The sequence below is a fragment of the Anolis sagrei genome, chromosome 1 (assembly GCF_037176765.1).
Source record: "Anolis sagrei isolate rAnoSag1 chromosome 1, rAnoSag1.mat, whole genome shotgun sequence".
Lineage (NCBI taxonomy): Eukaryota > Metazoa > Chordata > Lepidosauria > Squamata > Dactyloidae > Anolis > Anolis sagrei.
In genome coordinates, this window is record NC_090021.1 from 39,945,869 (window position 1) to 40,017,957 (window position 72,089).

Below are 72,089 nucleotides of genomic sequence, written 5' to 3' on the forward strand. Positions count from 1 at the left end.
AAGGCTAAATATATATCAACATTAAACCCTGATCGGGAGAGTTACAAAGGGCACATCTACACTGACCACTTAATGCAGAAAGGATGTGGATCAGCTCTGTGGCAGCCTAATGCCACACAGAACTGATCTGGGGTAACATCAGGCAAGGCCACCTGAAGACCACCTTGACCCATGTTAACCAGAGTCAAGGGATAGTCCAAGTTCTGGCAGAGAATTCAGAGTATTTCCCCAACTTTGGGCTGGTGTAAACACTGACCACAACCCTTTTCACTGCCATCCCGTTTCCCAGGTTTGGCCAGTCCCCAAGGAGTGGATAGGTTTTGTAGATTTATTCTTAAACTGAATTTGTATGTAAGTTGGAACAGGTACATTTAAAATGTAGCTCCAGCCCATCTATCTATCTATCTATCTATCTATCTATCTATCTATCTATCTATCTATCTATCCACATACAGTGTTCCCTCATTCGCGGGTGTTTCAGGAGGACCTGCGAAAAGTGAAAATCCATGAAGTACAGATGCTCTCTCTCTCTCTCTCTCTAGATATATATATACACACACACATATGCATACACACACACACATATTTCACATTCTAAAGGTGAGGCAGAAGTGAGGAGAGATTTAAAGGCACTGCCCACCTTTTTTTCTAGCTTAAGGAAGGGGCTATAAGGCTGTGTTTTACATACTGCTTTGTATCTCCTCTCTCTCTTTTTTATGATTGGCTGCCTCTCTCCCGAGGGGGAGGGTAAAACCCCCTTCCACACTCCATCGTTGCCAGGAGGCAAAAATCCGCAAAACAGTGGGTCCGCAAAAAACAAACTACAAAGTAGCAAGCGAACACTGTATGTATGTGTGTGTGTATATATATAAGCTTTGGATAGTATGTTATTGCTTCTGACTCTTTGTGACCCCATGAAGGAGCCCATGCCAGGCTCCCCATCGGCTGTTGCCACCCCCAGCTCCTTCAAGGTCAAGCCAGTCACTTCAAGGACAGCATCTATCTGTTTTGCCCTTGGTTGGTCCCTCTTCCTTTTCTTTCCTTTCCCCACAGCTTTCCTGTCTTCTCATTATGTGGCCAAAGTACTTCCTCTTTGACTCTAATATACTTTCCTCCAATGAGCAGCCAGGCGTTATTTCCTGAAGTATGGACTGGTTGGATCTCTTGGTGGTCCAAGGCATTCTCAGAATTTTCCTCCAGTACCACAGTTTAAAAGTATATATCTTTCTTTGCTCAGCCTTTTTTATGGTTCAGCTCTCGCATCCATAGGTTACTGTGGGGAATACCATTGCTTTAACTATGCGGATCTTCGTTGCCAGTGTGATGTCTCTACTCTTCACTATTTTACTGAGATGGGTCTTTGCTCTCCTCCCAAGAAGTAAACGTCTTCTGATTTCCTGGCTGCAGTCTGCGGATTGGATAGCATAGGGAAGGGTTAACACCCCTGTGGCGTTTGTTTTGCTGTCTCTGAACCTGTTCAGAAGATTTCATCTCCCTTTCTGTCCCTGTGATTATTGGGTTTTGCAAAATGTGGCTTGTTGTGGAAGCAAGAATTGGCGAGAAAGCTTCAGTGGAGATACCTTTCCCTCATGATAACTCTTCCAAGAGAAAATTTCCCTCCCAAGGTCTCTGAGTTTCAAACATCCTACTTACAAACGACTCAACCCTGTTAAGAAGCATGGTGAGACTTTCTATTTTCTCACTCCCCCTTCTTAACAAGGGTGAGTTGTTTGCAAGTAGGATGTTTGAAACTCGGGGACATCCTGTAAGGTGATGGTTCATTTTGTGTAGAGCTGAAGCATCTTCCGCAGTTTCCTGTCAACAGCCCACATTGTTACCAACAGTTTTGTGTAAATGGCTGGCGTTCATGACCCTCTTACTGTCCTTAATATTTATTTGGTGACCCCAACATTGAGCGAAGGGGTCGGAAGTCCCAGCTTAAGATGCAGCGGTGTCAATTTGTAGCGATGGCTGGCATGCAATCCACAGGTCCTCCTCTTTGAAGCCTCTTCCCAGCTTCCATCTACCCCAGGCCTGGACAAACTTGGGCCTTTTGGACTTCAACTCCCATTCCACATGGCCTCAGGCTGCTTCCTTTCCCCCCTCAGCCGTTTAAGGGCCTGAGGCTGTTAGGAATGGTGGGAGCCAAAGTCCAAAAAACCTGAAGGGAAGGCCCAAATTTGCCCAGGCCAGATCTACCCTGTTGCTTCCTTCCTTTCCTTTTTTTGTTTTTCTTCTGACAGATGATGCCAGGGGAGACTTCAGAAGCTGGGAAATCTCAAAAGAAGAGGAAGGAGGAGGCGGAGAGGGTCGGGTCCCTTCCAAGGGAGGCTCTGCTCCCGAGCGGACATTCCTGGGGGAGAAGGAGGGGGCGAGGCGAGTCTGGACCCCCCAAGGCTTCGGGCTGGGAAGGGAGGGAAGGCGCCTGCGCAGTAGAGACCCCCCTCGTCGGGCGCGCGGGAGAGCGAGAGAGAGAGAGAGAAGAGAGCGAACCCGAGGGAAGGAAGGAAGAAACGAAGGAAGGAAGGAGGGAGGGAGAAAGAGAGAGCGCACGAGGAGCTGGGTGCCGCCTCGCCTCAAGGCGGAGGAGGAGGCGCCTCCTTAGACAGAAACGGGGCTCCAACTCCAAAGGATAGAAGGGGAGGGGGGCGAGACAGGGCAGAGAAAGAGAGGGAGAAACGGAGAGAAAGGGGGGGGGGGATAGATAGACAGAAAGAAAGAGGGAGAGGAAGGGAGGGATAGAAAGACAGACTGAGAAAGAGGGAGAGAAGGAAGAGAGGGAAGGAGAGAAAGAAAGAAAAATCGAGAGGGAGGAAAGGAAGCATAGAGAGATAGAAGGAAAGAAAAGATATAGGGAGGGAAAGAAAGGGGGGAGAGAAAAGGGAGGGAGGGAGGGAGAGAAGAAAAAGAAAAAGTGAGAGGGAGGAAAGCATAGAGAGAGAAAGAAAGGTGGATAGAGGGAAGGATAGAAAGAGGGAGAGAGGGTATATGGTGAAAATTCAATAAAGACTTATAATAAAAAAAAAGAAAGAGGGAGAGAGGGAGAGAAGGAAAAGAGAGGGAAGGAGAGGAAGAAAGAAAGCGAGAGGGAGGGAAGGAGAGAGAAAGATAGGAGAGGGAGGGATAGAAAGAGAGACTGAGAAAGGAAGAGGGCGAGAAGGAAAAGAGGAGGAGACGGAAGAGAGCGGGAAGGACAGAAAGAAAGAGGGAGGGAGGGAAGCTTTGAGAGAAGGAGTGTGTGCGTGCGTGAGGAAGGGATAGAAAAAAGGGGAAAGAGAAAGAAAAGAGGGAGGATAGAAAGAGAAAGGGAGGGAGGGAAGCATAGAGGGAGTGAGAGAAAGAGAGGAAAGAGGGAGGGATAGAAAGAGAAGGAGTTAGTGAGTGAGAGAGAGGAAGAGATAGAAAGGGGGACGAAGGAAAAGAGGGAGAAGAAAAGAGAGAATAGAAAGAGGGAGAAGAGGAGATATCAAGGGAGAGCAAGGGAGGGAGATCTCGGGCTAGGGCAGGGGGAGATCGGGGATCCCCTGGCCCTCTCTCTCCGCCGCCATGGAGTCTGCCCCCAAGGAGGGCGAGCGTGGCCCGGGGGCGGCGGGGCCGGGGGGCTCCTCGGGGGCGGGGGCGGGGGCGGGGGCCGGCGTGGTGGTGCAGGTGCGCGAGAAGAAGGGCCCCCTCCGCGCCGCCATCCCCTACATGCCCTTCCCGGTGGCCGTCATCTGCCTCTTCCTCAACACCTTCGTGCCCGGATTAGGTAAGCGGCGCCGGGAGCAGCCAAGCCCTCCGCACCCCATCGCGGTCCCCAGGGCGGCGGGGAGGGAGGGAGAGAGGAAGGGAGAGGGGGGGTCACTACTTCCACGCGCCCCGGGAGCGTGAGGCCAGAATCAGGCGCATCTCCACCGTGGAATGAATGCCGTTTGACCCCATCTGAACTGCCGTGAATTATCCCGGGAATGACAACTTCGCAAGGTCTTGAGCAGGCATGGGCAAACTTCGGCCCTCCGGGTGTTTTGGACTTCATCTTAAGGCGGAGGAGGAGGAGAAAGAAAAAGAGAGGGAAAGGGAGGGAGAGAAGGAAGAGAGAGGGAAGGAGAGGAATTTATTTATCGTGTCATCAGCAACCATTGTATTACAATTCTAACGGAGCAAAACAAACACAGAGATTAAAAAGAAAAAGAAAAAGAAAAAAAAACCACACAGATTTTGTAAATTTGGTATTTGGTTAAATGTCCTTTGACCAGTATCTGGCCACTTGGAGTGCCTCTGGGGTTGCCGCAAGAAGGTCCTCCATTGTGCATGTGGCAGGGCTCAGGGTGCATTGCAGCAGGTGGTCAGTGGTTTGTTCTTCTCCGCACTCGCATGCCGAGGATTCCACCCTGTAGCCCCATTTCTTAAGATTGGCTCTGCATCTCGTGGTGCCAGAGCGCAATCTGTTCAGCGCCTTCCAAGTCGCCCAGTCTTCTGAGTGCCCAGGGGGGAGTCTCTCATCTGGTATCACCCATGAATTGAGGTGCTGGGTTTGGGCCTGCCACTTTTGGACTCTCGCTTGCTGGGGTGTTCCAGCGAGTGTCTCTGTAGTTCTAAGAAAACTATGTCTTGATTTAAGTCGTTGACGTGCTGGCTGATACCCAAACAGGGGATGAGCTGGAGATGTCTCTGCCTTGGTCCTTTCACTATTGGCTGCTACTTCCCGGCGGATGTCAGGTGGTGCAATACCGGCTAAGCAGTGTAATTTCTCCAGTGGTGTGGGTCGCAGACACCCCGTGATAATGCGGCATGTCTCATTAAGAGCCACATCCACTGTTTTAGTGTGATGAGATGTGTTCCACACTGGGCATGCATACTCAGCAGCAGAGTAGCATAGCGCAAGGGCAGATGTCTTCACTGTGTCTGGTTGTGATCCCCAGGTTGTGCCAGTCAGCTTTCGTATGATGTTGTTTCTAGCGCCCACTTTTTGTTTGATGTTCAGGCAGTGCTTCTTGTAGGTCAGAGCACGGTCCAAAGTGACTCCCAGGTATTTGGGTGCGCTGCAATGCTCCAGTGGGATTCCTTCCCAGGTAATCCTCAGAGCTCGGGATGCTTGTCTGTTCTTAAGGTGAAAGGCGCATGTCTGTGTTTTAGATGGATTAGGGATCAGATGGTTTTCCCTGTAATAGGCAGTAAGAGCACCTAGAGCTTCGGAGAGCTTCTGTTCTACCATCTCAAAGCTCCCTGCTTGAGCAGTAATGGCACGATCGTCAGCATAGATGAAACTCTCTGTCCCTTCTGGCAGTGGCTGGTCATTTGTGTAGATGTTGAACATGGATGGAGCAAGCACGCTCCCCTGAGGCAGGCCGTTCTTCTGGAGAGGAAGGAAGAAAGTGAGAGGAAGGGAAGCAGAGAGAGAAAGAAAGGAGGAGAGAGGGAGTGATAGAAAGAGAAACTGAGAAAGAAAGATGGAGAGAAGGACGTGAGGGAAGGAGAGAAAAGAAGAAAACCGGAGAAAGGGAAGTATAGAGAGAGGGAGTGAGAGAGAGAGAGAGAAAGAAAGGAGGAGAGAGGAAAAGATAGAAAGAGAAACTGAGAAAGAAAGAGGGAGAGAAGGAAGAGAGGAAAGGAGAGGAAACGAGAGGAAGAAAGCGAGAGGGAGCAAGGGAAGCATAGAGAGAAGGGGTGAGAAAGAAAGAAAGAAAGAAAGAAAGAAAGGAGGAAGGAGGGAGGGAGGGATAGAAAGAGAGACTGAGAATGAGAGAGAGAAGGAAGAGAGAGGAAATGAGAGAAAGAAAGAAAGCCAGAGGAAGGGAAGCATAGAGAGAGGAAGTGTGAGAGAGAGAGAGAGAGAGAGAGAGAGAGAGAGGAAATGAGAGGGCGGGATAGAAGGAAAAGGAAAGAAGAGAGAAAGAAAGAGGAAGAAATAGCAAGAAAGGGGAAAGAAGGAGGGAGAAATTGTCCAAAAGGGCCAAAGTTTGTCCATTTTTTTGTGTCAGGAGTGACTTGAGAAACTGCAAGTGGCTTGTGGTGTGAGAGAATTGGTTCTCTTGCAAGGACATTGCCCAGGGGATGCCCAGATGTTTGATGTTTCATCATCCTTGTGGGAGGCTTCTCCCATGTCCCCATATGGAGCTGGAGCTGACAGAGGTAGCTCATCTGCACTCTCCCTGGATTCAAAGCAGCAACCTTCGGGTCAAATACCTAACCTTCAAGCCAGCAGTTTAACCCATTGCATACCCGAGGGCTCCTTTGCCCATACCAGGTCTTGAGCCTTCTCTGCCCAAGAGTGGTGGTGTCTCTCCAAACTACACATCCCAGGCTTCCATAGAGCTGACAGTGAAAACAGTGTCGAACTGCATTTATTCCATGTTAGAGATGCACCTGCAAAAAAAAAAAAAAAAAAGGCGAGCAGCCAGGAACTTGAGGTTTGCCTACAAACCAGGAAGGAAGTGGATTTGGTCTGGATGGAACAAGTGGTTCCTGATGCTGATGCTCTACCTGTTGCCTTCGCTGCTTCACCTCCTCCACTGTCACATTCCCCCCTCGTCCTTCTTTCACAGAGTTGAGGAAAGTTTCTTTTCTGGAATGCATCTTCCAATATCCTATAGACCAGCCATGGGAAAACTTCAGCCCTCCAGGTGTTTTGGACTTCCAACTCCCACAATTCCTAATGACTGGTAGGAAAAGGGGAGTTGCCTTCCAAAATAACTTTGAAACTCTTTTGATTCATACACAAGCTTAGGTACCAGGCGATGCCTGGGTTAGGGATTTTGTAATGATCACTATTTCATAGTGTCATTTTTTGGTTTTGGGTGTTATGAACTGTCCAATTAGAAACAGACAGGGCTTTCTGTATGTCAGATACACATGGTCTTTGGATGTGGGTGGACTGCAGCTCACATCATCCTCTTTTACCAGTCTTTAGAATTGATCATGATGAGTTTGTGTGCCATGTTTGCTCTTGATCAGGCCTGGGAAAACTTGGGCCCTCCAGGTGCTTTGAACATCAACTCCTACAATTCCTAACACTATCATGCCAGGTGTTTTGGATGTCAACTCCCACAATTCCTAACAGCCTCAGGCCTGAGACTTCTAGCAATTGTGGGAGTTGATGTCCAAAATACCTGGAGGGCCCAAGTTTATAGATCTATAGATTCTGTGAAATTAATGCAGTTTGACACCACTCTAACAGCCATGGCTCAATGGTATGACATCCCGGGAGTTGTATTTTGGCGAGGCACCATTCCTCTTTGTCAGGCTAAGGACTTTGTAAAATGACAATTCCTAGGATTCCATAACATTGAGCCCTGATAGTGAAAGTGGTGTCAAACTGCATTAATTCACCAGTGCAGGTGCATTCACTGTTGCATTGAACCATCCAGCCAGTCTGATACTCTCGCCTTCCCCAATCATAGCCAATGTTCACAGGATGTCAGTGAATAATGCCTAATATCAATAATGTTTCTTGCTCTTTGCAGTTGGGAGAGGTATTTGTTTACTACTAGCTAGTATATAGTAATATTTATAACCTTTTTTCTCTCACTCCGAAGGGAACTCAAAGGTATACACTGCCTCTGGACATAGGAGGTACAGTTCTCTTTAGATCACATAGCTAATCTACCTTGTTTTTGTGGCATCATTTTCCACCAGTTGACTAATTTGAACAATCATGAAAAAGTGTTTTGTTCCGTATTTCCAAATCTGCTGGCAGCATTTCAGTACAAACCATGCATCTAATCTAATCTAATCCATATTAACAATTTGGGGTATTAAGCTCTGTTTGTTTCAGCTGTCAGAGTTGAGACCAGATTATCCTTTTCGGATCTTCCAACTCAATGATTCTGTCATGGTAAAATATGAATGAATAAATTGTGTACTTTCATTGCATTCTCCGTTGCTCTTGTTGAGGCATTTATATTTCATTGAGAGAGGTGCAAACAACTTTGGTTTCAATTGTGAAATGGTAGTGGTGGCTGACACTTAATCCCCAACATCCTTGCCCTTGAGATATTAACTTGTATGAATCCTTTAGGACAGAGAAGTGCTCTTGCTTTAGGCTGCTTGCTCTCCCTTTCTTCGTTGTTGGATGAAATCTTATGAAGGAAGGTATTGCTATTGCACTGATACCTGCAAATATTTTAGTATGAAGTGAAAGAAAGCGAGGAAGGTATTACTACTTCAAGGGAGAAAGCGGCTTAATCTTTTGTAGGAAGAGAGCACTTCGCTCTGTATAGCTTTTTTGTGTGTGGGTCAGGAGCGATTTGAGAAACTGCAAGTCGCTTCGGGTGTAAGAGAATTGGCCATCTGCAAGGACGTTGCCCAGGGGATGCCCGGATGTTTGATGTTTTACCATCCTTGTGAGAAGCTTCTCTCATGTCTCTGCAGGGGGAGCTGGAGCTGACAGAGGGAGCTCAACCCGCTCTCCCTGGATTCGAACCACTGACCTATTGGTCAGCAGTCCTGCTGGACAAAGTTTAATCCATTGTGCCACTGGGGGCTCCTTCGTATATCTGAAGAGAGGCAAAGGGAAAAAAGAGAGAAATTGTCCCTGAGAATTTTCTTAAGGTTCCCATTGGGAGATCCATGTCCTCCTTTTGCCACAGAAATGGAGTAATTTTTGTTGACATGAAGACGCAAAGAGACTGGATGCTCATTAAGTTTCAGTTCTTGCATTTTCCACCTTTTGTGCAGCTGTTGTTTCTAAAGTGGTAACCCGACAACAGGAATCACTGTTCTTTCATCCTTTAAGCATCTTTTCTTTCCCTAGTTTAATACTGTGTAAAACTCTTTTCTGAGAACAAGGTAACTGGTCATCCAATGAGAGTGCATTCTGTGTGACACTGTCAAAAGCAGAGGCTTTCTTTTTTGTATACCCCCTTTGGTGTTGCACCCATAAAAAGGATTTTTTCCCTGGAGGGGACTACTGTGCAGTAGAGTGATGGTCCCTTGAAATGCTGTTAGAGTTTTCATAGAAGCATAGAGTTGGAAGAGACCTTGTGGGTCATCTAGTCCAACCCCCTGCCAAGAAGCAGGAAAATAGTATTTAAAGCACCCCTGACAGATGGCCATCCAGCTTCTGTTGAAAAGCCTCCAAAGAAGGAGCATCCAGAGTCCGGGGCAGAGAGTTCCACTGCTGAACAGCTCTCACAGTTAGGAAGTTCTTCCTAATGTTCAGGTGCAATCTCCTTTCCTGCAATTTGAAGCCATTTTTCCACGTCCTAGTTTTTAAGGCAGCAAAAAACAAGCCTTTTGTCTCCTCCCTGTGTCTTCCCCTCACATATTTATACATGGCTATTGTGTCTCATAGGGCTTCTTCTCCAGACCCTTCATCATTTTAGTCACCCTTCTCTGGACACATTCCAGAACCATAATAATTAGTTCTTTAATAAGCCTGTCAATAGAAACACCTGAATCTTAGCTTTTCCTCTCTCTTTGCGTCATTGTACTCTAATTGTAGTCCAGATATTTTCACTGTTCACTTTATCCATTCATTGATTTTTTTCTTTGTTATTTTTTCCCTCAAGGAACTGAGGGTGGCTTAGAAGGTGTCCTACGTTCCACTAAAATACTTAAAAACAGCCCAGTGAGATGGGTTAGGCTGAGAGAAATGCACTGGCTCACTGGTTTACTGGCTTGAAAATTGAATTTAAATTTATACATTCTTAACCTGGCACTGTAATCACAGTGCAATATTGTCATAATCAATTGACTCTGGGCCTGAAGTCACCCTATGTGCAAATTTGTTGTTGCACCAACCACTGGAAAACTAATGTCTTACAGACCTATTTCCTTTTATTGGTATTTGGGCAAACTTTGACCCCTCAGGTGTTTTGGACTTCTTAAGAGGCTGAGGGGGAAAAGGAAAGGGCCCAAGACTGTTAGGAATTGTGGGAGTTGAAGTCCAAAATACCCAGAGGGCTGAAGTTTGCCCATGCCTGGCATAGACTCATAGTGCTAGCGAGTCTTGTAAGTTCACACAGACATACAGACTGTTTCATGCTTTCTGAACTAGTCCACTTCACTGTCAAACAGTTGTTGTAATCAGGAAATTCTACATCATGTTTAGTTGGAAACTCCTTTTAATCTACTTGTTGAGTCTCAAAAGTGAAGGCAAAAGAGAAAAACTTGCTTCATTTCATATGAGAGCCAAGTCCTTCAATTGTTCTTCACAGATCTTGGTTTCTAAATCCTTGCTTTGCACAATGTGTGGATCATTTGGACCGGATATGGGTCCCCCTTGCCTGGGGACCAGATGCAGCCCTTTGGGCACTTTTATCAGGCCCTCCTCTCTCTCTCTCTCTCTCGTCTGAGAAAAGTATGAGGACGTGGCGGCCCACCCATGTCCTCATGCTGAGAGGAGGCCAGGGAAGTCAAGGCTGCAGCACCAACCCCAGGCAGAGCCTCTTCTTGGCCTGCACTTTGGCCTCCACCTTCATGGGATTTGGCTGCTCCTCACTGGTGCACATGGAGCCAACACGTTACCCTTCTTCCAGGCCTCCCCCTTGCAATGAGGACGGTACCTTCTCTTCCTTGTCCTCTTCTTCCTTTGCTGCCGCCACCTTCCTCAAGGGCAAGTTCCCCCTTGGAAAGAAGAAAGACAGGAGCAGGATGGAAGGGAAGGAGAGTCCTAGGCAGCCACATGCTCTGGCAGTCACAGTGGAGGAGGAGGAAGAGGAGGAGCTTCCCTCCTTGTCACCGGGGACAGAGGACCTGTAGAAGGAGAGTATGCTGGCAAGGAGCAGCTGAGTCCCATGGCAGTGGAGACTAAGGTGCAGCCAGGAAGAAGCTCTGCCTGGAGCTGGGTGTTGCCGTGGACCAGGCAAGATGCAGTGTGTGAAACCTTCCCCCCACCCCGCACCAACTCCCCTGGCCTCCCGCCTCCTTCCCTTCCCAACCAACCCACCTTGCTCCAGCCCACCCACCTCACCATGTGCCCCCAAGTTTAAAAGTTTGCCCATGCCTGATGAACTATTCTATTTCAACAGATTTTATTACTCTAATTTCATATTTTATATGAGAGTGGGAAGTCTGAACAATATTTAATTTTACACAATTCTTTTATATTTTTGGTAGAATTAATGTCTGAAGAGGAGGGATGATAAGGGATTTATTTATTTATGTATTTATTTACCCTATTTATACCCTGCCTGTCTTAATAATAATAATAATAATAATAATAATAATAATAATAATTTATTTATATACCACCCTATCTCCCCAGGGGGACTCAGGGCGGTTCACAACAAAAGTAACAGAGTGACAAACATTCAATGCCAAAGTGAACAAACAACAAATCAACTGGAGCTGCTGCTGCTTGCTGAAGGCCGATGATGAGGCCTTCTTGGGCCCGGCCTGCTGAAGGACAATGACGCCCTCCAGGGCCCAGACTGTTGGAGGGCAATGACAAGGCCTCTACCCCGAAAGGGACTCAAGGTGGCTTATATATAAGCAATTATTCAATGCCTTAAAACACATACAATTCCAGTAACATTTACATTAAAATTAAATTAACATTAATATTAAACATTTAAAACATTTAAAAACATTACATGCAATGTAAATCACACCATCCATAATCGTAGTTCAAAGACATTCTGTAGTCATTGCACATATTCAAAATCTGTTATTGCACTGCACTATTCTCTGCAAGCCTGATCCCAAAGCCATGTTTTTTTACTTTCCTTCTGAAGGCTAAGAGGGAGGGGCTGATCTAATGTTGCTGTGGAGAGAGTTCCATAGTCGAGATGCCACCACTGAGAAGGCCCTGTCCCTCCTCTCCACTAGTTGCGCTTGCAAAGAAGAGCAGGGCCAAGAGCAGGGCCTCCCTAGAAGATCTTAATCTCTGAGGTGATTCATAGGAAGAGATACATTTGGACAGATAAGTTGGGCTGGAACCGTTTATGGCTTTATAGGCTACAGCCAGCGCCCTAAATTGTGCTTGGTAGCAGACAGGCAGCCACTGGAGCTGGCATAACAGGAGGGATGTCATCTGGTGAGCAACCTGGCTGCTGCCCGTTGGACTAATTGAAACTTCCGAACAGTCTTCAAGAGCAACTATCGTTAGTGTTGCTTGATATTATGCTTTACATTACTATTACATATTTTTTAAAGGATATAATAGGACTGCTATCTTAATACCTTCCCTTCTTTGAGTTGATTTGTTTCTTGTTTGCCCTGTAGTTTATTTTAATCCTGTTATGAAATGAAGCATCATTGTCACTGTGAATGTTTACAAATAAATAGATTGAATCAACAGTCTTTGCATGTTTTCTCTCACTTTGTCGTTCTTTGAACTTACTTTCCATTTCATTTTTTTAGTCTTGGGAAAGAACACAGTGTAATGTCATTTTAGTGACATCAGAATTTTCTGCCTGTTGGAGTAGAAACATGTTTACCCTCCATATGCTGAAACAGGAACAAATAGCATGTACTTCACTAGATGTCTTTCACTTGTTTTTAAAAGGAATTTTGGAAATGCCACATTTTGAGTACTTAAAGCTTTTGGGAAATTATATCAAGTTTTTTTTCCTTTATGCAACAGCCACACTGTGGAAAACAGCAAATTCAGGTATTTTTTACAAAAGGATCATGTAGCACCTTTGAGATGGAGAGACAGAAGTTGGTAGCATAAGCTTATGCAGACTAAGTCGACTTCATCAGATGCATGGAGTGAAGTGCCTAGGAACAGACCTTTATAGCCATGAATGAACAGGTGGTATGTATGAATAGCAAATATGGAAGCAAAAGTTGTAAGTATAGTGATGGAGTGACAAGTTCAGTTTTAAGATGGATGAGACAAGGGCATGAGGAAAGCCAAGTTGCCAGATCCGGTCTGATCTTGGAAGCTAAGTTGGTACTTGGAAGGGAGACTACCAAGGAATACAAGGCTCTGTAGGCTGCATTTCAGAGGAATGAACTGGCAAGATCAAATCAGTATTCCTTGTCTAAGAAAATTATGCAAATCATACTGTCTTCTAGTGAAATTGAAGTATTTAAATAAGCATTGAGTTGACAATAGTTTGCACTTTCAATTCTTTAAATATATTCACCTTAGTTTTCATAGACTGCAATCTCTGTCTGTTAGATGTTGAATCAGTCTTGATATTTACCATTGTACAGCTGCAGAACTGCTGATGGAGGAAGGGGACTTCAAAAAGTCTTACGACAACACAACCTCTAACTATTATAGGCCCAATGAGCCAAATGCAGTACCAATGACTAGTGTAGACCTTTGGATCAACAGAACTTATTTTCATTGACCTGTCATTGGTGTGAAGGTGGATTAAGCCCATGGCGACTAAAAGTTAAAAATTATCAAGATCATATTTCTCTCCTGTGTTTACTAGACCCATTGTATCCGACTGTATACAATGTGTCTGTTCATGCATGGTTAAAACAATTTCACTACTGAAAAAAGCAGCAGCAAAACAGACTTGGATTTACAACAATACTATTTTATTCCCATGCTTGCTTTCCAGATCTTGGTTTTAAGAACCAATGAATTCTTTGTTTAGATACTCCCTAATGAGTGGGCGTGCTATTCTAAAAAAATTATTGATTTCCGCACATAGCCTGTCAAGGTAAATGTGCATGTAAAACATTGAGTTGCATTTCTCTGTCACTATAATTGGTAAAAAACAAAAACCAGTGATACAGCACTAATTTGCAACTAGAAACAAAATCATTCAAACAAAATAATAACATATAATAGCATACATACATTTAAAAAGTGTGTGGTCCAACCCTTTAAACATCCATAGACACCAAGTAAGATACTCTCATCATTTTATTTTTGTTTTGACAGTGATTTTAACTGTAAAACACTTGTTTTTATAAAAGTAAAAGCAGTCAAGTTTGGCCTATATATGTACACAACAATATGCAACCTGTGTGTTAATGCTGAAAAGTGTTTGGTAATGTGTGGTTTGGGCAGAATAGGATATTAGTTAATATAATTACAAGAAAAATGATCAATGATGGGAGGTGGGTGCTAATGCCATGGTGGTGTTATCTGAATGAGCCATTAGTCTGTTCAGATAGTTATTTCTTTTCTTTCAATTAGACTTTTAAAGTATTTTCTTTCTTTTAGCAAACTTTAAATCAGTGGTTCTTAACTTGTGGGCTGTGGACCACCAGTGGATCGTGAGGATGAAAATCTGGTCCGTGACCCTCCTTCCTCTTTGTTTTGTTTTGTTTCCACTCTTTTCGTGCTGCCTTCCACTCTTTCCCTGGCGCTGTCCATGGCATATGTTCTGTATCAGAAACTAGAGCTGATGTGATCTACCCAGTACCATTTTCTGAATCCCAAACCAAATCTAAAGTTCACCAAAACCTGATTCGTAACCATTTTGGTACTAATGTTGGAGAGTGGTCCCTGGTCAGAGTGGTCCCTGGTCAAGTAGTCCCTGGTCAAAGGGATCCCTGATCAAGTGGTCATTGGAAAAAAAAAGTTGGGAACCACTGCTCTTTTTTCTAACACATTGGACATGTCTTTGCACCTTAAGGGAAGAGAATCCTAACACAGAAGAGATGTATAGGATATCAACGTAGTCTTTGTCTAGCATTCATTATCACCCTTCTAACTTAACTTTATTCTCCTCATTTTACAGTTTTACTGACTCTATGTGATAATGCAACTTGTATCCTCCATCCTTTTACAGTTTTTTAAATGTGTCTGTATGTAGTGGTGTAAGAGCAAATGCATTTGTTCTCTCAACAAATGATTCCCATGTCATGCATTGATATGGCATCTGTTGTCTTATATAATATAGCTGTATAAATAAAGGGAATTAAATTTTTCAGCATGATATTTCCTAGAACAATAATATATGGCAGAGTCGATTCTGGATGATTTTCTTGGTGTTTGCTAAGCAAACAGGTTGGCTCACGTATAAATGAGCTCATGGCAGAGGTGAGATTCAATCTTTCTTGTGAATTTCTTTTGCTTTTTATAATCACCTTTAAATCATTATGTACACACACAAGGAGTCTGCATCTCAACAAGATGTATGTGTGCCTTTTCGACTAAAATGTACTCCCAAACACTTCAGTCATTCTTGCTGGGAAGCTTTCCAATCCTCTCCTGAGTGTCTTCTCAGTTCCTTTATTTGATCCTGACTGTTGTGCATTGAGTTGACATTTTCAATAAATATCAACCCATACCCCAGGATCTCTTTTTTTTTTTTTGTTAAGGTTACAATCTACAGCAGCGGAAAAGGCTGAGTGGTCTTCACTCAAACCATCCTTTGTAGTCTTAAACCAGGGACGTTGCCCATTTGTTAGGCATGCTTGGATCAACTGAAGAATAAAACACATAGTTCCTCTGTTCTACCATGCAGCTTGAGACCAGGTTAGAAAAATGTTGTTTGCCTGTTTGGCATGTTTCTATCTCTCTTGTGTTAATGCTCATTGCAATAGTCCATTCCCTCTGTTGTTTGCAGAAGATGAGGGCTGAGATAGGAGAACTTGGCACTTGCCCTATAGCTAACAGACCTTTCAGATCTGCTCTGTGCCAGTCAGTGTGGGAAGCAAGTTTGGCTCTCCAGTGATGTTCTGAGTCAATGTGCATTAATACACAGTGCCTTCTCCTCACACACACACTCTTAGCACATTAGAAACTGAGCTCATCAGTAGTAAAACTGAATGGTTGGGGTTTCAGGTCAGATTTTTAAAATCCTTCAGTATGCAGTACATATTTAAAATTCCTCCCATAAATAGTGATGGCTGACCATTTGAACAACTTAAAATGGGACAAATTCATGGAAGATGAGGCTACTAGTTTGGAGAAGGAGCCTCCACCACACTCCGGAGCAGAGAGTTCCACTGCTGAATAGCTCTCACAGTCAGGAAATTCTTCCTAATGTTCAGGTAGAAACTACTTTCATGTAGTTTGCAACCATTGTTCCATGTCCTAGTCTCCAGGGCAGCAGCAAACAAGCTTGCTCCCTTCTCCCTATGACTTCCCCTCACATATTTATACATGGCCTTCATCATGTCTCCTCTCAGCCTTCTCTCCCTCAGGCTAAATATGCCCAACTCCTTAAGCCGCTCCTCGTAGGGCTTGTACCCTTGCTCATTTTAGTCGCCTTCCTCAGGACAGAGTCCAGCTTGTCAACATCTCCCTTCAGTTGTGGTGCCCAGATGGGACTCACATAAAAGTTAGTTAAAGCACTCATAAATTTCAATTAGCAGGAATGATCATCTATAGTCTATTCAGACGATCCTCTTCATGTCTTGAGTTCCATTTAGGGGGAAAGCCAGGCTGTAAATGAAATAAACTAACAGTTTAGCTCAATCCTTGATATAACTGGAGAGTAAGAATCATATCTTAGCAGCAGCATATATGTACGTATATGTATGTATTGTATAACAATCCCTGTTGTCAAGCAAATTTATTTGGACTGGCCTGGATTTGAGTGGGTAACTAAAATTCATTGACCCCCCCCCCCCCCAAATCAGCTGTCAATAAATAAGGGAACTTCTACAACTTAACAGTATTCTATTGTACAGTACTTCATCCTTTTGCTGCCAGCCAACCCTTATGAACTGGGCATTGTGTCCTACAGTGCTTCTATTCATGTTGTATGTATATACAAAATGTTTGTACAGTATAATACATAGACATAACATACATGCTTGAATTTTTGCATTTTTTTTTGTTATGGGTGTGATTATAGAGGCTATTATTTCGTTCAGTGTACTATTACACAAGTGTACAGACCTGTATCTTCCCTCCCCAGGCAAGCTTTCTTCAGTTCACAAATCTCTAGTATTGCAGTGAAATAAACACTTTGAACATTTAGAAATATAGTTTATGCGTCCAAAAGAGGAGGGGATAGGCAAAGTTACCAAGGAAACGCAGTACATATATGAGTTTTAGATGTGAATTATTTTCAGTGTCTCTTTGCAGCACTAGAAATTTGTGGGCTGAAGGAAAACTTCATACGATGCAAAATTCTCAGAGGTAGTGCCTTCCTGTTGTGTGTCCCACTCTGAGTTATACCTCTGAATTAATGTGTGATAATTCAGATATACCAATAGACACTTCTACCCGATAATGTCTTTTGGGTTGAGCCTTTGCTCAAAACAATCTTTGGTTGGGTTGAGTTTGTAGTGAGATTATTAATATTTGAAGAGAAAGGCAACAGAAGGCATGAACAGGTAAATAGACAAAATTGCAAATATATTTATTGTCTGCTTCAAGGATGGCCTATGGGATAATCCCTCCACCTTCTCTGTGGAAAGCTGCATCCCATTGTACCAATGAAATTAGGCAGATTTCAGCAACAAGCCTTGGGGAGGGGGATTAAAAATTGTATTAAAGACTTTTTGTGATTTCCTATCATAATTCAACGACAAGTGACAACTACAAGTCCGCCTTCTATACTAATCATGCATTTCTTTCTGCTTGGTTGAAAGGGCTTTTGACATGTCTTTGTGATTTTTTTGCACATGTGCCCTTTGCTCGCCCCCCTTTTTTCATGTCAGGAGCAATTTGAGAAATGGCAAGTCGCTTCTGGTGGCAAAGAATTGGCCATCTGCAAGGACGTTGCCCAGGGGATACCCGGATGTTTTGATGCTTTACCATCCTTGTGGGAGGCTTCTTTCATGTCCCCGCACGGGGAGCTGGAGCTGACAGAGGGAGCTCATCCACACTATCCCCGGATTTGAACCTCCGACCTGTCAGTCTTCAGTCCAGCTGGCACTAGTTGTGATACCAGGGGCTCCTGAAACATGACAAACATTTGTTGAGGGCTCAAAGCCCTCGAGGGTTGAATGCAGTCTATGTAAACCATGCACATCCATGCTTCATCCCTACTATGTATAGTTAGAATACTTCTTCTCTTTCTCTTCATCTAAAAAAGAAAGCATCCCAGAAACAGTTCCTGCCTCCTTTTCTTCAGTTACACATGTTCTTGTCTGAGACCACTTCTACACTGTCAGATAATCCAGATTATCAAAGCAGATAATCCACATTATCTGCTTTGAACTGGATTATATTAGTCTACACTGCCACATAATCCAGTTCAAAGCAGATAATCTGGATTTTTATGGCAATGTAGAAAGAACCTAAGACAATAGTATCAAGAATAAACAAAGAGCATATGATGCCTTCTATGTTTTGCTCGTCTATTTGTATAATTGTATGCCATTTTCATAAGCACAACAGATTGCAAACTGCCGTTTCTGAATATGTTGTGATTAAGACGAAGATCGAAGAACATTTTAAAATAATAATGAACAGAATATTCCTAATGGAGTTGGTTCTCAATACTTTGATATATCTTACAGTATCAAATCTCTGGGTCAGATGATTTAAGCTGCAGAGATGCCACCCTGCTGTGTTTTTTATATGGGGAAAATGTTTTGAGTGTATTTATGGACAAATAGATTTTTGGATTTCATAAAAAGGTCTTGTTAATTTGCTATTTTTAAAAACACTTCTGAGACCTTTCTTGTTGCCATGACAATGTCATTTTCATAAACATTTATGTCTCTGTATGTGCACCTTATAAGCGCATACTCTCTGGTAAACAGCTAAATAAAGTGTATTTGGGACACAACTGATGATACTGTTTGTTTTTAAGCAATTTTTTTGCCTCTAAATGGCTTTTCTGAAGTAGTTAGAGCAACACCCAATATATCTCTGTCTGTCTGTCTGTCTGTCTGTCTATCTATCTGAGATCATTTACTGAACAGGAGGTTACTAAAAAGTCAAAATCAAAAGTCAGATCATGTCTGCCCCTCCCAGAAAGAAGTCCGCACATCTTCTTTGAAGCTCGAAAGAGAAGGAACACGTTGAACAGCTACATGGAAAAAGTTTCACAGTTTAGTCATTAGCACTGGGAAGACCTTGTTGCATGCCTTAGGCAACAGGTTTTTTTTTTTACTAGTATTGAAAAACACAGATATTTGGAAATGCCGTAAGAACATTTGGGTTGTGCCCCCTAAGATTTGCATTAGTTAAACTGAAGTCAAGAATTTGCAAGCAGAGCAGGGTTTTTGTATTCATTTCCTAGTCCGCAACATCTTTAGCATGCAGACAAGATCATATTGCAAATTAATCTGGACAATTAATCTGCTGCCACACAATAGGTGAAATCAGCTGCACAATTAATATGTCTGGATATAAACACAGCTGTGCTAAGGATATACAATATACTTACATCTCCCCCATCCCACCCCCATATGTGTGATCTCTGCAAATGTTCCGTTTTAAATAAGTTCAGAAGAGTTTGAAATCAGAAAGACATCCAGCTGCCAGTGAGATAGATAGATGGATAGATAGATAGATATGAAACAATGATGCAAGATAAATAACATGTTTATTGGTGTTGTGTGCCTACCAGCCATTTTTTACTGGTTTTAACTTAAGGTGAATCTGTCATGGAGCGTTTCCTTGCCCTCCTCTGATGCTGAAAGACTATGATTTGCCAAGGGCTTCCCTGTGGGTTTCCACGGCTGAGTGGAGATTTGAACCTTCATCTCTCAGAGTCCTCATCCAACATTTTAAAAAGCTTTGGAATCTTTTTTAAATAAAAAGGAACATGAGGTCAGGTGCAGTCACACCACGGACAAATCCCAAGGCTGGTCCCAGAAAACATAATATAAACACACACTAAAAAGGATAGAAACTAGGCTTCTAACTGGAGTTAATTATAGAGAGCACACAACTCCCCTATTAAAGAAGCACCACTGGCTGCCAATAAGTTTCCGGTCCCAATTCAAGGTGCAGGTTATGACCTACGAAGCACTAAATAGTCCAGAGTCCTCTTTCATGGCAAAACAGTGAGCCTCATTAGGTAGAATATACCCTCCCTCAAAATATGAACACTAGGGAGGCCAAATTGAGGAATAGTTTGATTCCGTGTACCCCACCACTATCTCCCCGAAGGGACTCAGGGTGGCTAACAAAGCACCCCAAAGTGCCGCACATACAATAAAAACAATTGCAAAGACATAAAAGTGATTAAAACATCAGCAGACATTGATAAAATATCACATTAAAAATTAAACTTCCAAATTCATAAAATGCAATTGTAACTGCGGGTAAAACTTGGAAAAATAGCTGGAAAGTGACTTGGAAAAATAACTAAAAAGGTCAAATGATACTTTGATAAAAATTTCATTATTTTTGCAATGTAACTCATTTGCTACCCAGAATCTCTTTGTGGGTAACTCCATTGCTTCTAGCATGTTATGTCCAAGCTGTGTTGATGCATTGTTTGTATTAGATGTTGCAAGACCAAGTGGCAGCTGGTGGATCTGATGTCAACAGGACAGTGAAACTATTCTAGGTTATAGTCTGAATTTTCAAGGATCTATCCGGTATCCTCAATCTATGTCAGGAATTAGTTTTCACACATCAGCTGTTTCTTTGAAACCTCAGACTGAAGCTCAGAGCAGATTTCATGTCAACAAAGCAGATTTCCCAGATTTGACATCACAGCCCATCAATTGCCTTTAGCAAGATAATGAAACATGAAAGAGTGACAGCACTTTTGGTCATTTATAGTATCTAGTATTGCACTTGGAAGGTCAGAAGATAGAAATCAAAGTACAACTGTATATTTCAAGTTGCCCTGGGTAGAATGAAAAGTTTCCCTTCTTCCATCTAAGCTGAAGTCTTCACTTATTTAACTCTTCAAGTTTAGAAGAAGAATTAACTTATGTTTGGTTTAAAAATGTAGAATTTAGTATTAGCTTGGTTTTCTGTGCTTTTTTTGAATGCAGCTTTCCTTATACTTCTGGTAATAAGCATCTGATTTAACAATGACTGCATCTTTAGGAGAACAATTTGAGTATCACAGAAACCAAACATCTAATGGGAAGTATGTTATGTTGTAAAAGTGCAGGTATGGGATCCGAGTCATTAAATGTAACATGGTGTCTAAAGGGATTGTCACTTCTGCACTGACACTATAATGCAGTCTGAATCAGTTTGGGAAGAACCATTGATTAGATTGACAGGACTAGATTTGATTTGAGGCTAGGAAGGTGTTTACATTTACCATGGAACCTAATCTCAAAACCACTTTGCAAGGTTTTTAGGTACCAGACCCCCCCTCCTAGGGGATCTGTTCCCTTTGCTGTTCAGGTATGCCATTAAGGCATTTTGGCAACACCCTTCTAGTTCAATATTCTTTACTGCATTCATTAGGGGCGGGTATTTACAATGCGCTCTGCATTTTGTGAAGCCGAATTCACCCTGGATCTGGGATACACTAGAATCTGCTGCCGTGCATTTTTTGACAGAACTCCAACCTTAGAAGTGCACTGCAGCATGCATTGGAAGTGTATGTTTTGTGGCCACAGCAGCCTCATGTCAGCTTCAGGCTGCATTATATGCTCAGTGTAGAAGCACCCTAACATGGTGACTGCAATGTGGTTTAGGGCCAAAGCCATCCAGGAAATGTGTGCGTGGAATATGTACTTTAATAAAAAGTTTATGTTGGAAAAGTTACATTAAAAGTCAAAAAAGTGAATCAAGAAAAGAAATATAGAGTAGCAACACAAAATATGCCAAGAAAAAAAAGAGAAAGAAGAAATCAAAAAGAAAGAATAAAAGAGAAAGAAAAAGTAGATGAACTCAGAACTACCGTCACCTGATGAAAAGAAAATAACATAAGCTTCATCCTCAGTCTAAGTCTCCCATTGTCAACTTCTTTCTCAAGCCACACCACACCACACCCTCCCCCCTGCCCCATTATCCTTCAAAACTCAAATTTGGCAAGCCTTTCTCTTCCTTGTGCAAAAGGTTTCCAGACTTTCAAAAAAAATTCCAATGTCCCTTCTTTCAGTAAACAGGTTAATTTGTCAATCTCTGCCAAGTTCATCATTTTTATCATCCAACCATCAGTTGTTGGTGCTGCTGAGTTCTTCCATTTCTGAGCATAGAGCAATCTGGCTGCTGTGATCATATTTTGCAACAGTCTATTATAGTCATTTATATCAGCTAGACCAAGTAGAAGAGCCTCAGGATTTAATTTGGATATAGAATTTGCACTTATAAACTGATTTGGACTGAACGTAAACTCTGATTAATTGACACTCCTAGCTTTTCCATGCAGTTGGGATTGACTATACACAAACAAACAAACTTCAGTGCCTCCCTCTTCCCATAAATGGTTGTCTGGGTCCATTTTGGTGCAAAACAGATATTACAGATTCCGTATGAGCTTTTTTCAATCAGAACATAAGGAGAAACATCAGGCACCAACAGTCATTGATGTTGGTTCACAGGTAGGGGGAGGGGAGTGGGTTTGGTAGACAGATGTGCAATGGGTTAAACCCTTGTGCCGTCAGGACTGAAGACTGACAGGTCAGAGGTTCAAATCCGGGAGAGCGCAGATGAACTCCTTCTGTCAGCTCCAGCTCCCCATGCGGGGACATGAGAGAAGCCTTCCACAAGGATAGTAAAACATCAAAAATATCCGGGCATCCCCTGGACAACATCCTTGCAGACGGCCAATTCTCTCACACCCAAAGTGACTTGCAGTTTCTCAAATTGCCCCTGACACGTCTTTCATTCTGTATATCACCTTTACACAATAAAATTATATATATATATGAGACACCAACAGCCTCATCATAAAGGCCAAGCAAAGTGTCCTGTTTCACCGGCATCTGGGAGGAAAGAGGGAGAAATGGGGTGAATCTGTGGCCCCACTTGCAGCTTCCTCTCCACAACGCCTTTCCCATCATAGGGGGAAAGCCTTGCCCTTGCAAAGGGGTCCCGTTCTGGCTCCATTGGAGCCAGCACAACACAGTATTCCTCTGTGTTGTGAGGAAAGTGGGGGTAGGAATGTTGTGCGATATCCAGCGTGGGGCTCGGTTCTCTAGACAAGTTAAAGCATCCTGGATGCTGAATTCACCCCATGTGGTGAGGTCCAAAGACTCAAAATCCAATAATTATTTGCTGCCAAATGTATTCTTTTCTTCAGGTAGAATTAAGGCATAGTTTAATTATAACTGTTTAAGGTAGTTCATATTGAATCAGTGGAATAATTTGTGCAAAAAGGGGGAAAGCATCTTAGCAACATGAGGCCTCTTTCCAGTGACTGGCAGGAGGTTCACTAAGTAGTGGGTAGAAGCTGCCAGTCCTTAGCTATGAAAAACCTGTGGGTGGATTAGTGGGCTTCTGCTGTTGCTAATTATTTTATATTACAGCATCTGAAGGTCACAGTAGAGAACAGGTCTCCTCTTAAACTCACCATTAAGGCTGGAGCTGTAATGCTAAACAGGCATAGTTGAGTGCAAACCTCATGGAGCATTTGCTCTGAAGAAAGCATATTCAAGATTGAGTCCCGCTAATATTACCATCTGTCTTGTTGAGTTGCCTGCAATAACTGTATTTGACAAATGTTTTTAAATATGTTTATTTATATCTTATTGTAAATTTGTTTTTATAGGCTATCGTTTTACATATGTGTATTGTTTTGTATTGTCTTTTATATAATGTTGTGAGCCACTTTGGGTTCTGTTTAGGCAGAAAAGTGGGATATAAACAAAGAATTATTATTATTATTATTATTATTATTATTATTATTATTCTATTAAGATTGTGTCATTGGGATCAGTGGTAGTGAGGAAAAGACATAAAGTGCAAATGTAAGATGTAAGAATTCTGCTCTCCCACATGAATTTTTCTTTCAATTCCCAACATTTGAGTGTTGTAAAGATAAGATGCTGGTAACATTTCACATCCAGAAATGCTTTGCTTTGAAATCTTTTGGAAAGCTTCCGGATTCCTTTTCTTTGAATACCTATCTATTGTACTCAAGTTTGGAATCACTGCAAATGCTAGACATTGTGAAATGCTAGACATTTTGAGATAAAATTCAAGAGGAATTTAGAATTTTAATTGCAGCCCATATATTTTTTTTCCGCACAGCTATATTGGTGCCTGCAAACCATTGTGCAACATCGAAAGAAGTGAGCTTCCATCCATGAAAACTCATGCAAAAATAAAAACCTACTGCTCTTAAAGGTGCTTATTTCTTTTTTCTTCCCCCCCTTCCTCCCTCTTTTAATGATGCAAGCTACTTCTTTAAAATCTAATCCTTACAACACCCCCCAGTTGTACAGTACAGAGAATACTTTGAATTTCCCTCAACAACCTAGTTGTTGTCTAGTTAATAGTTACACCAGTTATTTCTGCTTCTTCCTTTCTTGGGGAGAATGGAACATGGATAACAAAGAAACATCCTTGTCTGTGGGCTTTGTTTCTTCAAATGTAATCAATGTTGATAGAAAAGTGGTGTTCCCCATTTTCAGTTTCATTGTGCAATATATTCATAAGTGAAGTGGAAAGTGCAGCCGCCTTGGTTGCTTCTTTTACCTGAATCCTTGTTTTTCTTCAGGCACATTCTTGAAAGACTGAGAGCCATTTGGGACAGACGGCTGCTAATTTTTGAAGTTTCCTCAGATACTTAAAAAGACGTAGGATTTATTATTCTGCTTTTTCTTCATTGTTCAAGATCACTGGCCTTGGTCTACCCAATCGGTCCTAGATTAAGGACTAGATCTGTTGCTGACATTAGAAGAAGCAGTGGCAGCACAGTGCTGTGTTTCTGTTCTCTCCTGGAAGGTTGTCCTCTAGGACTTTGTCATTATATATTGAATAGTGAATACGAAATCCCCATTAGGAGTAGCTGTTTTTCACCAAGAGGATATAGCGGTTCCATATTGGTTGTCTTTGAACTTCATCACATAGAGGTTGAAAAGCTGGGGGACAACGGGGGAAACTGAAAGACAGCACACTACTTTGTCCCCTTACCATTGTGGATCATGAGCTGCCATCCCATGACGTTTTTGTGCTGTGCCCGGCTTCTTCCCATGCTTTCCCCAGCTTCTTCTATGAGGAGCTGGATAGTCACCCGACTCCTCAGGGCTCCGTGTGTCTGTGCTTCTGGCATGCTGCTGACATGAAGCCCAGAGGAGCCCCACCAGATGTAGCCCCGCATCATTTGATGGACTCCGGCAGACTCTGTACTGGCAGCATGTCGGCAGTGCACAGAGGCAAATAAAACCATTAATGTGTTTTTATTTATTTATTTATTTATTTATTTATTTATTTAGAGGTTTTATATACCGGTCTTCTCAACCTCAGAAGAGGGACTCAGGCCGGTTTACAACATGTATTCATATACAGTAATATAAAACAGTACAGTGCATCCTCATTATACATTAAAACATAAAATACAGTAAAATACATCATCACATTACACAAGCCAAGTCACAATTCATCACCATCCTTCCGTGAGGTATTTTGCCATAAAATATCAACAAGTTAGGCTGGAGGCAGTGCCATATCTGAGTGCTTAAAAAAAACTATGCTATTGTGAAGTGAGCTAACCTCTCTGATAAAACTAGTTTCAGTGCTCTTGATCATTTGGCCCTGGAAGAAGAATAGCTAAAGTGATATGGTGTCATTCCATTTTACTACTTTGGTATATTGGAGAGCCTTTGCAAGAGGAAAGCGAAAAATTCATATGAAGGGAGGAAGTTCATTAATAATGGTTTTGGCTCCATTTTTCCTATCCCTTGCCAGTACAGCTAAAGGGGAAATACATGGTTTGGGATTATTTCTCTCTCTCCCTTCCTAATTATAGTGATGACAACTATGCCTGTGTTATATGTTTGTAGTACAATTGTAGTACAGTTGGCTACAAGATGACAGTCCCAGAAGGTAGCAAAGGCTGTGCAAACTTCAGTATATTAGGTGTGAATAAAAATAAAGCTCGGGTGAATTTGTTCATGCACACGTAAACACAATGAGTTTATCAGAACAGCGCAGTATTTTCCTGACTTTTGAGTTTTAAAATCTGGGTTTTAAAGGCACAGTTGGGACTTGTTCCCTAGCAACAGTGCACATATAAATCCTGTGAATGATGCCAATGTTGTAAAAAGCTGTCCTGAAAAATGAAGCAGTTGGGGGTAGGGTGGGAAGTTGAGGGGCGGGGGAACTAGAGTGGCATAAGGAATTGCGAGAAGTCTTCCCGTGCTCTCTAGAGATATCTTTGCAATGCTTATGGGGAATTAAGATAAAAAGAGATGCCCATGAATGGAGATTTGTAGAACTAATGATGATTATTAACCATCAGAAAATTGTTTCAGACAAATACCACCCCGATTAAAATAGCTGCTTCTCACTTGTTAACTGATCGTTTCCTCATTGAAAACTGCAAGTTATGTGCCATTGTCAAATCAGCATGGGAGATTGGTACAGGACTCTATGTGCTGTCCTCAAGAATGTAGATCTTGTTGACTAATACTATTTTTTGTTTGGTTTTGTCACATCCACAACCCAAATGCAACCACTGAGGAGTTTGTCTCCTGTGTTGGATTATAGTTCCCAGAATATCTCAAGTAGTATATTTCGTAGTTCCAAAATATAACCATTGTCGACTGTAGTTGTCATCCATGGGGTTTATATCTCACATTGTTAGCTGACTAATTGTATTCATGGCAGAGATTGGAGAAGACCAACACACTGAGGTGGTTTTATGGAAAACAAGAAGGACCCCCCAAATTGATAATTTTATTCATATTTGCTTCATTTCAGAATTATTGAAAGTATATGGAGAAGCAGCTTGGAAATATTAACTGAAATGCAGTGACATGAATTGACATTTTAAAGGTCATTCTGCCTTTTTTAAGACTCCTCTAAGTAAGGTGAGGCAGGAGGTGGAGGTTATAATAGTAAATATAATCTGAAAGGACTTAGAGAATGAAGAAAAATGTAAACATCAGGAGCAAATGCTCCTGGAACATGGCCATACAGCCTGAAAAACTTACAGCAACCCAAAATGTAAAGCATATGTACATTTCGCATGCTGAATATCTTCTGTTCAATTCTGAGTTTTTGCAGACTGCAAGATTTCAAAGCTGTAGTAACTTTTTAGTTCTGAGTGAGACCCGGCCTGTCTATTTGTGGAAAAGGAATTGTTGATCCTGTGTGATCTTGGGCGATAATCAGGTTTAGCTCTGGTTAGTACTTGGATGGGAGACTGCCAATCAATACCAGGTGCTGTACTACTTAGGTGATCCCTCGTTGTCCAAGTAAGATTGTCCTCCAAGTGCGGTGTCCTGGCGGTGGGTACGTAAGTGACTGTGGAGCCCTATTCTTGGCCTGCATTTTCTCCCACAGTGATGGCATCAGTTTCTAGGTGGAACATTTCTCCCTTTTGCCCTACATTCGTGCCTCTTCAAATTCTACAGCACTGCTGGTCACAGCTGACCTCCAACTGAAGTGCTCAAGGGCCAGGGCTTCCCAGTTCTCAGTGTCTATGCCACAGTTTTTAAGGTTGGCTTTGAGCCCATCTTTAAATCTCTTTTCCTATCCTCCAACATTCTGCTTTCTGTTCTTGAGTTTGGAGTAGAGTAACTGCTTTGGGAGATGGTGATCAGGCATTTGGAAAACGTGGCTGGTCCAGTGGAGTTGATGGCGGAGGACCATCACTTCAATGCTGGTGGTCTTTGCTTCTTCTAGCACGCTGACATTTGTCCACCTGTCTTCCCAAGAGAAGGTGCTTTAAACTGCATTTCAGAAGGGAAAAGACTTACAAAGTAACATCTGTGTATTCTTGCTTAAGAAAACCCAGAGACAGGAATAACTCTCTGGCATCACCATTTTGAAAAAATAATGAAGTAGCATAACATAGAATCATGGCAGTTAAAGAGTTGTCAAACTGCATTAAATCTATTGTGTAGATGCACCCTCACATTATCATTATTCGGTAAAACAAGCCTTCCAGGTTTTTGTACTATTTCAAAACTTGTAAAGCCTATTTGAGCCACAAGATACATGACATGTGTGTATGCAGTGGAAAGCAGAACACCTTTCAAATAATTTTAAATATTCATAAAAGATTGGCTAAGATAAACAATTATGTCGAATGGGTTTGGGGAGTGATCTAACTGGGATGAAATATTTACAAACTCTAGTCTTGATACATCTTCCAGATGCTGTTGTAAATCTTTGTGGACTTGCAGACCAGACAGGAAGTGGCAAACTTAATCTCTACTTCTCTGGCTGAAATGAAATAGATATATCATCCGAGTTTCTGAATTTAGATGCAGAAAAATGCAAACAATATAAATAGCCATTCAAGATTAATATTGTTTCCCAAGGAAAGAATACAACTTGGTTGCTAATTCCAATGTATTCAGAACATTAGATTAAAATGTTTTTTGTTGTTTTTTTGAGGTTAAAAGGTTTTGGGAGGGAAAAGATATCACAATGGTTACCTTATGGAAATCAGAATGTAACACCAATGCAAATGAAATGAGCACCAAAGCGCTGAGGGCTTTGGTGCTCATTGGTGCTAGAAGCTTTGGTGCTAGAAGCAGCAGAAATGTTTGGGTGTAGGATGAGAAATCTACAGTCTTTAACTCCCATTTGGGAGAAGGGCTGAATATAAATTCAACAGATACAATGGAAATCTTATCGGAGTAAACATTTTGTTTTACAAAACTCCTGTGCAGTGCAGCCAAGCAGATGACCTCAGTCCTGTTTACAAAACCGGTGAGATGTAGTTCCTCATTGTTTTCACCATAGGATCACAGTTGAAAGAGACCACAAAGGCCATCCATTCCTGCCTGCCTGTTGTGCAGAAATGCACATTGAAAGTACTGTCAACAAATGGTCATCCAGTCTTCAGAATGAACTTATTTGTTGTTGGTGATGCCTTCATATTGTACTTATGTGTCGTTTTGTGTCCACAAAAGGTTTCTGGATCAGCTGTTGTTGTTTTTTCTTCTTCAAGAAAGCAGTTGTACCTAGTAAGGTATAAGGTAAAGGTTTTCTCCTGACATTAAGTCCAGTCGTGACCAACTCTGGAGGTTGGTGCAAATCTCCATTTCTAAGCCGAAGACCCTGCATTTTTTTGTAGATACCTCCAAGGTCATGTGACCAGCATGACTGCCTGGAGCGCCGTTACCTTCCTGCCGGAGCAGTACCTATTGATCTACTCACATTTACATGTTTTCAAACTGTTAGGTTGGCAGAAGCTGGGGCTGACAGCGGGAGCTCATGCTGCTCCCCAGATTCAAAACTGCGACCTTTTGGTCAGCAAGATCAGCAGCTTAGCACTTTAACTTACTGCACCACCAGGGGCTCCACAGTTGTACCTAAGCAACAGTAAATGGAGAAAAACAGCCATGGTCAAATGAGATTTCTATCCTGTAAGCTGAAGAAAGACATGTTTTCATATTTTGAAGAAGGTCTGTAGGAAAAGTGGTTCTAAACAATCAATCACGTGTACCTTTGTTAAATCAACATTCAGCTAAATTGAAGACTGTGGGTAACATTTTCATTTTGCTATCTGTCATGTGAGGCAATCATTTCTGCATTACAGTTTTCATCATCTAAGGTTGGTTTACATTCAAGGTGTGCAACCAGAGGTCTTGCTAAATCTTCATAGAAATAGTGCATTCCATTCTAATAGCCATGATAAGCAATTCCTTTTTTCCTTTTTGGAACATATACCATAGTGAACATTAGAGCCTGTCTCAGTTTCCTGATTGATTGATTCTTCTGTAGAGTTGAAATTATTTCAAGAAATCAAATCAGATGTATAAATAAGCACAGTCCTTGCTGTTTCTGATGTAGGCCATCTTTGTGATGGCCTTTGGTTGTTAACAAAAGAAATCAGATAAGGAACATTGCCTTCTATTTCTCTTGAAGTATTTTAACCTTAATAGGAAATGTTATGTTTCAGGACAATGAATAGTTCAAGTAATGTATACTGTTGCAAATTGAACCATGGATAATTCATTTTAAGGCAGTCTGGACTGGGCTTCCTGTTAAACAAATGTGTACAGAAATTTGTTTTCTCCCTAGTATTTCTTTTAATGTTTGTTTCTTACTGTTTTCCCACTATTTTTACTGGCTGTTTTGATTATAAGAGGCCTGAGCAGAGACCAATTTTATTATGTTTCTATCATATTTTAAGTGCATTCTGATTCATAGTACATGCATGTGGGCATAATATAGGATTTCATGTTATTTCATGAAGTTTGATTTATTCTGCTTATCCTCCAATATAGAGGAATAGAAAGGGTACCGAGGTTAGTAGAATCAAGATCTACAATACAATGTGTGTGTGAATGCTCTTTCAAACTGGCCATCAACTTATCATGACTTCATGAATTTCACACCTACACATATACAACGAGCTTGGAAAATCTAGGTTTTTTGGATTACAGCTCACAGAGTTTCCAGGTCAACATGGTAGTGGTCCAAAAAAGTACAGTTTTTAGGATACATCCTGAAAGATAAAGAGGTCATCCACCATTTCTGTTCTACCACAATTTATCAAGGAGGAGCACATGCCTTGCACCCTTGCTTCTCAATCATTTAAACATTTTTTAACTTTAAGGAGTCCCAGTATATTTTTTAAATTTTTTAACAACAGTACCAACAATTATGCACATATACTAATTTAATGCTCAGGATCTTGCAAGGAAGATTCTAGCAATACATGGAGCAAAAGTTGCCAGATGTACAAGCTGGGTTTAGAAAAGACAGAGGAACGAGAGACCAAATTGCCAATATCCACTGGATAATGGAGAAAGTCAGGGAGTTTAAAAAAAAACATCTATTTCTGCTTCATTGACTATTCTAAAGCCTTTGACTGTGTGGATCATAATAAATTGTGGCAAGTTCTTGGTGGGATGGGCATACCAAGCCACCTTGTCTTTCTCCTGAGGAATCTGTATAAGGACCAAGTAGCAACAGTCAGAACTGACCATGGAACAACAGGCTGGTTCAAGATTGGGAAAGGTGTACAGCAGGGTTGTATACTCTCACCCAAACTATTCAACTTGTATGCAGAACACATCATGAGATGTGTGGGGCTTGACAAATGCAAGGCTGGGGTGAAAATTGCTGGAAGAAACATTAACAACCTTAGATATGCAGATGACACCACTTTGATGGCTGAAAGCGAGGAGGAGCTGAGGAGCCTTCTCAAGGTGAAAGAAGAAAGCGCCAAAACTGGGTTGCAGCTAAACATAAAAAAACAAGATTATGGCAACAAGAATGACTGACAACTGGGAAATAGAGGCAGAAAACATAGAGGCAATGACAGACTTTGTATTTTTACGTGCAAAGATTACTGCAGACGCAGACTGCAGCCAGGAAATCAGGAGATACTTACTTCTTGGGAAGAGAGCAACACTGATTTTACTGTGTGTGATGAAGTCACCAGTCTGGCATTCAGTGGCCTTTCTTTTCTAAAGGAATCAGATAATTTAACAATAGTTATCACCCCACCTTAAATTCAACAATTCCACCCCATCTGAAAATGCAGTAGTTCCCATCCCACCTTAAATACCCGATTTCAGCCGATTTCAGTGAAGTTGATCCCTCCCCAACTTCACAAGTCTCCCTTTCTATAGGTGGCAGGACTAGATGACCCATGTGGCATCTTCCAAATCTTATTCTATGATTCTATAAACTTTAAAGACAAAATCCACCAGAAGCAATCCTGCATTGTTTGAGGGGGTCAGTAGAACTCCATCTCTAAAGTGAATAGAAACAATAAGATGATGATCCCCCCGCCACACACCCATGGCATGAAGTCATATGTCACTAGTGCAGATGGCCTAATCTGGCATTCATTTCCAAGTCCTTTTCTTGCATGTGTCACAGGCTACCCACAAATACGCATCTACTCACACTCCTTATGAATTGTAAGCCCAGAGTCATCTCGGAAATACCCTCCTCCATTTCCAGACCCTACTTTCCTTAAGTGCTTTAAAATCCTGTATAGATAACATAGAATCCTGAGATCTTAAAAGAACAATAAGGGGTTTTTTTTGGGGGGGGGGGTTTCCTTCATTAATCTAAATTAAATTTATATTACAAGTAGAGATCGCATCATCTGTGCATATCTATCCTGGGGAGACCCAGGATTCAAATCCCTACTTGGCCATGAATGCCCACAGGGGCTATAATTGTTACCACTGCCATTCAGGGCATTGTTTTCATCATCCCATTAGACAGATCAACCAGTTATCATAGTTAATTAACTGGAAGATTTACTGATCAGAGGAAATTAAAATGTTGTATTTCTTTTCTTTGAAATAATGTAATCCTGTGTTGAAATGGACCTGGAATAATAATTGTGTGTTCATTTACACTGGCCGTAAGTTTTTTCATAATATATGGGAACAGTTTGTTTTTGGCAAGCAAAGGAAGAAGAATTTCAATGGAACTGAACAGAGCAGTTACAAAGCATCTGCAAATAACACCTCTGGATATGGCTTTGTTATTTAGTTTGATTGATGGTGACATCGGGATAATCTCAGCAAGTGAGTTCTCATTGTTTTCAGTATCAGAGAACAGTACGTACAAGTATTAATTTGATGTCGTAAACCAGGGGCCCTCAAACTTTTTAAACAGAGGTCCAGGTCACAGTCCCTCAAACTGTTGGAGGGCTGGATTATAATTTGAAAAAAATAATGAATGAATTCCTATGCACATTCCACATTTGTAGTGCAAAAAAATGTACCCCATTTTAAAACAATACAATAATTAAAATGAAGAACAATTTTAACAAATATAAACTTATTAGTATTTCAATGGGAAGTGTGGACCTGCTTTTGGCTGATGAGATAGGATTGTTGTTGTTGTTGTTGTTGTTATTGTTGTTGTTATTGTTGTTGTTGTGTGCTTTCAAGTAGTTTCAGACTTAGTGTGACTCTGAGCAAAGCCCGGGTAAATGAAATGGCATAGTAAAATCGGTAGCCTTCAAGGAACCATGAGACACTTTGCTGGGTTAGATGAAAACATACTGCTTGAGTTTTGAATTTTAACTCCATAATATACACATCAATTTGTTTGCTTGCTTTAAAAAGCCTGCTTTAAAATTGAGATCTGTCCTTGAGCTGGAGCCTACTAGTGCATGTAAGGTGTGCATGCATATGTGCACACCCATGATCATAGAGCAAAGAAAAGAAACTTTTTTGGCCCAAGAATGGAATTTATTTGCAAAGATTGACTTAATTCCGGTAAGATTTTTTTTAGATCTTTTTTTCATTTTAGTTGGCTAAAAAGATCTCACTTTTTGTGGGTTTTATTTTATTTTGCTGCATGGTCTACCTGACTGCCCCTAAATATGATTCTCGGGGGTTGATCCATGTCGTTATGGTGCTCTTGTTATGTGACTTCAGGCCAACTCTGACTTTGATGGTCCTATTATTGGTTTTGTTGACATTATTATTTCAGATGAGATTTCCTATCGTGTTTCTCTAAAGATGAAAGTGTTCTGTGGCAAAAGTCCACCAGTGGGTTTCTGTGGCTGAGTGTAGGTCCAGACCCTTGTCTTCTGAGATCCTAATTCAAAACGCCAACTTCCACACCACTCTAGCTTTTATTAAAGTGATAAGCAAGACCAAATCAAAAGGGGATAGGATCAGAAAGGTCAACATAATTTAGTATTAATTATAACTAAGTCATAAGGGGCCACATACAAAATCTTGGGAAGTGATAGTTTTGTGGGAAAGAGGGTCTCTTTGGGACTCTTGAAGACTGGATTCACACCCCAGGATTCAAATCAATCATATTAAAGCTTATATGAGAAGAACAGAGATAGGCAGGAATGAGTTTCAGTAAGTCAGAAATTTTGGGATTTGATGGCTAAGATGGGGTATTTCCCATAACATGTCATCTGGGCTGTTAGTTTCATGAAAGAGATGTTTAGATGTTTTCATCCTGAGAGAGGGATTGTTGAAGAGGAATTGCTCTCATACACAAACAGAGATAGAAACATGTTTAGAAAAATGAGCTGCTATCATAAATTCATAGTGGATTTAATAATTTCTGCTGGCAGGACTGATGGCTGTAGGGAAAGAACTTGGTTTATTAATACTTTATTCTTAGTAACAGGAAATGCTAAAGAATGTGAGAACTCATCCCTTTGTTCCTTTCTGTTTCACCCATGTTTTTCCTTTTTAATTTCATAACAAGCAGAATACTCCAAATGACACATTTTGATTTAGAACTCCCGAAATTAGTAGATTGCCAGTTCTTGGTCTTACTTGCTTTTGGGGTTTGTGTTACTTCTGCGAAGTGGAATTGCAGCATATCTCAAACGAAAGGTTCTTTTAAATCCTCAAAATACAAAGAGCTTTCCGATAAAAAAAAAAACACAACTAGAACACTGAAATACCAACTTAAGTACACCTAAAAAAGATTTTCTGACAACTTTGGGGAAAAAAATCCAATCCTGACTTTGGCGGAAATTTCTCTAAATATCTACTAAAGAAATATTATGTACTTAGGAGCTTTTAACAGCCACTTGGAAAGGGAATTGGAAGCATATAAGCCCAAGTGTCATCTCTGTGAAGTGCTGCAGTGCCAACCACTATTTAAAAGTACATTTGAATATGGCCTGTATTCATTGCAGTAAAGCAGTGGTTCCCAACCTGTGGTCCATAGACCACCAGTGGTCCACAAGAATGAAAATATTGTCCGCGGCCTGACTATTACTACACTGTTGCCTCAAAACCATGCAGCAATGAGAGCAACAGGTCTCGTGAAACCCTCTTATAGTGCCAATACAACAGGGATGTCGAGAGGGGAGACATAAGCTCTAGATTATTAAATATGGTTTTCTGTGGGCGAGCAGATGGTGACTACTGGATGGCATATGTTCTGTATCAGAAACCTAGAGCTGATGTGGTCTGTCCAATGCAATTTTCTGAATCAGCACCCCAAATAACCAAACCAAATCAAAGTTGACCATTAAGTTTGAAGTGTATAACCCCTTGGGTTTGATTTGAATGTACGGGACTGGGTCCCCATGTTGTGATCTGGTCATCGACCGTAATAAACTTTACTTACTTACTATACTAAAGTTGACCAAAAACTGATTTGTAACCCTTTTGGTACTAATGTTGGAGAGAAGTCACTGGTCAAAGTGGTCGCTGATCAAAAAAGGTTGTGAACCACTGCAGTAAAGCATTATCTCCTAAACAGAGATTGTTCAGCTGTGTTGGACTGTAACTCTTATCACTGCCATGTGTAGTTTTCTACATTGGAATGAGTTATTATTATGGAGAAAGGAGGTTAAGTTAGGAATCAATAATGTCGGCATTCCAGTTTTGACATTTTGTGTGAAGGTTATGCAGCATGAATTATAATGGTTATAACAGATAGCACACAACTCCAAATAGTTGTAAGGAAGGATACTTTTGAGCTGTAATGTTTGGACGTTCTTGACTGATTCTGTTTGTCTTGTTGAATTGTTCTTATAAGCATGGGTGGAGGAGTTGCTGAATTTTGGCTGGAGTTCAGAATAGCTTCGTACTGAAGGCTGATTTTGAAATGGCATAGATTTCAGTTGAAGTTGAAATGCCACAAGTTCTCATGTTTTTCTTTATTTGCTTTCAGTATTTCAATCACACTTTCTAAAACTATTCAGGTAAGCTCATGCTGGAGGAGACAGTAGGTCAGACATCAGTACAGGATTCCTTTACTTGTTTACTTTTGACTGCTCATGTTTTAAGAAAAACATCTCGATTTATACTAAACAAAACGCTGGAAAGTTATTTCTGCAGGAGCACCTGGAATCTATCACATCTGCTCAGGTATTTTTTTTACTTTGTTTCATTTCTTCCTCTCCAAATTTCTGGTTGTCTGCATTCTCTTCACACAGTAAAATATCAAGATTACTGTGTCCTGTTATCTACTTTTTTCATATCAGGAGTGACTTGAGAAACTGCAAGTCACTTCTGGTGTGAGAGAATTCCCCGTCTGCAAGGATGTTGCCCAGGGGATTCCCGGATGTTTTACCATCCTATGGGAGGCTTCTCTCATGTCCCTGCATTAGAAGCTGGAGCTGACAAACAGATGCTCACCCCACTCCCCAGATTTGAACCGCTGCCAGGACAAGGGTTTAACCCATTGTGCCATCAGGGGCTTCCTGTGATCTATTATTGTCATTGCTCTGATTGTATGGATCGGCTTTTTATTAATATTGTTTCAAAGAAAACACACCTTGTTATTTTTTATGTCAGTCTCTAGCAGTTTAAAGATGTTCATACTGTTGTAACTCACTTGGTAAAATTGGTATAAGTGTATGTGCATGTATGTACAAACTTACCTACATACATCCTTCTGAGTGAATATTTTAAAGGCTTTCAAAGTGAAGTTTTTGTATTCATATCCTTGAAAAGACTAAAAATTAGCCCAGGTTTTTGAATGCATACTACCTTCTCCCTTGAGACTGTTTCTAAAAGCATTTGCTTTATTCATATTTTTACTTTTGAAAATGCCAAGAATTGTTGTCCAGTTGTATCACATTGGATAATATTGGAATTAAAATTGGGATGAAACTAATTTTTTAAAACATACAGTGTTGTCAAGACAGACATTCAGCGTTATATTAGTGTTCAGTAGCATGCTCTTTGGATCTGGATTGCATATATTTCAACCTGCACAAGGATGCAGAGCTCATCAAAGTTATTGGTTTGGTCTACAAATCCCACAATCCCACTGGGCACATTGGCTGGGAGATTCTGGGAAGTGCAGCCTGTAAAAGTTAACTTTTCCAAGTTCCAGGAAAATAATTTCTACTGTAGCAGAGCGAAATTATTTGAACAGGATAATGTCAGATGATGATACTTAGAGAAGATCACTTTTCCTCTCTTCCAATTTAGGGAGGAAATTTCCTATTCTCCCAAACATTTATTTTTGTGAATGAGCTCATTGAAATAGTGTTTGCATTTGCTCTTAGTCATCTGAACTTGGTGTGTATAGAGGAAGTCTGGGCATGAACATTTGGAGCAGCAATGTAACCAAAGATGGAATCAAGTGGGAACCATAATATTGGGTCCAAGACGCAGAGAACTGGCGGACTGCCAGTACTTGAATCACACAGGAACTCTAGCTCTGTGTTGGTAATTAGGTGTCTCATTTTGCATTTCATTGACCTCTTTACTCTTCTCAGAGGTATAATTTCTTCATTTGCAAAGTAGTATAGTTGTTAATTAGTACCCAGAGCGACAACAGGGACAGCAACTGCTTTTTTCTTTGCCCAAGGAATGAACAGCTGTTGCTTTTGGCAGCCCTCCCCAACATAGACTCTCTCCAGATGTGCTGGATGACATCGATCCTCCTTAGCTGGCATGGCCAGGGTTGGAAATGCAAGGCAATACATTTGTTGGGCACTCTGAAAAGGCTGCATTATTATTTCCTTTTGTATATGTTTCCTAGTTCTGAGAAGGCAACAAAGGTTAAAACAGATGAAAGTTTACATTGCTAAAATCTACAAAAGTTAAAATATAATTAAAATATTAACAGTATTAAAATCAGTGCAAAAGCTTACCTATTTAAAAATAAAATACAGTCAATATAGCACATTATTTATAAGCTATGTTAATAAGCTATGTTTGGGTATCAGCCAGCACGTCAACGACTTAAATCAAGACATAGTTTTCTTTGATCTACAGAGACACTCGCTGGAACACCCCAGCAAGCGAGAGTCCAAAAGTGGCAGGCCCAAACCCAGAACCTCAATTCATGGGTGATACCAGATGAGAGACTCCCCCCTGGGCACTCAGAAGACTGGGCGACTTGGAAGGCGCTGAACAGATTGCGCTCTGGCACCACGAGATGCAGAGCCAATCTTAAGAAATGGGGCTACAGGGTGGAATCCTCGGCATGCAAGTGCGGAGAAGAACAAACCACTGACCACCTGCTGCAATGCACCCTGAGCCCTGCCACATGCACGATGGAGGACCTTCTTGCGGCAACCCCAGAGGCACTCCAAGTGGCCAGATACTGGTCAAAGGACATTTAACCAAATACCAAATTTGCAAAATCTGTGTGGTTTTCTTTCTTTCTTTCTTTCTTTCTTTCTTTCTTTCTTTCTTTCTTTTTTCTTTTTAATCTCTGTGTTTGTTTTGCTCTGTTAGAATTGTAATACAATGGTTGCTGATGGCACAATAAATAAATAAATAAATAAGCTATGAGCAGTTAGTCCCAAAAGTTATGTCAGTACAAAAACATCTTTGTTTGCTACCAGTTCAGCTTCCCCAAGAAGGGAGTCCCAAAGCCTAGGAGCAACCACTGTTCTCATGTATTCACCAGATGTACCTTTATGAGGTGGAGAATATGCATCCCCTGAAGATATTGAAACCCCTACAGGTTCATACAGCAGAACACAGTCCTTTAAATAATGTGAACCTGCACATTCTGCAGAGGCAACCACCTGTGGCACATGTTAACAGTTATCTACATGAGATGTAGTCAGATCAGATGCCTCCAGGAATGGATGCAACTAGTCAAATGCAAATTGCCCACGGCAAACGCAGCCACTCTGTGGAACTCTATCTTTAAAGGAAGTGTGGCCTCATACAACGCAGGCTGGATCAGTATTCCTAATCTGCCTTTCAGATGATTGGGAGCAACCCTGGGTTTTTTGGTGTATCATGTTTCAGTTTTTTGATCACCATCCAGTCTGTTATACATAGTAGTTTAGAGCTGAAACAACTGTTTTATCAGTAGCCAGTGGAGTTGGCGCAGCAGGGGGGTTGTATGTTCCCTGCCCGCTGCTCCTGTTAGAATCACAGCTGCCGAGCGTTGGACTAGTTGAAGCTTCCGAGCCGTCTTCAAAGGCAACCCCACGTAGAGAGTGTTGCAGTAGTCTAAACGGGATGTAACCAGAGTGTGGACTACCGTGGCCAAGTCAGACTTCCCAAGGTACGGGTGCAGCTGGCGCACAAGCTTTAGCTGTGCAAATGCTCCCCTGGTCACCGCCGAAACCTGGGGTTCCAGGCTCAGCGATGAATTCAGGATCACACCCAAGCTGCGAACCTGTGTCTTCAGGGGGAGTGCGACCCCATCCAACACAGGCTGTAACCCTATGCCCTGTTCGGCCTTACGACTGACCAGGAGTACCTCTAAAAGGAAAATGTCCCATCCTCTTTGAACCACTACTCTCAGAGGGGACCAGCACACTTTCTTCAAAGGAAGTGTGGCCTCATACTTCTTTTAATGCAATCTTTAATCCACTAATGATCACTGAAGGAGTGTTGTGGGGTATTAGCAGTCTGCCCACACTGAAATGTCACAAAATGGAGCATAAATGTTTCTAGTGTATGACAACCCTATGGGGAACATATCACAGGTTTTTCTGGGTCAGAGAGTTTTTGCTTCTAAGCTTCAGTATCATTTCCATACTCTTTCCTTCTTGCTATATTGGTTTGGTTAATGTCTAGTCTGTTAGGAATATTTTAAACAATGTTACAGATTGCTCATTACTTTCAAAGCTTTAATTAGGGTGGAAATTGGGTGACCTTCCAAGGTGAAATTGAGCTGCATCTCCCAACAACCTTAGCCATCTTGGCCAATGGTAAGGAATGTTAGAAATTGTAGTCCTAAAGCATTTGCGGGCTCCTGTGTTTTCTACTCTGCTTCAATTGGTCCTTAAATAAAGTAATAGTTTATTATAACAATGAATAGATTTAGAAAGCACAGTTTTAATATGTGCAAATCATCTATAAGGATTATTTAAATGAATGCGTTCCATAGAAAATTTAATATTAAGTCATCTGCAGCTGGAAAATGCAATAATCTTTCAGCTGTGTGGGTAGATTAGTATAGCAATTGCTGAATTTAAACTTAAACCTAACTGTGAATAAAAGAATTAATAGAACCAAGATGGCTAGAAGTTCCTTCATGGTCACTGGCCATGGTTGGGAAAGGGGTTTACAGATAAATGGAAACCCAGCCTATGCTTCTTTCCTTCCCCTAACTAAAGGCGATATAAGGCGGGCATAATGTGGAGAAAAGCTTTTATTACAATGCCTAGAATCTCCTAGCTAACATGACCATACAGATTTTGGGAGTCCTGTGCTCTGATAGATAGATAGATAGATAGATAGATAGATAGATAGATGATAGATAGATAGATAGATAGATAGATAGACAGATACAATCTTCCATTTGAAGAGGAAAGGCTGCTTCTAAGCCCCGAAAAGCTGACGGCATCTTTAATAGTACACTTCTCTGACAACTCAACCCAAGAGTGCTGGATTTATTTGATGATGACAGGATTCCTGTAAGAAACTCAAATATTACAAAATGTCATAGATCTCCCATTATCCCTCCTTCTGTAAAGAACTAATTCCAGTAAGTACTGACCTCAGAACCTCTCTCAATATTTGGGTGTGTGATGCACATAGCAACACCACTACCTGGTATTACTGATTTTTTCCCCAAAAGGCAATGCTGCTAGAAGTGGCATTTTGGTGATGTTCTCTTAATGGCACAGCTGCTTTTGTCTAGATATTCAAGTCGGCTCTTGATTCAACTACTTAAGTATGCATAGATTTCCTTACAAAGAAGCACCCTGTCTGCTTTATTCACTAATACAAATGCACATGCCTGGATATTTCAGTCATTTTATTAGTACAATAGCACTTATTTATTGTGAGCTCTGTGTGTGTGCATTTTCAAGTCACCTACCAACATATGATGATCTCATGACTTTCACTGGGTTTTCTTAAGCAAAGAATACTCAGTTACGGTTTTACTAGATTTTTTCTGAAATATAGTCTATACTACCTGATATTTTTTACCGCAGTGGTTCTTAACCTGTGGGCCGTGGACCACCATTGAGTTGCGGGAAAAAAAAACTGGTCTGTGAGCCTACTTCCTCTTTATTTATTTACTTTTACTTTTATTTTCTTTTAATTTCCATTCCTTTCGCACCATCTGCCACTCCTTCCCTGTCACTGACCATGGCATATGTTCTGTATCAGAAACTAGAGCTGATGTGGTCTATCCAATGCAATTTTCTGAATCAACACACCAAACCGAATCTAAAGTTGACTGAAAATTGATTCATAATCCTTTTGGTACTAATGTTGGAAAGTTGTCCTAGTCAAAGTGGTCCCTGGTCCAAGTGGTGCTTGGTCCAAATGGTCCCTGGTCAAAAAAAGGTTTGGAAGCCACTGCTTTACAGTCTTCCATCCAGTTACTAAACAGGGCAGATCCAGGTTCTCAACCTGGGGGTCGGGAGGGGGGTGCCAGAGGGGTCATCAAAGACCATCGGAAAACACAGTATTTTCTGTTGGTCATGGGGGTTCTGCGTGGGAAGTTCGGCACAACTTAAATTAGTAATCTTTTGGGGATAACATTTAGGTGAAGCCCTGCAAAATGTTACAGAATTGTTTTCTCATGATGACATATTATATCTTTAAGTAAATACTTGTAAAATTTCTGCTTTCTGTCTCCTTGATGTCCTACAGTATTCTAGTGGGATGATAGCAAGGAACTACCAGAGCGAGTCATCTTTCTTACTTCGCATCTTTGTTCCTTAAAAAAAAAAATTACTTCACAACTCTGCTGCATTTATTTATGTATTTACCGTTGCTGTGTCTAACCATTGTAAGCTGCTCTGAAAAACGTTTCACTGAGAAGAGGAGTATTTAAATCATGCCCCCCCCCCATGACTTCAAAATGGGTACTTTGAGTTTATATAAATTATATGAAATGCAGAGTAAAATAAAAATCTAAATAAGGATAAGATTCAAGAGCTTGGCTTTAAAAAAAAGGCACAGTATTTTTAGACATTTACTCCACAGCTCGTGCTTGTAGGCTGTCTTTTACCTAATAGCTATTAATGGTATAAATTTATGCTTTCTGACAGTGGAATTAGTGTAAATCTGATGACTGCACATGCTGCTTATGCATGACAGCCAAAGCTAAGCAAGCCTTGGGTTGGAAGGGTGTTAAATAATGAAGAGTGAACAGATCAAAATTGTTAATTGTATAAAGATGATTTCAAAACTAGATGCTATCCATGTTGTGTACACACAGTACATAAATTGCATGTTGCCCCTTTGGCATATATAGATATGCTGTATGGTATGTGTGTCTAATTTTACTATTGAAATGTGTTCTTTATTGTGATGAACTACCCTGGGACTTGCCTGGGAGAGGGGCAAGAGCATGATGATTCCAACATCTCCTGTGCTTCATAAGAAAATGAACATGAATCACAGAAGAGAAGTTTCCAAACTGTACAACACAATAAAGATACAATTGTTACATGGCAGCATTACTAAACCTGGGGCTCAGGACCCCTGGGGGGTCATGAGGGGGGGTCAGAAGAGTCACCAAAGACCATAAAAAAACACAGTATTTTCTGTTGGTCATGGGGGTTCTGTGTGGGAAGTTTGGCCTAATTCTGTCATTCGTGGGGTTCAGAATGCTCTTTTATTGTAGGTGAACTATAAATCCCAGCAACTATGCTTCCAAATGTCAAGATCTATTTTCCCTGAACTAGTGTTCACATTTGGGCATATTCAGTATTCGTGTCAAGTTTGGTCTAGATCCGTCATTGTTTGAGTCTACAGTGCTCTCTGGATGTAGGTGACCTACAACTCCAAAACTTAAGGTCAATGTCCACCAAACCCTTCCAGTATTTTCTTTCGGTCATGGGAGTTCTGTGTGCCAAGTTTGGTTCAATTCCATCTTTGGTGGAGTTCAGAATGATCTTTGATTGTAGGTTAACTATAAATCCTAGCAACTACAATTCACAAATGACAAAATCCACCACCACCACCCCACCCCACCGCCAACCCCACAAGTATTCAAATTTTGGTGTATTAGGTATTTGTGCCAAATTTGGTCGAGTGAATGAAAAAACATCCTGCATATCAGATATTTACATTATGATTCACCACAACATGAGGAACTGTACATGAGGAACTGTATTAAGTGGTCATGGCATTAGGAGGGTTGAGAACTACTGTTATGTCGTAAGACCGAACAGGGTACAGGGTTACAGCCTGTGCTGGACAGGGTCACACTCCCCCTAAAAACACAGGTACGCAGTCTGGGAGTTCTCCTGGATTCATCGCTGAGCCTGGAACCCCAGGTTTCAGCGGTGGCCAGGGGAGCATTCGCACAATTAAAACTTGTGCGCCAACTGCGTCCGTAACTTGGGAAGGCTGACTTGGCCACGGTAGTACACGCTTTGGTTACATTCCGCTTAGATTACTGCAACGCTCTCTATGTGGGGTTGCCTCTGAAGACTGCTCGGAAGCTGCAGCAAGTACAACGCGCGGCAGCCAGATTACTAACGGGGGCTGGGTACAGGGAGCACACCACTCCACTGTTACTCGAACTCCACTGGCTGCCGATTAGCTTCCAAGCACAATTCAAAGTGCTGGTGTTAACCTATAAAGCCCTAAATGACTCCGGCCCTGTTTACTTTTCCGAACGTATTCTCCCCTACGAACCATGAAGACCATTAAGATCATCTGGAGGGGCCCTGCTCTCAGTCCCACCGCCTGCACAAGCACGGCTGGTGGGGACGAGGGACAGGGCCTTCTCGATGGTGGCCCCTCGACTTTGGAACTCCCTGCCATTAGAGATCAGAACTGCCCCCTCCCTCATGACGTTCAGGAAACTAACAAAGACCTGGTTGTGGAACGTGGCATTTGACAACTGATTTAATTCTTTGCCCACATGAAAGGAGGATGATGAAAGGGATTGTGATGGTGTCGGATGATTTGGCTCTTTTAACTGTGATGATAATGTTTTTCATGTATAGTGCTGATATTTTAATCGTGTTATGAAGTGGCATTGTGTTGTTATTGTATATTTTTTGTATGTTAACACATGTTGTGAACCGGTCCGAATCCCTCTTTGAAGGTGAGAGGGTCGGTATATAAAACCTCGAAATAAATAAATAATAAATAATAATAATGAAGACATGTCTACTTGCTTCATAAAATACTTGTTGCAGTAGACCCGAAAGTAACACTTGCAAAATGGACCACTTCTTATTCCACACTTTGATAGTGATAAATCCCAGGGAGATAACGGATACAGAGAAATGCTCCCACTGAAAAAAAGATTCTCTAGTCTCTCCCCCCCCCCCCCCGCCACCCCCCAACTTCAATACAGAGCTGATTTCTACGGTCTCAGCAGTTACCACCCACTCTCTTGTTGTACTTCAGAATCTCTTCTTTAACTTGGAGAGGTTTTGGAGGAAGGTGGGAGTTGGAAATAAAGGCGGCAGAAAAGAAGCAGGGAGTATTTTGAGAAATATTAGAAAGCAATTTCATTTGAACATGCAATAGACTTGATTTTTTTTAAAAAGGAAGGTGATTACTTAAAGAGTGTTTCCTGATATTTTAGTTCCTGGACGATGACGTATATTTATAAACTTTCCTAACTTCTTAGGAGCCTAATGTTTCCTAACCCATTCCACCACAGACTGCTAGTGCATGATGCTCACTCTGACTGATTCTCTGTAGGATCATCCCCAGACCCTGAAAATATTGGTGCTTTGTCTGTTTTTTAAAATAAATATATCGGATGAAAACAATTCAAATGGTAAGAAATTGAAAATGTCTTCTAATCTTTTAAAATAGGTTGAAAGCATCTACAAAAGTTTTTTTTTAAAAAGCACAAATGGGTTGCTTATTGTATATTCATGTTTTTCAAAAGAATTGTATGTCTGATTTCTTTAGTCTGAGATGGTTCCTGGTGGTGGACGTGGAATCTCCTTTTTCTTTGCATTTGCAGGCCCGGGCTTTGTGTGACATGCATATGAGTCTCTGCATTCTTCTGAGGACCCTTTACTCTTCTTTTCCACAGGGACATTTGTCTCGGCTTTCACAGTGCTGTGCGGAGCCCGGACTGACCTTCCCGACAGGCACGTCTGCTGTGTGTTTTGGTTGAATATTGCAGCCGCTCTGATTCAGATCCTCACAGCGATTGTGATGGTTGGCTGGATCATGAGCATATTTTGGGGAATGGACATGGTCATTCTTGCCAGTAAGTAGGCTATACTCTTTCTTTCTTATTATTACAGGGATGCTGGGAAGTAGGTTATTGGCTACACTGAGGACACTTCCAGACAGCACAAAAATGCGGGTTATAAATGGAAGTTAAAAATCCTTGGATCTAACTGCAGGTCCACACACAGACCTGTTAGTCCCAGGATTAAGTCCCCCACTGTCCCCACAGACTTCCTTTGAATGGAGGGTGGGTGGGGGGCATCTTTTAAAAATCACTCCATTATGCACTGGACCATATATGCAATTACACACATATACAAATATGTTAACATAAATATAAGCAGATTTGCACGTGTGCATATGAGGTTCAGCACATAACAGAGTGAATTAAAAACAAAACAAAAAACTTCCACCGGAGACAATCAAGGACTTGGCTGCCAACATAGGAAATTAATGAATACACATCTCCTAAGCCCCCTCTTCCATGGGAGCAGCAGATTCTCACCCTCAAGTTAAACGTCCTAAGCTAATTTCATTGTAAAAGATCATCTATCTACATGCATACACAATGGATCTGATAGTTATCTGGTTTGGGAAATGGCTGGAGGGATTTTGACCACGATCCCCTTTCTGAAGGTATTATGCAAATAGGGCAACAGACAGGTGGCGGCCTTCAAGTTTCATTTTGATACATATATTTAGAAAAAAGTTTATACATTCTTTATAAAGAATTAATACAGTATAGGAAAGATACAAATTACACAAAAATCATTAAATTGATACATTTTATTAAAGGGTTGGAATTGATAGCATTTGCAGGGTACAGCTTTTGCTAAGCCCTTTCTGGAACCTGTAGAGTTTTGGCATGTCATAACTCTGGATCTCTGGAAAAGATTTTTTAAAAAAACAAATCATATTATTTGCTTAATGTCTCTTAGTGAACTATAAATCTTTTGAGGGGGGCATATCATTAATCGTTAACATAATTGCATTAGCCTTTGTGGGTACCCACTTACTCATCATTTTTCTAAACTAAAAAAATCCCAAACATTATTCACTTTCGTCATACTGGAAGTATTCCAATTTCCTGTTGTGGTTGATGTATTTTGAAAGCATTCCAGCTCTGCCATATCATTTCTGAAAAGCGACAATCAGAATAGTGCCCAGAGAGAAAGAGAGGGAGAGGGATTTATTTGTGTTAGTTGGATAATAAGCTGCACAGGGTTCAAGTTATTAAATGTATCCAAATTTCAAGGCTTTTAAAAAAGGTGTGTGCTGCTATCTCTTATGCTGTTGGTTGCTTATTTATCCCCTTTCCAAACAAACACTGAAAACATAAGTCACCCATGTTCTTGGAATGACTCCAGAGCTATAACTTTGTCCAGCCTCGAATCTTGTGGTGCCTTTAAGAGTAATTTATTTTTGCATTTGTCCCTTTTGATTATACTCAATATCCACAGTTGCCCTGGATTAGGCTGCATTCACAAATTTAGTTCTGTTAACAGAGGTTTTATAGGCAGTGGTCCAAATGAACTTGCATCAGATTTGTCTAAAGGCATTAATTGGAAATTAATTGGAAATTTGATACCTAATGTGGATTAACCTTTTGCCACATTTTCTGTGCACTTGATTGTAATTTATTGATGGGGAATTCTGAGAACTGTAGTGCAACACATCTGAAGGACATCAGGTTGGAAAAGGAGCTCTAGATGCTATGAGGCCTAAATTTATATATTTACAATGTTAAGAATTTTTTTAAAAAATCTTTTAAAAATGTGATATAATTTAAGAAACTTGGAAACTTCTTTAACTTCTTTAACTTTAGAGGTGCTACTCTATTACTTATCTATCACTTCACTTCACTTGCTTAGTTTTCGCCTCTCAGTTACTGTTGTGCTTTGATTACTTCTGATAGTTGTGTCTTTCCTTTTCTCTTTTCATGTTTCTTTCATGTTCTCTAAATCATCAACACAGTTTCACAAGGTATGTTTTTCTCTCAATTCCCTTTACTCTTCTCTGATGAAAATCTTAACATTGCTTTTTCTAAGAAAAAATGTTTCAGCAATCTGGGACTGCATGATCTACATGTTTGCGTCAATCTGTAAATAGAATTTTGCTTTGAAATCTTGTTTCCATACTTGGTTTATGAAATGCAGATGAATTTAGTTATATTTTCTCCCTGGTGGCAATCCAAATGTATTTGGTTGTTTCCTTCTAAAAACATAGTCGGAATGCCCTTCTACACATGTATTGTAATGCAGTTCAAAGCCATCTTGAGGTCAGGGTGACCACAAAGCATATGGCGACCCCAATGTGCACTGCAACACACATCAAGCCAGAAACAGAGCAGTAAAAAAGGACCAGAAATTCCAGAATAAGCCATAAAACCCATTGAAGCTGATCAGTGTATATCCTATGCAGAGCAGGAAGCTGAAATCAAAATGTAGACGCAGGTTCAGAGCAACAATTGTTCAGCAACTTAATGTTTTCTCAGGTTGGTTAATTGTTGTTGTTGCTTTAAAAATAACTTTTAGTACTGTGTGTGCTTTATTTATAAATCAGTATAATGTATAAATGGAGAGCAGGTTTTGGAATCAAAATTCTGATGCTGGTATATTTTCCATAATATTGCATATTCAATTTTAGCTGCTACCATCATGTAAAGAAAAAATATTTTCTGTTGTTGTAATACTTGTTTATCTAACAATCTCAATTTTTAAAAAAGATCTGATTTCAGTGGGATTAATAGAAGACATAATAGAAGCCACCTCTATTAAAGCAGCTTCACTGATTGCTGATAAGTTTCTGTTCCCAATTCCACCCTGTTCATCTTTCAGAAAGATCTAAAAATGTGGATGTTCCACTGGGGATTAGACAGTTCCCCAAATAATTTTGGCCCCCTGTTATGACCCAAAATCTAGTCCTTGCACTTTACTACTGTTCCCTGCCAAGAGATATAGGGCCCTTTCACACAGCTCCATATCCTGGTGAAAAAAGTAAAAACCCCTTGCAACTGTTTGTATTCAGCTTCCTTGTGCAGTACTGTTACTAAGTGTTATCGGCTCTGAAGAAGTTGAGGAAATAGTTTTAAATGCATGGGGTAAATACTGTGATTCTTAGGGTTTGTAATACAGTGAGCAGCACCCAGTACTGCACTCACCTCTTCCTTTGCACAGTTGTGGAGTATGCATAACACTACTTGAATTTAGAATAATAGAATCATAGAATTGGAAGAGACGTCATGGGCCATCCAGTCCAACCCCCTGCCAAGAAGCAGGAAAATTGCATTCAAAGCAACCCCAACAGATGGCCATCCAGCCTCTGTTCAAAAGCCTCAAAAAAGAAGCCATACTCTGGGGCAGAGAGTTCCACTGCTGAAAAGCTCTCACAGTCAGGAAGTTCTTCCTAATGTTCAGATGGAATCTCCTTTCTTGTAGTTTGAAACCATTGCTCCGCGTCCTAGTCTCCAGGGCAGCAGAAAACAAACTTCGATCCCTCCTCCCTATGACTTACCTTCTCAATTTCACCCACCTCCCTAAAGTCTTCCAGGGTTCTGAGAGAAGACCTTGGGAATATTACTTTATGAACTAAAACTACTAGAATCCTAGACTGGCCAAACTGGCTGTAGAATTCTGGAGGATATAGTCCAAAATAAGAACTCTGTAAATCTCTGAATCAGAGTAGTTCTCATGAGATGTTTTTCACTTGGGTACTTGGAACAAAATACCGTGCTGCATTTCCTCTTCCAAAGGGTACATGCTCTCCTACGATGCTGTTTTGGCACCAGTAGAGCATAAAGATAACTTCCTGTTTGTTTCTTTCTTTTCTGTTTGTCTTCCTTTCTACTCAGCGGAGCGGAGATGCCGAGCAGCAGAGAATGACCTTCACTGATCACTCTGATGGCCAACTACACTTTGGCAGATGATTTTTTGGACTGGCACAACCACCCCCTTGGCATGATGGGCAAACCATTTCAAAAGCAGGAGGGAGCCACTGGTTAGACGGGCATTGAGGAGGATGGTGCCGGAGCAGACATCAGCAGAAGGGGACCTGCTAGTTAGAGATGTTGCTGTTTTCTCCACCCACGGGGTGGGGAACGCTCAGAAACATTTCACTCCTTTGTGACTCGCTGAGAAAACAGCCTTACTGTGAATAGCAAAGGAGGAGAGAAAATATTTATAGATATGTGTACAAGATGTAAACACTTCGATGGGATAACATGTTTCCCAAGAGACATTATTTGACTATTTTCTGGGTGCAGAAGAGAAGGGTTCAAATGTGGCCTTTCTTGCTCTGTGTGTTTTGTATGTGTGGTTTTTAACAGTAATCTTTGACAATTGGATTCCTGTAGCCATCCTGAGATTTTGCTTGCTGTTTTCGTATATCCTTTGTCTTTGTTAAGGTTGTTCAGGTTCAGCTCTTTCTATGTTCTTTCCCTGTCATCTCCCAGCCTTCTGAATGCTGAGAAGAATTTTTGATATGTTGCCTGCTTGCAAACAAGAAGCTGGTTCTTGCCAAGATGCATAATCACTCCATGCTTTTATGTAGACACTGGGGTGGGAATATAAGGGGCAAGTTTTAAAAGATTATAATAAGGGGGCTTTAGTTTTGTTGTATTTCATGAAGAGTGGGGAAAGGAAGACTTCCCACTGAAGCTTCTGAACAAACTGTGCTGCTAAATGTTACTGTACTTTTGAAATGTGTATATACAACAGATTGTATTTTGTAGCCTGTATGCAGTAAAGCTGTGACCTCTTGTCTACATTCCTAGCTTATATGCCTACATGCTTAGCTGCAAACACAATTAATCAATACTCCCAAGATGTGCGTACATAAAGCCAAGGGTCAAATCAAGCAAGGAGAACTCCCCTGCATCTTAACATTCATTTAATACAGTGTTTCTAAACAGGGGGGGGGGGTCCTGAGGGGGTGTCAGGGGGTCGCCACAGACCATCAGAAAGCACAGTATTTTATGTTAGTAATGAGGGTTCTGTGTGGGACATTTGACCCAGTTTTATTGCTGATGGGGTTCAGAATGTTCTTCGGTTGTAGGTGAACTCCCAGCAACTACCACTCCCAAATGTCAAGATCTATTTTCCCCAAACTCCACTAGTGTTCACAATTGGGCATTTTGAGTTTTTGTGCCAAGTTTAGTCCAGATCCAGCATTGTTTGAGTCCACAGTGCTCTCTGGATGTAGGTGAACTACAACTCCAAAACTCAAGGTCAGTGCCCACCAAACATTTCAAGTATTATCTGTTGGTCATGGGAGTTCTATGTGCTAAGATTGGTTCAATTCCATTATTGGTGGAGTTCAGAATGCTCTTTGATTGTATGTGAACTATAAATCCCAGCAATTACAACTTCCAAAGACAGATTCAATCCCCACTCAAATCCCAACAGTATTCAAATTTGGGCATCTTGGTATTTGTGCCAAATTTGGTCCAGTGAATGAAAATACATTCTGCATATCAGATATTTAAATTATGATTCATAACATTAGCAACATTACAGTTATGAAGTAGCAACAAAAATAATTTTATGGTTGGGGTCACCACAACATGAGGAACGGTGTTAAGGGGTTGCGGCATGAGGAAGGTTGAGAACCACTGATTTAGTAGCTTCTCTTAATCCAAAATGGGTATGCTCCACCGTAAGAGGATGGGAGAATTGAACATCCTGTGGTAAACTGATGGCCAAGTGGGTCCTGCTCCAGTTTATGGAAGAACCTGAAAAGCTCACTCTTTCAACCATTGTAACCATCTGAACAGGGGAACGCTGAGAAAACACATCTTAAAGGATGCTATCTTCATTCAGCCACATTAAATATGGGCTGAATGAAAAGGAAAGAATGCAGCCAAGGCGATAAAAGCTTTCTAATCCCACTGGTTCTCGTAAAAGAGACTTAAATATGTGTGTAGCTTTCCCAGTAGAATCCATGCAAATTCTAAAGTACTATATTCTCATTTGGTTGGATTGTGCCCTTGCTATTTTTGAAGCCAGGCCTGAAGGACTATGTACATACATATTAATTTGCTTCAGGATAAGCGATATTTGGAGTATGTTCTTTTACATTTCAGTGCCTGTTTTTAAAGAACAAAATCGCCCACGTTTTAGAATAACAATGGAATGGGTTTGATTGCTAGGTGCTCTTGAATCCTTTTCCTTAAATAGTACTAAGGATTATGAAGAAAAGCACCCAGCTGTCCTTGTCATTGCATTGCAGTTCTTGAAGAATTCTTCTACTTTGTGGGTGTGAAGGGAGAGCTATGCTGGTCGTGTTAGAAAACTTTTGCAGTGTCCTTTCATGCTAACTGAGCAAGATCAGAATTGGTGGCTTTGCAACCAGTTATTTTTAAAACAAATTGTTTCCAGGGAGATGCCATAGAAATGTAAACTTTGCTTTTTTGTGTATGTCTGTCAGGAGTGACTTGAGAAACTGCAAGTCACTTCTGGTGTGAGAGAATTGGACATCTGCAAGGACATTGCCCAGGGGGCACCTGGATGTTTGATGTTTTACCACCCCTGTGGGAGGCTTCTCTCATGGGAAGCTTGAGGTGACAGAGGAAGCTCAACCCACTCTCCCTGGATTCAAACCGCTGACCTATTGGTCAGCAGTCCTGCTGGCACAAGGGTTTAACCCACTGCGCCACCAGGGGCAACTTTACTGAATATATGCAAGATGTTATTCATTAGGCACTAAACAACATCGTTCTTAATGCTTTTTAAAAGTCACTTATTTAGAGGACTGTTTCATTCAATTTCAAAATATTTAGTGAGCTGGTCATATTGGGTAAATAGAGCTTAACAGACCAAATAATGCCCTGATTTGGAGCATATGCTCTAAGTTGTCAAGCCATAGGACAACATAGTTCACTGAGACTTGAAAAATAATATCCCCAAATGGCAGCACTACATAGGTAGATATGAAATGGGAATCTTAATATCTAAGCAATGCAAAATTAAGCTGATGATTATACAGCTTTGAAATATTAAAGTGCAAAATATTATTTTTATTTCTTACTTCCAGTCTCCAAGTGCAGAGGAACATAGTAGTCTGATCTGATATATGTTAAGATAAGTGGAGAAGATCCAAAGTGGTGCACTGGTTGGGGGTATCTCTCCAGAGAAATATCCTGATAGGTATCATCATTCAAGTACACTGTTTATCTTGTACTCTTGAAAGAATTTTGTAAGGAAATGTATGATCTTGAAAAGCTCTTCTTTAAATGTGTTTTGGTATGATCTTTTTTGAAAGGTGCACAACTAACATAGCAATTGAACAGCACGATCTGGTATTGCAATGGCTGGACTACTTTGTCAGAGGTCCTTTGGACGCCTTCACTGCTTGCTCAGCCAAAAATCTTTGCCAGGTAACCAACTTGAGCCGAGGTGGGAATGCTTCAATTTTCCCTTCAAATAGCATGCACTCTCTTGGTAACTACTGCAAATCCATCTAATCAGCAATTATTCCAGCATTCGCCTGCAGATGACATAAAACCCAGGCATTTGCTACAGATGGAGAGCTAGTAGAAACAAGCTGAAATAGTCTTTGTAGGTGGTTTGCTGTTTATTGGTTTCCTGTTGGCAATGGAGAACAAAACTCATGAAATGGTTTGAGCTCAAATTAAGATTCTGGAGATTGGGTTTCAAATCTTTGTTTGGCCATGGAAACCCAAGCAGGCTAGGGCTTCTGAGAGTCGGAGACAAAAACAGCTGGAGGGCCACAGTTTGAGGATGCCTGTTAGAGGTGCTACATGGTCATGTTTTTAACCAGACCTGGTACTTCCTGCATTGTCTGCAAGTCTCATTTCCTCTCCTGTAACTAATGGCTGTGTTCTCTTACAGACTATTGCTTTTAGAATCTAGGTGCTTTTAGTCTTTGAACACCAGGATGCAAGGAACTATTGATAGGAATGGGCAACTGTGGAAGGGTTGGAGCACATTTTTCTTAGGATGGCAGAGATAAGTGGCAAAACTTCTGCATATTGAATATTGCTGCAATTTTGATCCAGCTTTGGTGATAGAGAATGAAAAAAATCATCCTATATTAAGTTTTTGTAGTAGACTGGGAGCTTCAGAGGGTTTTCCCATGTGAAAATTAGAGCTCTCTTGGTGCTATGTGGCCAACAGGCCATTCTGACTCCTCACCTCACCTCCCATCTGTTTGACTCAGTCCGCCCGGCTGCAAGACACACTGGGAAAGGCCTCAACAGACCTCCTTTCTTTCTTTCTCTCCCTTCCACCCTTCCTTCTTTTTGCTTTATCTTTCTCCCTTTCAATCTTTCTCTCCCTCCACTCTTCCATCTCTCTGCCTTTCCCCCTCCTTTTCTTCCTTGCACCTTCCTTCCATTCCTTTTCCGTCTCTCTGCCTTTTCTTTCTCCCTTTCCTTCTTGTATCTTCCTTCCATTCCCTTCCCCTCTCTCTGTTTTTTCTTTCTGCCCTTCCTTCTTGCACCTTCTTTCCATTTTTATTCCCTTTCTCTGCCTTTTCTTTCAAGGCTCCTTGAAAGAAGGTTTGCCTAATCCTAAGGTGTTACTCTTCGTTGCTGGAAGATTTGGTGATGTATCACTATTTGTAAAGAAGGAATTCTAAGCGCACAGCAACAACACCTTTTTGGCCAAATTACAAAGAGGGTGCTTTTTGCTGCTGCACATTACATTTGCCAGCAAATCTTTTTTTGGTTTAAGTGTCTTCAAAATTGAGGTGTGCATTAGATATGATGGCAAATTAGAGTAAATACAGTCGTTCAGAAATGTGGATTGTAACTCCCATCATTTTTCACAATTGGTTATGCAGGTGAGGTCTGATGGGAGTGGTAGCCCAGAAGCTTCTAGCTACAAGATCATCGCGGTTAGGTGCTGAAAGCTGTTTGGTGCCTTCATCGCTGTTTGGTGCTGAAAGAACAACCCCTGGGATGACCCAGGTGGCACGGAGTACATAGTGTGCCTGGCTTCAGAGGGTTTTCTTGGAGCTTCTTTGGTCACGTCATGTGTGTGCTAGCAAGAGCAAGCAGCGTTAGTCAGAGGACAGTTGCTATGGAAATCTCAAACTCTTAAGGGTTGCCTTGTGTCTTCCAAGACTGCATCTTTTTAATTATGCTTTTGTGTTGGCTGCTTTTATTGTTTCAGCAGTGTTGGCAAAGATAGCATCTTACATAGTACAAATGGAGTTGGGGACATATAATTTGCATGCAAATGTGATTGTTTTATTGTATTGGGTTTTCTTTTAAAAACTGATTGTATTAATTCAGCAGCTTGATTGAAGCACAAAAGGAGCTAAGAGTCTATGTGACGATTTAAGCAAATGCATATTGGATTTTGCCTGTCAGACTGAATTTGAGTGTTCAATCCATTTTAATTAGTGACGGACCTGTTTTCAACAGGCTGGCAACTTGACTATTTGAATAATATCCTAGAAATGAAAAAGAAACAGAATAGAGTGAGATTTCCTTGAGAGTTCCTAAAAATAATAGCCCTTCCTTTTTTGAATACTGGTTGTATAAGTATTACTAAGGGACTATTATTACTTTTCAAAGTCAATGCTAGCAATAAGTCTATTGCTAGCATTGACACAAAATCAAGGGATGATAGAACCCCACCTTATTGTCACACATTTCTATCATTTCTTTTTTGCAGTTTCTCATGTCACTCCTGACATGGAAAAAAATGTACACTCTGTGAAAAAAGAATGCTCAGAAAAGTCTGCATCCTTGACAAGAAAATAGGTCTTGACACATTTAAGATGCATCTACACCAGGCATGGGCAAACTTGGGCCCTCCAGGTGTTTTGGACTTCAACTCCCACAATTCCTAACACCCTCAAGCTCACTCCCCCCCCCCCCCCCCCAGCCACTTAAGCAGAAAGGAAAGGGCCTGAGGCTGCTAGGAATGGTGGGAATTAAAGTCCAAAACACTTGGAGGGGCCAAGTTTGGCCATGCCTGAGCTACACTGTAGAATTAATGCAGTTTAACATCATCTTACCTTTCATGGCTCAATGCCATGGAGTCAGTTTTTAGCCTTCTTTGCCAAAGAATGTTGATGTCTTGCCAAACCTCAACTCCCAGATTTCCATAGCACTGAACCTTGGCAATTATAGCAATGTCAAACTGCAATAATTTTATAGTGTAGGTGCATTTTGCTTAGATAGACTGTGTAGATGCGACCTTAGATACCCTGACAAGGAAAATAATCAACTCTTGTAAGATATTTATTAAATTTCAGGACCAGTGTTTTTTTTTCCTTGGGGGGGGGGGGGGGTGCAGAAAAAATCCACTTTTTGGTGCTGAAAATTACATATTTTGCTCAAAGTGTATTTTCCAGCACCAAAATGTTGCTTTTTATGCAAAAATGGTTTTGCGCAAATTAATTTCATTTCATTTTCAGAAAATGCTTATAACTTTGCCCGACATAGAACAACATACAAGAATGAAGTCAGTGAAGGTTGACTTCAATATAGAAGGTGACTTCCTGAATTAAAGTTCTGTCGCTATCTTGAAGGGTCTGTACATGATTTGAACCACTAGAAAAACTTCTGAAAGTCACTCTTGATGCATAGAAGGCATCACACATTCACATGGCTGAGACCTGTGTACAATACTCTAATCAGGAACACTTGAAAAGAGTTCAAGGAGATGACAGCTGAGTGTTTGGAACTGAAGGATAGAGGAAATCAGTGATTGAAGGTACTCCACTTTCAAATAAAAGGAAAGATCTTAGTTGGCAGAGTTCAAGTTTCACTGTATGGAGGGATGCATTTTGAATGCTGTTCTCTTGCAGATATCTCCTTTGGACAAGACATCTATAAATGCAATCTTTTCCTTTTTTGTGTTCATGCTCTAGACGAGAATGTTAACAAACCACTGCCTACTTCTCTAAATAATTCAAGAAGGTATTTTTTTAATGCCAGTGTTCATTCTAGTTCTCCTATAAGTCTATGGAAGCCAGTCAACATGCTTTGGTGGTTCATTGTATGAATTCCATTAGTACCTACAACTATTTTTATTGAAGTCTATCATTAGAATGCCTTTTATCGAACTACAGAATAAACATATGCTGGGTCAGGCTGTAGGTCCATCTAACCCAGTAGCAACATAGAAACCTGCTTCATATCAGCTCAGGCTATACGGCAAATTGCTTCTGGTGTAAGAGAATCAGCCATCTACAAAGACGTTGCCCAGGGGACATTCAGGTGTGTTACTATCCTGTGGGGAGTCTTCTCTCATGTCCTCCATCACTGCTCAAGCAGCGAGCTTTGAAATGGTTGAGCAGAAGCTCTCTGAAGCTTTAGGTGCTCTTACTGCCTATTATAGGAAAACCAAGCTGATTTCTAATCCATCCAAAACAGGGGTCCTCAAACTTTTTAAACAAGGGGCCAGGTCACAGTCCCTCAAACTATTGGAGGGCCAGATTATAATTTGAAAAAAAGCATGAATGAATTCCTATGCATACTGTACATAACTTATTTGTAGTGCAATGATTAAAATGAAGAACAATTTTAACAAGCATAAACTTATTAGTATTTCAATGGGAAGTGTGGGCCTGCTTTTGGCTGATGAGATAGGATTGTTGTTATTGTTGTGTGCTTTCAAGTTGTTTCAGACTTAGGTTGACCCTGAGCGAGGTCTGGGTAAATGGCCTTGGAGGGCCGTATCCGGCCCTCGGGCCTTAGTTTGAGGACCCCTGATCTAAAAGGTAGACATGTGCTTTTCATCTTAAAAACAGCATTTCGAGCTCTGCAGATTAACCTATGAAGGAATCCCACTGAAGCATTGCAGCACACCAAAGTACCTGGGAGTCACTCTGGACCATGGTTTGACTTACAAGAAGCGCTGCTTGATTATTAAGCTAAAAGTGAGCGCTAAAAAGAATATCATACAAAAGTTGACTGGCACAATCTGGGGATCACAACCAGATACAGTGAAGACATCTGCCCTTGCTTGCACTTTGCTACTCTGCTGCTGAATACTCACGCCCAGTGTGGAATACATATCACCACATTAAAACAGTGGATGTGACTCTTCATGAGACATGCTGCATTATCACAGGATGTCCTTGTCCAACACCGCTGGAGAAATTATACTGTTTAGCCAGTATTGCACCGCCTGACATCTGTCGGAAAGTAACAGCCAATAATGAAAGGACCAAGGCATTGACATCTCCAGCCCATCCGCTGTCCGGATATCAGCCAGCATGCCAACGTCTTGAATCAAGAAACAGCTTCCTGAGATCCACAGAGATACACACAGCAAGTGAGAGTCTAAAAGTGGCAGATAAAAACCTGGAACCTCAATCAGTGGCTGATACCAGATGAGAAACCCCCTCCTGGGCACACAGAAGACTGGGCGACTTGGAAGGTACTGAACAGACTGTGCTCTGGCACCACGAGATGCAGAGTCCATCTTAAGCAATGGGGCTACAAAGTGTAGTCCACGACATGCGAGTGTGGGAGAAGAGCAAACCACAGATCACCTACTACAACAGAGTCTGAGCCCTGCCAAATGCACAATGGAGGACCTTCTCACAACGACACCAGAGGCACTCCAAGTGGCCAGCTTCTGGTCAAAGTACATTTAGCATAATGCCAAGTTTTTAACCTTGTAGTTTTGTATACATTATAACTGTATTCTCAATTTGCTTCTGACATGATAAATAAAAAAAAGCTCAGGCTATTTGTCAATATTGATCTTTGGTCTATTAATCAGAAAGTCTCAGATAGTTGATCCTTACATTGATTTATTATAATTGCCAGTGCCTTGGTATCCAATGTGTATGAACTTTGCCTCCATTGTTCTGTTCTTTTCTCATTGAAAAGTTCTCCACTTTTCTTTTTCAAAAGAGATTTTTAATTGAATTACAATAATATTTTTTGCATACAGAGTGTGAGAGGTGAACCCTCCAAAAAGTCAAGCCCTGGGAAATACTAGTAATTTCCTCAATGCTCTGAAACTGGATAGTCCTTTCACTGGTAAGTTGGTAAGCTTGGTACACTTTGGGTTCACTATAAGTACTTTGGATGAAAACTAACCATATAGGGATTAGCTGGAGGAACTGAGCATTTCTGATTTGGAAAATTTAAGTAAGAGGGGCCATAAAGCATTTCCAAATATTTAATATGGTTCAGAATGAAGAATGTCCATGAAATATGTAGAAAAGATATGAAATGGAGCAGTGAATCTTTAATAGGGTTTCTCTTCAGATCGTATAATAGGGTAAAGCAGGTTTAAATAGAGAGATAAAATGGATAGGTTTCAGAGCCAGCATGGTATAAGCCGAGCATCCCTTATTTGGACATCTGAAAGATTCCAGAACTGTCACCATGGATGTCTGGGATTTGCTTTCTTATGGTTCAATGTACACAGTTTTTTTTTCTTGACAAAAATGTATTCATTTACCTTCAAGCTATGTTTATATATGAAACATAAATGAATTTCATGTTTAGACTTGGGTCTCAACTCCAAGATAACTCACAATGTATATACAAACATTCCAGTAAGTCCACAATTCTTGTTCACTGCCTCTTCCACTAACTGGAGTCCAGTATGCCTCAGAGGGGCTCCTGCTGGATGAGTTTAAATCCCATGGATGGGAAACTATGTCCCTCCAGATAGTAGAGACTTTCAACTGTCAACAACTCTGGGATTTTATGGGAATTGGAAGTCCAATTGGGGCTCACAGTTTTCTGACCTTGCCTTAAAACACACAAGCTGGTATTGTCACAAATACGCAGTTTGTGTTCTTTCTTTGGAGAAGAGGAAAAACTGGATAATCTATATGTTTGAGACTATAGGCTTTGAAGAATATACAAGTGACACCAGATCTGGGTTTAAACACTATGCATGTAACTTTTATTCAGCATTTAAAATCATACGTTGTCCTGGCACCAAGTGAATCTCTACACACACACATTCATACACGCTTACTCACCAATCCTCTCATGAAGGACTGATCAATTTCCTTTGTAGAAGTGATGGGATGCCAATGCATTGCTTCATTTGACAACTAAGTCATATCAGAAGAGGTTTTCCGTTTATATCATTTAGGAGCAATTCGAATCTATGCTTCTGTTTCATGGTAATAAACATGATGTTCCTTTTCATGTAATCTCACAAACCCTTTCATGTCTCAGTTCTGGTTTGGTTTTCTGCACTGAAGTCAGGAGGTACTTATTTATTTATTTATTTATTTAACGTCAGTTTGACATTTTCATTTGATGTGTAAATTCATTGAGAAATTTCACCAGATTTTTTTTTTAAAAAAATATTGATTTAAAAAAAGAATCATTTGAGCAGGAAACACCAAATCCATTTCCTTGGATTTCTGGAACTTTATGAAAGTTTAGTAGCAATGCCATATCTGCTCTATTCCCTATGCTTTCAACATTAAAATTGCCCCTCCTTCCTGCTCTTTCCCCTTCCTGCCTTTCTGGCACTGTCAGCTTCGCTCTCAAAGTCAGCCATGGTAAACCAGGATACTTTTTGCTTTGAAGACACAGGTTGCATCACACTCTGAAACTGAACTGCCCTGGCTCAGTGTGATGGCATCCTGGGAGTTGTTATTATTCACTCCTTTGGTATCTAAGATTTCTAACAAGTGAATATCTCAAATTCATCAGAAATAAGCCTTCTCTCTCCCAGTGCTGAATACAACTCAAGCCACGCAGCAGAGAAGGAATGCATACTCTTCAATTTCTGAACTTCATGTGTTTATGAGGGAAAATTGTAGTAAAGATTTGATTTTGAAAGAGTAAATGCTGATGAGTCACAGCATTTCATAATTATACAGTGCTTATTAACTACATTCATGTAAACATGTGTTAATTGTATTGCTGCAATTATAAAAATATAAAAATAACTACAGTAATCCTTATCCAGATGGGAGTCACATACATATGTATGTGTCAACTAGGCTGGCTCGGTATAGCCTCTGATAAAGAACCATAGCCTAATAGGAGAATATGCATGGCATGCAAAAATAAAAAAAGACAAATTCAGTCACTTCCAAGGAAAGCACCGCTTTCTGAGAAAGATCTTTGTCCACAGTATTTGTGAACCCCTGCTAGTCAGAGTTCAAAGAAAGTTGCTTTATCTTGATCCGAACTATTGGTCTATTGGTCCATCCTGCCCAGAACTGTCCACACTGCTTGACAAGCAGCTCTTTTGAGATACATGAGATTGAAACAGAATCTTCTGTATGCAAAACAAGGCTGGAAAGGGGACAAGTGCATGGGTGAGTGAATAAAGAGTGCAACTGTTATGTGAAGAACAGCAAAATATCAATTTTGCCACCCCCAAAATGGAAGTGCGACTATTACAATGGTATTTGTGTTCTAGAGCAGAGCATCTTACAGTTTTCTACTGAGGGACACTTTTAGTCAGAGGAATTTTGGCCCAAGGATCATACTGTTTCCACATATTTAATTTGTGATCCACCAAGACCCTTAGATCCTTTCCATATGTATCATTTTCAAGCGAGATGTCACTCATACTATAGTTGTGCATTTCATTTTTCTAGACCAAATGGTAGTACCTTATATTTATTCTGATTGAAATTTATTTATTTATTTAAAAAAATGTTTTGGCCAAATCTCCAATCTGTCCTCTGGGGTATTTACTATCCCCTCCAAATTGAGGTCATTCACAAATGTGAGAAGTATTCAATCGATTGCAACCTATTCTATTATCAAAGTAATTTAGGAAGACATTGAACATTATTTGACCCAAGACAAAATGCTGTGGTAACCATTAATCACTTTTGTCCAGAATGAAGAGTGAATTTTTGGGTTCAGTCTCTCAACTTGTTGCGAACCCAACTACTGACAGTACTGTCAAGCCTACATTTTACTAGCTTGCTTTAAAAAGCGCTTTGGAGATTCTTGTCAGATGTCGTACAGAAATAAAGATAAACAATACTCATAGCGTTGTCAAAGGCTTTCATGGCTGGAATCACTGGGTTGCTGTGAGTTTTCCAGGCTGTATGGCCATATTACAGAAGCTATGGCATCCTCTGAATATGCCTGCCATAGATGTGGGCGAAATATCAGGAGAGAATGCTGCTGGAACATGGCCATACAACCCGGAAAAATTTCAGCAACCCAATGCTCGTAACATTTCTTGACCTATCAAGCTTGTAACTCGATAATAAAAAGATCAAATTCATCTGGCATCACTTGTTTTGAAAAATCCAGAAATCTATGTGAGCACAGGCTGTCTGATCATCTGTTCTCCAACCTTTCCTAGTATTGACGTCAAGCTGACTGGTTGATAGTTGCTTCCCTTTCTACCCATTATTGAAGATGAAGATAACATTAATCCTCCTCCAGTCTTCAGAAACCTTATTTTCCCAAAAATTATCAAAGATTATCAACATTGGCTCTGAGATTACAACTGCAGGTTACTTTAATACCCTTGGATGCAGCTCATCTACCCCTGGAGTTCTGAAATAATTTTGAATAGCTGACTGCTTCTGTTGTACCTGTTTACCCATTCCCGGCTGAAATTTGTTTGCCAATTCCTCTTGGCACTGGCAAGATTTCTAGCTATGGGTACATTAACATATCTGATATACTAGGAGAACTGTAGCCAAAATGATATTTGTTAAGCATTTCCTAGTTTATTGGACATTATTAACTTCTTTATGGTCTTGTCCTGAACAAATGTTATAATTTGTCACTTTGATTGCTATGTGAAATCTAGTCTTCTTTTATCATTGTAGTAAGGAGGTGATACATCAGTGTGTTGCATAATCTTGGTACAATTTATTTCCTTTGTGAAATATCTGGACTGTTATCCATCTTGTGCATAATGGGCAAAAATAAATATAATAATTTGTTCATTTTATTTTATTTATTTTATATATTTTGTTGTGATGTATTTTTTGTTGCTTTGTGACTAATTATGCTGTATTATTTTTGGGTTTGGCCTCATGCTAGTCGCCCCGAGTCCCCTTTGGGGAAATGGTGGTGGGTTATAAATAAAGTTTATTGTTTATTATTATTATTATTATTATTCACAAAATTGCACCAATGTAGATATATGGATCTGTATAGTCAAAACAATGGTATTCCCTATAGTAACCTATGGATGTGAGAGCTGGACCATAAGGAAGGCTGAGCAAAGGAAGATAGACACTTCTGAACTGTGGTGCTGGAGGAAAATTCTGAGAGCGCCTTGAACCACGAGAAGATCAAACCAGTCCATACTTCAGGAAATAAAGCCTGACTGCTCATTGGAGGAAAGGATATTAGAGGCAAAGATGAAGTACTTTGGCCACATCATGCGAAGACAGGAAAGCTTACAGAAGATAATGATGCTGGGGAAAATTGAAGGAAAAAGAAAGAGGGGCAGACCAAGGGCAAGATGGATGGATGGTATCCTTGAAGTCACTGACTTCAAGTATGGTGGTGATGGCCGACAGGGAGCTGTGGCGTGGGCTGGTCCATGAGGTCACAAAGAGTCGGAAGTGACTGAACAAATAAAGAACAACAACAGATATAAAATGCACATTAGAAAATGATAGTAAAAGGGATACTTCTATAGACATTGATTTCTTCTTGCTCCTGTCAGCATCGCTTCCTTCAAATCAAAGTCTGACAATGAAAACCTTTTACACAAAGGTGTCCCATAAGGCTTCTGCCCTGCCCTGCCCTGCACAACGTTTTGTCGCCAAAGTGTAGAGAACAAGCAGAATCCTAATTCCAGAATTTTGATTAATAAACATGTCTTTTGTCACATGTGTCAAGTTTCATCTCCCTTGTTTGCCTGCCATTTGGAAGAACAGGTTTTCAAATGTCTTGTTTCTGGAATGAGATATTCACCAATCTTCAGAATGTACTGTATTTCAATGTTGAGGCGGTCTAGTAATATGATAACTGTTTATAAAGAGCAATTTATGGGAATGAGAGACGGGGCCTTCTCCGTGGCCACTCCCCACTGCTGGAACCCCCTAAAGAACTAAAAATGGCCCCTTCTCTCCTCTCCTCAAAAAGCTTTTAAAGACCCAACTGTGGGCCCTTCCACACAGCCCTACATCCCAGAATATCAAGGCAGAAAATCCCACATTATCTGAATGTGGACTCAGATTACCCAGTTCAAAGCAGATAATGTGGGATTTTCTGCCTTGATATTCTGGGATGTAGGGCTGTCTGGAAGGGTCCTGTGTAACCTAGCTTATGGAGAGGAGGAGGATTAGCAGATCTCACACACATCCTCACCTGGACATGGAACACCTACCTCAACCTGCTGATGTGATACAATATATTATGCTTTTAATGTACTGCGTTGTAATTAGTTTGACTTCTTGTGCTTATGATGTTTATTTAGTTTAACCCTCAGTTTCATAGAATCATAGAATCATTGAGTTGTAAGAGACCTCAAGGGCCATCCAGTCCAACCCCCTGCCAAGAAGCAGGTAAATTGCATTCAAAGCATGGTTTTTAAATAAGTTATATTGTATTTGTTTTATTTTATTTTTTGCCTCAAGCAGTGCTTATTTGTTTTGGGGCATTTTTGTTATTTTTGTTTGCCATTTTTGTTATTTCTTGTAAACTGCCCTTAGTCCCTTCAGGGAGAGAGGGTGGGCTATATCATCATCATCATCATCATCATCATCATCATCATCATCATCATGCAAAACCCAGGCAAGAGTTTACAAAATTCCTTTATTTTATTCCTGTTCATAATAGTATTTTTAAAAATTAAAAATTAGTATCTTTTTACACACTGCACTGTTCAAAAAGTAACTTGTGGGATTCTTTGTTACATTAACTATTACCTTTCATTGCTTTTGGGTGATTTCATCCATCAGAAATCCTGACCATTCCCTAAGAGATACATAATTCAACAAAACCAACCCTATTCTCATGATCTTACAATCACAAATCAAAGCAAATTGAATACAAAATACATGGGTGAGATTTAATGTTAGAAACAGATGCGTTTGGCCACTTGAGGGAAACCCATTTCACAACAATATGCTAAACGTGCATCATCCACTTCAATCTTTGTAGTCACCAAAGACCCCTTTGTTGTATTGTCTAAGGGTGTCATGGCTAGAATCACTGGGTTGTTGTGTATTTTCTGGGCTATATGGCCATGTTCCAGAAGCATTCTCTCCTGAAGTTTCGCCTGCATCTATGGCAGGCATCCTCAGAGGTTTTGAGGTCTGTTGAAAACCATTTTGGAAAATCGCTGCATAACCATTTGCTATCTAGCCTAAAATGTCAAGATTAGTGTGAGGTCTGTGGAAAAAAATCATCCAAGACCATCTTGACATGCAAATGGTATCCACTTGCTTGGTCCCCCAGCTGCTCACACCTTCCAGAAGCAGGAAGGAGTCGAATTTGCTCAGGCTCTATTGATGATGTGTCATGGAAACCAGGAGGACTTTTTCAACAGACTGATCACAATGGATGAAAGCTGGGTCCATCACTATGATCCTGAGACCAAAATCTAGTTGATGCAATGGAAGCATCATGACTTACCACTTCCAAAGAAGACACGTGCCCAACTGTTGGCAGGCAAGGTCATGCTCACAGTATTTTGGGACCAGCATGGAATAGCATTGATTGATTTCCTAGCAAGGGGTACCATGATCACTGGGGCATACTCTGCTTCACTGCTGCAGAAATTGTGGTAGGCCATCAAAACCAAGAGAAGTGGCATGCTCACCAAAGGTCTTTGCCTTCTGCAAGACAATGCACCAGTTCACCACTCACATGTTTCCCAAGTGGAAGCATGCTCTCGTGGCTTTGAAATTCTACCACATCCCCCTTATTCACCTGAACTCGCACCATCAGACTTCCACATCTTTCCAACAATGAAGTTATTTTTGAAGGGCAAGCATTTTTCAGATGATGAGACTCTGATTTCCAAAGTCACAACGTTGCTTTTGGAGCAACCTGTCGACTTCTACAAACAAGGTGTTAACAATTGCTTAAAAGGATAAGAGAAGTGTGTGTCCCTAGGTAGCACCTATGTAGAGGACTAATAACTGTGCCAAGTTTCATTACTCTCAGTCCACAGGAAGTGGACTGAGATTTCAGGGGAAATCTTCAATGAACGCCCCTCATAGCAACCAATATTGTTCTTGATCTTGCTGTGTGCTTTCAAGTTGCTTCTGACTTATAGCAACCCTGTAGATACTGAAAACAATGTATCCACAGCCAGCATAACCATTCTGTCCAACAATGTAGTTTTTTCAACCCCAGGAAAGACTTAAAAGAATTATTACAAAACAAACAAACAAAAAACAGCAAGAAAATGAGCTACCAACAGTGAAACATGGTGAAGAAGGGGTAAGGTAGTCATATAAAGATTGGAGACGGCCTCCGATTACCCACAATTCACTCCCTCAAAATCATGTTCAAGAAAATGAAATTGAATGTTTTGTATTCATGGCTGATATTCCCCAGGAGCTTTTGTCCCTTCCCACCAAACAGAAGAAACTCAATGTACTGTGAATGATGATGAAAGCAGTACCTAATTTTAGTAAACAAGCATATTTCTGCTGATTCCCAGCTTCCTTGTAAAATCTCCTGTTGCTGTGCTCTGTAAAATCTATACCAATTCTGGCTTTTGGCCTCTTTCTACCTTTGAAACCAAACATAGGAGGTTTGTTTTTAAAATGTCATGGGGGAATGTTTTTGAAAAAGAACATTGGAAATAAGATCTTACTGCAATTTTACAAAGGCACACTTTAAATAAACTGAAATGTGACACAGCTTATGTTATTTTTCCTACAGAGTATTGGAGGCTTCATTTCTCTCCATTTATTCATTACCCACAGTGAGTTTCTTCCAGGTTGCCAACAACATTATTCACTACTTTTCAGTCTGGTAAGTCCCCTGTTTGGATATCAGCCAGCACGTCAATGACTTAAATCAAGAAATAGTTTTCTAAGATCTACAGAGACACTCGCTGGAACACCTCAGCAAGCGAGAGGCCAAAAGTGGCAGGCTCAAACCCAGAACCTCAATCAATGGCTGATACCAAATGAGAGACTCCCCCTCCCTGGGCACACAGAAAACTGGGTGACTTGGAAGGCACTGAACAGACTGCACTCTGGCACCACGAGATGCAGAGCCAACCTTAAGAAATGGGGCCACAAAGTGGAGTCCACAACATGTGAGTGTGGAGAAGAGCAAACTACAGACCACTTGCTGCAATGCAACCTGAGCCTTGCCACATGCACAATGGAGGACCTTCTTGCAGCAACACCAGAGACACTCCAAGTGGCCAGCTACTGGTCAAAGGACATTTAATCAACTACCAAGCTTGCAAACTTGGTGTTTTGTTTGTTTCTTTGTTTGTTTGTTAAAAATGCAATGCAACTGTTCGGTCTGCTCCTGACACGATAAATAAATAAAGTCTGGCAAATGGGTTGTTGCAACCACTTCTTTCAAGTTTTCACCCCAAAAGGACCGTATATATTGGTAGTCCACGAGTCTTAGGTTCCTATATCTCTCTCTCTCTTTCTATGGGAACCTAAGACTCATGGATTACCGATTGACTTAGATCTACTTTAGATTTATAACCATGGCAGTGATTAGCTACCCTGGAATTATCATTGTAGCAGTTTATAAAAGCTTATTGAGGTTTGCAACCTCATCAAACTTACCTAACTCCTGGGATGCTTCCACCCTGTCTTCTGGATGGAGCTCTACACCAGCCATCTCACAATGTTGTGTGACTTCTAGTGGAGATCCCACCCCCGACCAGGGTGGAAGCATTGTTGGAAGCATTCTCCACAATACGGGAGGCTTCCTGTGCTGTGTTGACTCCAATGGACCAGCATGGATCCTCTACAGAAGGGCAACGCTTCCCACATGTGATGTGAGTAGCATCACCGAGAGGGAGCTGCTAGTGGGGCCCTCTGTTTTCTCGCTGAAGTCAGGTGAAGTGGGACTCTTCACTGGCCTTTGTGATGAGGCTCATCTTCTCTTATTGAGTAACTGGCCATGAGCTGTTTCTATTTCAATTCTCCTTGGCTCCAGTGTTTGTTATAACATTTCTACTAATTATTATTTGCTTATTATTCTATGACACACATCTCCCTGAGCCAGCATAGTAACCAGATTCTACCTGTAGCACAAGCATACATTATGGAAACTTTTGATTCATGTGCATGTGTAGGTCATATCTATGCACATGGATGCATTAGTCAGTTTTGCACATGGATGCATTAGGTCGGTTTTGTGTTCCCTAGATATTGGTGGGCTCCAAAGTAGATATTGGTAGATTCCTGCTTCATAGTTAGCATGAGTGATCATCATAGAAGATGAATTATGTAAGCCAACATCTGGTGATCCATGATTGGGAATCATAGCCCATAAAAAATCAATTTCTAGGACTGAGGTTTTTTTTCTTCAGTCAGGTGGATAACATCTTTAAAATCTTAAGCAGGCCAAATCAAACTTATTTGCTTACTGCTCTAGTGCATTGCTGGCTGGAGTATTCTGGGAGTTACAGCTCCAAATGTAATGCTTTTTAGTCCTTTGTGTCCCTACTGACACATAATGTGTACTTTGCTCTCAATTCCTCCAGTGGCAGCAACTGGGGCATTCCAGAATTTCAGGGTTCACCTGGCTCTGTCATCAAACCATTCAACCAACCCCAATGCCTTAGTCAGCCCTCCGACATTCCTCCTATTGGCTTCCATTCAGGCCCATTTGTTATTCTCTTGCTTCAGAATAAACTAGAAGTGCATGAATTTTATTTTAAACAATGTTAAGGCAGAGTGCTTCTCTTCTAAACTCTTCTGTGTAAACACTGGAGGTTCAAACTATGGACAAATATACTGTGAAAGGAAAATATAGAACATTAGTATGTAAATGTGGTGGAGGCTCCTTCTTTGGTGGCTTTTAAACAGAGGCTGGATGACCATCTGTTGGGGGTGCTTTGAATGCAATTTTCCTGCTTCTTGGCAGAGGGTTGGGCTAGATGCCTCATGAGGACTCTTCCAACTCTTTGATTCTATGAAATCAGCAAAGAAGTGACTATACAAAGCAGTATTTTTAAAACTCCCCTAAAAATGGGGCTTGCTATCTGTAAAATGTGTTACAGTAGAGTCTCACACATCAAACTTTCGCTTACCTAACGGTCTGTATTATCCAATGCAGTCTACCTCCTGCCTGGATCCAGGCATGTAGCCGGGGGGGGGGGGGGGGGGGCTTGGGGGGCTTCAGCCCCCCCCCCTCCCAAAAATTCTCATGGTGCAGGGAAGAGGTTCAGATATTGAGATTCTGGAAAGTGCTTTTGGGGGGGGGGGGTTAAAGGCTAACTTATTGTTTACCATTTAGTTTAGTTTGCATACTAAAAGAAAGTATCATTTTAGGTTTTCTGACTCAGGGAACAAAATGGAACATTTATAGATCCAGCACCTTTAGACTCTGCTGTATATAGCGAAGGATTAAAGTTCACTGGAAGAACACGACATCATGATATGGAAGCAGCTAATCCTGGCATCTCCCATTTTTTAAAAAGAACAACTCTCCTGCAGATCTATTTCTCAGGAAATATATAATGGAAGAGGTGCTTCTTCAAGTATTGAGGTATCAAGCCATTTAGTCAACTCACCCTGAATTCAGATCAAAAATGAACTGGCAGGCAATTCAGCTCCTTTAATATTTGTGTTAGGTTTTATTTATAACTAGCTTGGGGACCCGGCGCTGCCCGGGTTATTTGAGAAAGGAATTGTGTATCAAGGTTGGTCTTTATCAGTTATTTATGTGGCTCGCAGTGGTCTCGGGAAGTTAGTGAAGGTACTGCGAGTCCCATCATCTGTGGTCCATCCTCCTCCAAACTCCACCAGGATGGAGAGTGGGTCATGGGGGCTCTGTGTGCTAAGTTTGGTCTTGATCAGTCATTGGATGAGGGTCACAGTGGTCTCAGAAAGTGAGTTAAGGTACTGCAAGTCCCGTCATCCATAGACTCCCTCAAACATCACCAGAATGTTGAGTTGGCCATGGACCTCTCTGTGCCAAGTTTGGCCTTTATTGGTATTTGGATGAGTGTCAATGTGGTTTCAGGAAGTGAGTGAAGATACTGCAAGTCCCATCATCCATTGTCCATCCTCCTCCAAACAGCACCAGGATGTAGAGTCGCTCATGGGGGCTCTCTGTGCCAAGTTTGGTCTTGATTGGTCATTAGATGAGGGTTGCAGCAGTCTTGGGAAGTGAGTGGAGGTACTTGAAGTCCCATCATCCATAGTCTGTTCTCCCCCAAACCTCACCAGAACGTTGAGTTGGCCTTGGGGGCTGTGTGCCAAGTTTGGTCTTCATCGATCATTGGATGAGGGTCTCAGTGGTTTCACTAAGTGAGTGAAGGTACTGCAAGTCCCATCGTCCATGGTGCATCATCCTCCAAACGACACCAGAATGTAGAGTGCGTCATGGAGACTCAGTGTGCCAAGTTTGGTCTTTATCGGTAATTGGATGATGGTTGCAGTGGTCTCAGGAATTGATCGAAGGTACTGCAAGTCCCATAATCCATGCTCGATCCACAGCCAAACCACACCAGGCTGTAAAGTGGGTCATGAGAGGTCTATGTGCCAAGTTTGGTGTTATTCAGTCATTGTTGAGGGTCGCAGCAGTCTTGGAAAGCGAGTAGAGGTACTTCAAGTCCCATCATCCATGGTCTGCCCTACTCCAAACCGCAGTAGGATGTAGAGTGCCCCATGGGGGCTCTGTGTGCCAAGTTTGGTCTTTATCGGTGTTTGTTGGGGGCCACAGTGATGCGTGGAACCAAAGTGTTTGAAAGTACTACAAATCCCATAATCCGTGGCCCACCTCCCCCAATCCTCACCAGGACGTAAAAGGGGTCATGGGGGTTATGTGTGCCAAGTTTGGTGCAGATGCGTCACCCGTGTTGGTCACAGTGGCCTGTGAAATTGGCAGCCAAATTTGGCACACATGTTTTGATGTTTTACCATCCTTGTGGGAGGCTTCTCTTATGTCCCCGCTTCTTTCATTAACCTTCTTCACCACCAGGGGTCCTATTGAGGCTGGCCAATCAGAGACCATATGCAAATTTCCTTTCCACTCTCAGCCACTTGAGGACGTTGGAGTTTTCAGGATGGCCAATCAGAGACCATATGCAAATAGCACCACAGTGGCAGCCAATCAGAAAGCTGCCACAAACTCCTACCTACGTCCTCCTTCCTCTGTCCTCCCTCGCACACAAACATTGACTTTTATTATATATATAGATATAGATGACACGTTGCTTGGCAGTCTTGTTGATTTATTGTGCGCTAGCTGTAGCTTCTGAGCCATCTTCAACGTCAGTTGTATGAAGATGGTTGGCCAACTTCTAACTGGGAAATTAGCCAGTGTGTGCACTACTGTGGCTAAGTATCTCTGCCCAGAAGCATCAGAAACTGGCAGATCAGCCAAAGTTTATGGCAAATGCTCTGAGTCAGAGTCCACATCCAGTGCAAAGATGGATATGGGAGCTATACTTCTATCCTTTCAAGAAAATGCAACTCAAACTGTTCACCTGGTTCCCAGATCCACAAAACCTTTGATATATCAAGATTTAGCCTCAAGTTGCTAACCTTCATCCAGTCCATTGCAACATCCATACATTGACCACCTGCACAACTCCAGCCAACTCTTGACAAGATGGAGAAATAAAATTGAGTATCAAGGAATCACTTTACAAAACTCCTAATGACCTTTTGCAGTGACTTTGCATGGGGGACAGGATGGAACCCTGTTGTAACCCATGGTGTAATGACCATGGGACTAAACAGGGAACTCCCATTGTTTGGAACTAGTCATAGAGATTTGTGTGTGTGTGTCAGGAGAGACTTGAGAAATTGCAAATTGCTTCTGGTGTGAGAGAATTGGCTGTCTGCCTGGGGATGCCCACATGTTTTACCATCCTGTAGGAGGCTTCTCTCATGTCCCTGCATGAGAAGCTGCAGCTGACAGATGGGAGCTCACCCCACTCCCCAGATGCGAACCACCAACCTTTTGGTCTGCAGTCCTGCCAGCACAAGGGTTTATCCCATTGTGCCACCAGATAGATAGATTGAAGTGAATCCACTATGACACAATTATTCTTACTTTAATCTGACAAAGCTGGTCCAGTAAAATACTATTGCTGGTGGTTTCAAAAAGTCTCTGAGAAATCTAGAAAGATCAACAACAAGATAGCACTCCTCCATGTTCCACCTAGGGTGGATTTACGCTGTAGAATTAGTGCACACAGTCCTAGACACTTGGGAAGTGTCCGATGTGTGATCCAATACAACAGCCAGCAGAGTGATCTTGTCTGCTGTGGACTCATCTTGCTGCCATGACTTATTGCTATGGGATCATGGGAAGCTCCACCACCACCACCTTACCTGTTATCTATAACTTCTGGGCATTTTAAAAATAGGAGTGAGAACTTATTAATTAATCTATAATCATTACACATGACAAAGGAGGTGTTATCCTAAACAACATTAAAATGTAAATATCCTCACATGTGAGGACAAATAATTGTATTAATATTTTTCTTACTGAGGGAGGGAATTATTATTCCTCCGTAGTATTCTCCACATTTTAGAATGACCTAAAGTGTTCTCAAGGAATTATTTCATCAGGAATAACATACAGGGGAAGTTCAAAACAAAACAAATTCCCTTTGGTTCTGCATGGAAAAAAAATCCTCCGCAATATTTCAGGACATATAATACTGGAGGAATACTATACAAAATTAGGTCTAATTATTCCTTCTGAAAATGTTTTCTGTCAGAAAAATATTTTTTCCATTTTTCACCTAGGAATGAATAATTATGAATACTATTCTCATCCCCAATTTATTTCCATCATAAGATGTATTTAAAACAGCACTATTTTTATAATTTTGTTCCAAAAATTTCCAGAATTCAGTGAATTTGCCTAGGGTAGTTTGTAAACAACTGTTTTCAAATGGTATAATTTGGCTATTCCAATGCCAATAAGCAAATAGTCCACAGTTCTATTTCATTAGTATAATACAGCATACATTTGTATTTGTTCAATCTCGCAAAGGGGTTCTGTGTAATAACTGGTATTTTTGTCTGATGAGCTTTCAACCATTTTGGATCAGAAGACTGGGTTTGATTTCTGTGGCTATGTTTTGCTTTTTCTAAAATATACAGGGCAAAATAGACTGGGGAAGGGCTGTGGAGTTCATATGAATTAGAATAATGAGAGAGGAAGAGGGTGGGAAGGAAGGCGAGAGGGTGAATCCTATTAGTTAGGTCCAAAAAGACTAGACTTATTGTATTAATTGCTTAAAGCTGGGTTAACATACAAGTAAATCCAATTGATTCAATGGGTTTGCTCTTCTTGGGACTAATATTAAGATTCAGCCGTGATGTCT

The 72,089-nt window shown here is 41.1% G+C and overlaps 1 protein-coding gene across 1 annotated transcript; it reads left to right on the forward strand.

Annotated features, from left to right (window-relative positions):
* Positions 1-2,914: 2,914 nt before the first annotated feature.
* STUM (stum, mechanosensory transduction mediator homolog) lies at positions 2,915-49,500 on the forward strand. Its single transcript, XM_060754168.2, has 3 exons — positions 2,915-3,748; positions 44,594-44,773; positions 48,587-49,500. Exons 1-3 carry the CDS (start codon positions 3,547-3,549, stop codon positions 48,625-48,627), a joined length of 423 nt encoding a protein of 140 aa, XP_060610151.2. The 5' UTR covers positions 2,915-3,546; the 3' UTR covers positions 48,628-49,500.
* The last annotated feature ends 22,589 nt before the right edge of the window (positions 49,501-72,089 follow it).

Coding starts and splice junctions, on each gene's coding strand:
- STUM (XM_060754168.2), top strand. CDS start 3,547: ATGGAGTCTGCCCCCAAGGAGGGCGAGCGTGGCCCGGGGGCGGCGGGG. Junction 3,749..44,593: donor CACCTTCGTGCCCGGATTAG/GTAAGCGGCGCC, acceptor TCTTTTCCACAG/GGACATTTGTCTCGGCTTTC. Junction 44,774..48,586: donor GGACATGGTCATTCTTGCCA/GTAAGTAGGCTA, acceptor CTTTCTACTCAG/CGGAGCGGAGATGCCGAGCA.